Below are 72,089 nucleotides of genomic sequence, written 5' to 3' on the forward strand. Positions count from 1 at the left end.
GACAAAAGTTGCCCCCTTCTAAGAGTAATTATTTTCCTATTTGGACAATTCGGGATCCATGAATCTTGCCAAATATCATTTTTTTGTCCGTTTCCAACTCGTCGGATATAGCCATTCCTTAGAGAATTAACCCCTGCCATAATGCTTTGCTAGGTGAAATAGGAACCCTTCTTTAGATTTGCATTCATTAAATTGCCATCCAATGTCAACCTTAACCCTGGTTGTATCAACAGTTTCATGCATTAGACCATCTGCAGCCGGGCGCCCCAAACTAGCCTCAAAGCCCGGACGGTCCATCCGGTCATTGACCGGTCTCTAGAATTTGATCTAGACGGGCGCCTCGAACGGGCCTATCTCAAACGCCAGGGCTGACCGGCACCCGTCATATCTAGCCTAAATATGGGGCGAATATGGGGGTGCCCGGGTGATACGTCTCCAACGTATCTATAATTTTTGATTGCTCCATGCTATTATATTATCTATTTTGGATGTCAATGGGCTTTATTTTACACTTTTATATCATTTTTGGGACTAACCTACTAACCGGAGGCCCAACCCAAATTGTTGTTTTTTTGCCTATTTTAGGGTTTCGAAGAAAAGTAATATCAAACAGAGTCCAAAGGAATGAAACCTTCGGGAACATGATTTTCTCAACAAACATGATCTAGGAGACTTGGAGTGGGCGTCAAGAAAGAAGGGAGGAAGGCACAAGGTAGGGGGGCGCGCCTACCCCCCTGGGCGCGCCCTCCACCCTCATGGGCCCTCCATTGCTCCACCGACGTACTTCTTCCTCCTATATATATCCACGTACCCCCCTAACATCTAGGAGCACCACGAAAACCTAATTCCACCGCCGCAACCTTCTGTACCCGAGAGATCCCATCTTGTGGTCTTTTTCGGAGCTCCGTCGGAGGGGGCATTGATCACGGAGGGCCTCTACATCAACTCCATGGCCTCTCCGGTGATGTGTGAGTAGTTTACTTCAGACCTACGGGTCCATAGTTATTAGCTAGATGGCTTCTTCTCTCTCTTTGGATCTCAATACAAAGTTCTCCTCGATCTTCTTTGATATCTATTCGATCTAATCTTCTTTTGCGGTGTGTTTGTCGAGATCCGATGAATTGTGGGTTTATGATCCAGATTATCTATGAACAATATTTGATTCTCCTCTGAATTCTTTTATGTATGATTGGTTTATCTTTGCAAGTCTCTTCGAATTATCAGTTTGGTTTGGCCTACTAGAATGACCTTTCTTGCAATGCGAGAAGTGCTTAGCTTTGGGTTCAATCTTGCGGTGCTCGATCCTAGTGACAGAAAGGGAACCGACACGTATTGTATTGTTGCCATCGAGGATAAAAAGATGGGGTTTATATCATATTGCATGAGTTTATCCCTCTACATCATGTCATCTTCCTTAAAGCATTAATCTATTCTTGCGAACTTAGTACTCTAGATGCATGCTGGATAGCGGTCGATGTGTGGAGTAATAGTAGTAGATGCAGAATCGTTTCGGTCTACTTGTCTCGGGCGTGATGCCTATATACATGATCATACCGAGATATTCTCATAACTATGCTCAATTCTATAAATTGCTCGACAGCAATTCGTTTACCCACCGTAATACTTATGCTCTTGAGAGAAGCCACTAGTGAAACCTATGGCCCCCGGGTCTATCTTTCATCATGTTAATCTTCCAACACTTAGTTATTTCCTTTGCCGTTTATTTTACTTTTCATCTTTATTTCTCTTTATCATAAAAATACCAAAAATATTATCTTATCATATCTATCAGATCTCACTCTCGTAAGTGACCGTGAAGGGTTTGACAACCCCTTTATCACGTTGGTTGCGAGGTTCTTATTTGTTTGTGTAGGTGCGTGGGACTTGAGCATGATCTCCTACTGGATTGATACCTTGGTTATCAAAAACTAAGGGAAATACTTACTCTACTTTGCTGCATCACCCTTTCCACTTCAAGGGAAAACCAACGCAGTGCTCACGAGGTAGCAATAAGGATTTCTGGCGCCGTTGTCGGGGAGATTCACGCCAAGTCAAGTCAAGATTTGACTCCCGACAACAAGTCATTTCAGGTGTCATTGCCAAGTCAAGACATACCAAGTACCCATCACAAACTCTTATCCCTCGCATTACATTATTTTCCATTTGCCTCTCGTTTTCCTCTCCCCCACTTCACCCTTGCCGTTTTATTCGCCCTCTCTCTCCGTTCCCCTTCTCTTTCCCTATTTGCCTCTTTTTGCCCGTTTCTTGTTTGCTTATGTGTTAGATTGCTTGCTTGTCATGATGGCTCAAGATAATACTAAATTGTGTGACTTTGCCAATACCAACAACAATGATTTTCTTAGCACTCCGATTGCTCCTCTTACCGATGCTGAATCTTGTGAAATTAATGCTGCTTTGTTGAATCTTGTCATGAAAGATCAATTCGCCGGCCTTCCTAGTGAAGATGCCGCTACCCATCTAAACAACTTTGTTGATTTTTGTGAAATGCAAAAGAAGAAAGATGTGGATGATGATATTTTCAAATTGAAACTATTTCCATTTTCGCTTAGAGATCGTGCTAAAGCTTGGTTTTCGTCATTGCCTAAAAATAGTATTGATTCATGGAATAAGTGCAAAGATGCTTTTATCTCTAAGTATTTTCCTCCTGCTAAGATCATCTCTCTTAGAAACGATATTATGAATTTTAAGCAACTTGATCATGAACATGTTGCACAATCTTGGGAGAGGATGAAATTAATGATACGTAATTGCCCCACACATGGTTTGAATCTTTGGATGATATACAAAACTTTTATGCCGGATTGAATTTTGCATCTAGAAATCTTTTAGATTCGGCCGCCGGAGGCACTTTTATGGAAATCACTTTAGGAGAAGCTACTAAACTCCTAGATAATATTATGGTTAATTATTCTTAATGGCACACCGAAAGATCTACTAATAAAAAAGTGCATGCAATTGAAGAGATTAATGTTTTCAGTGGAAAGATGGATTAACTTATGAAATTGTTTGCTAATAAGAGTGCTCCTACTGATCCTAATGATATGCCCTTGTCTACCTTGATTGAGAATAATAATGAATCTATGGATGTGAATTTTGTTGGTAGGAACAATTTTGGTAATAACGCGTATAGAGGTAATTTTAATTCTAGGCCGTTTCCTAGTAATTCCTCTAATAATTATGGTAATTCCTACAACAATTCCTATGAAAATTATAATAATATGCCCTCTAATTTTGAATCTAGTATTAAATAATTTATTAGTTCGCAAAAGAGTTTCAATGCTTAATTGCTTAAGATTGATGAGTTGGCTAGGAACGTCGCTAGAATTTCTCTTGATGTTGATTCTTTGAAACTTAGATCTATTCCACCTAAGCATGATATCAATGAGTCTCTCAAAGCCATGAGAATTTCCATTGATGAGTGCAAAGAAAGAACCGCTAGGATGCGTGCTAAGAAAGATTGCTTTGTGAAAGCGTGTTCTTCTAGTTTTCATGATAATAAAGATGAAGATCTAAAAGTTATTGATGTGTCCCCTATTAAATCTTTGTTTTACAATATGAACCTTGATAATGATGGGGCAGAAGATGAGCCACCTTTACCTAGAAGGCGTTCCAAAAATTTGGAGTCTTTAGATCTTGATGCTAAAATTGTTAAAAGTGGGATTGAAGAGGTCAAAACTTTAAATATCAATGAACCCACTATTTTGGATTTCAAGGAATTTGATTATGATAATTGCTCTTTGATAGATTGTATTTCCTTGTTGCAATACGTGCTAATTTCTCCTCATGCTTATAGTCAAAATAAAGCGTTTACTAAACATATCGTTGATGCTTTGATGCAATCTTATGAAGAAAAACTTGAGTTGGAAGTTTCTATACCTAGAAAACTTTATGATGAGTGGGAACGTACAATAAAAATTAAAATTAAAGATCATGAGTGCTATGCTGTGTGTGATTTGGGTGCTAGTGTTTCCACGATTCCAAAAACTTTATGTGATTTGCTAGGTTTCCGTGATTTTGATGATTGTTCATTAAACTTGCACCTTGCGGATTCCACTATTCCGAAACCTATGGGAAGAATTAATGATGTTCTTATTGTTGAAAATAGGAACTATGTGCCCGTAGGTTTCATTGTTCTTGATATAGATTGCAATCCTTCATGTCCTATTATTCTAGGTAGACCTTTCCTTTGAACGATTGGTGCAATTATTGGTATGAAGGAAGGGAATATTAGATTCCAATTTCCGTTAAGGAAAGGCACGGAACACTTCCCTAGAAATAAAATTAAATTATCATATGAATCTATTATGAGATCCACTTATGGATTGCCTACCAAAGATGGCAATACCTAGATCTATCCTTGCTTTTATGCCTAGCTAGGGGCGTTAAATGATAGCGCTTGTTGGGAGGCAACCCAATTTTATTTCTATTCCTTGCTTTTTGCTCCTGTTTATTAATAAATAATTTATCTAGCCTCTGTTTTGGTTGTGTTTTTTTGTGTTTAATTAGTGTTTGTGCCAAGTAGAACCGTTGGGAAGACTTGGGGGAAAGTCTTTTTGATCTTGCTGTAAAAAACAGAAACTTTAGCGCTCACGAGAATCTCTGCCATTTTTATTTGGAAGGTGATATTTAGTTAATTATTTTTGAATATGATTAATAGATATATTCCTCACGTCTAGCAATTTATTTTAGAATTTTTGGGGTCCCAGAACTTGCGTTAGCTACAGATTACTACAGACTGTTCTGTTTTTGACAGATTCTGTTTTTCTTGTGTTGTTTGCTTATTTTGATGAATCTATGTCTAGTAAAAGAGTTTATAAACCATAGAGAAGTTGGAATACAGTAGGTTTAACACCAATATAAATAAATAATGAGTTCATTAAAGTACCTTGAAGTGGTGTTTTCTTTTCTTTCGCTAACGGAGCTCACGAGATTTTCTATTTTGAGTTTTGTGTTGTGAAGTTTTCAAGTTTTGGGTAAAGATTAGATGGATTATGGAACAAAGAGTGGAAAGAGACTAAGCTTATGGATGCCCATGGCACCCCAAGGTAAAATTCAAGGACACCAAAAACCTAAGCTTGGGAATGCCCCGGAAGGCATCCCCTCTTTCGTCTTCGTCTATCGGTAACTTTACTTGGAGCTATATTTTTATTCACCACATGATATGTGTTTTGCTTGGAGTGTCTTGTATGATTTGAGTCTTTTCTTTTTAGATTACCATAATCATCCTTGCTGTACACACCTTTTGAGAGAGACTCACATGATTTTAAATTTATTAGAATATTCTATGTGCTTCACTTATATCTTTTGAGCTATATAGTTTTTGCTCTAGTGCTTCACTTATATCTTTTAGAGCACAGTGGTGGATTTGTTTTATAGAAACTATTGTTCTGTCATGCTTCACTTATATTATTTTGAGAGTCCTTTAGAACAACTTGTAAATTTGCTATAATATAAAAACTTTCATACAAGTGCATTGAATACTATGAGAAGTTTGATACTTGATAATTGTTTTGAGATATGGAGATGGTGATATTAGAGTCATGCTAGTTGAGTAGTTGTGAATTTGAGAAATACTTATGTTGAAGTTTGTGATTCCCATAGCATGCACGTATGGTGAACCGTTATGTGATGAAATCCGAGCATGATTTATTTATTGACTGTCTTCCTTATGAGTGGTGGTCGGGGACGAGCGATGGTCATTTCCTACCAATCTATCCCCCTAGGAGCATGCGTGTAATACTTTGTTTTGATAACTAATAGATTTTTGAAACAAGTATGTGAGTTCTTTATGACTAATGTTGAGTCCATGGATTATACGCACTCTCACCCTTCCACCATTGCTAGCCTCTCTAGTATTGCGCAACTTTCGCCGGTACCATAAACCCACCATATACCTTCCTCAAAACAGCCACCATACCTACCTATTATGGCATTTCCATAACCATTCTGAGATATATTGCCATGCAACTTTCCACCGTTCCGTTATTATGACACGCTTCACCATTGTCATATTGCTTGCATGATCATGTAGTTGACATCGTATTTGTGGCAAAGCTACCGTTCATAATTCTTCATACATGTCACTCATGCATCATTGCACATCCTGGTACACCGCCAGAGCCATTCACATAGAGTCCTATTTTGTTCTAAGTATTGAGTTGTAATTCTTGAGTTGTAAGTAAATAAAGTGTGATGATCATCATTATTAGAGCATTGTCCCAAGTGAGGAAAGGATGATGGAGACTATGATTCCCCCACAAGTCGGGATGAGACTCCGGATGAAGAAAGAAAAGAAAAGAAAAGAGGCCAAAAAAAGAAAGAAGGCCCAAATAAAAAAATGAGAGAAAAAGAGAGAAGGGACAATGCTACTATCCTTTTTCCACACTTGTGCTTCAAAGTAGCACCATGTTCTTCATAGAGAGTCTCTTGAGTTATCACTTTCATATACTAGTGGGAATTTTTCATTATAAAACTTGGCTTGTATATTCCAATGATGGGCTTCCTCAAAATGCCCTAGGTCTTCATGAGCAAGCAAGTTGGATGCACACCCACTTAGTTTCTTTTGTTGAGCTTTCATATACTTATAGCTCTAGTGCATCCGTTGCATGGCAATCCCTACTCACTCACATTGATATCTATTGATGGGCATCTCCATAGCCCATTGATACGCCTAGTTGATGTGAGACTATCTTCTCCTTTTTGTCTTCTCCACAACCACCATTCTATTCCACCATAGTGCTATATCCATGGCTCACGCTCATATATTGCGTGAAGATTGAAAAAGTTTGAGAACATCAAAAGTATGAAACAATTACTTGGCTTGTCATCAGGGTTGTGCATGATTTAAATATTTTGTGCGGTGAAGATAGAGCATAGCCAGACCATATGATTTTGTAAGGATAACTTTCTTTGGCCATGCTATTTTGAGAAGACATGATTGCTTAGTTAGTATGCTTGAAGTGCTATTATTTTTATGTCAATATTAAACTTTTATCTTGAATCTTTCGGATCTGAACATTCATGCTACAATAAAGAAAAATTACATTGAGAAATATGTTAGAAAGCATTCCACATAAAAAATTCTTCTTTTATCATTTACCTACTCGAGGACGAGCAGGAATTAAGCTTGGGGACGCTTGATACGTCCCCAACGTATCTATAATTTTTGATTGCTCCATGCTATTATATTATATATTTTGGATGTCAATGGGCTTTATTTTACACTTTTATATCAATTTTGGGACTAACCTACTAACCGGAGGCCCAGCCCAAATTGCTGTTTTTGCCTATTTTAGGATTTCACCGAAAAGGAAAATCAAACGGAGTCCAAACAGAATGAAACCTTCAGGAACGTGATTTTCTCAACAAACGTGATCCAGGAGACTTGGAGTGGGCATCAAGAAACAATCGAGGAAGCCACGAGGCAGGGGGGCGCACCTACCCTCCTGGGCGCGCCCTCCTCCCTCGTGGGCCCCTCGTTGCTCCACCAACGTACTTCTTCCTCCTATATATATCCACGTACCCCCCAAACATCCAGGAACACCACGAAAACCTAATTCCACCGCCGCAACCTTCTGTACCTGAGAGATCCCATCTTGGGGCCTTTTCCGAAGCTCCGCCGGAGGGGGCGTTGATCATGGAGGGCCTCTACATCAACTCCATGGCCTCTCCGGTGATGTGTGAGTAGTTTACTTCAGGACTACGGGTCCATAGTTATTAGCTAGATGGCTTCTTGTCAGGACCCTGATTCCAAGTCACATCGATCTAGCCGGTAACACCTCATATCACTTTACAGCCTCACGCACGGTATTCCCACTGGTGTCGCCTTACCATGGCCTGGGATCGTTTCGCCTTTTGGCTCACGTATATGATAGTGTCGCTAGCATCCATATGACAGAGAACCCGGGCCGACATAGCTAGTCGTGAACCCAAAGCGGCACTAACCTATGGGGACAGGCATACATGAATCAACCTCGAGCATGTCGGTCAGTAGCGTGTGAATCCGGGCTGTAGCACTGGGCTAACAGGACTCCGGTGAACCGGGCTGTAGCAGGCTAGGCAGGACTCCGGATGTCACGCGTGACATTTCCCCGAAGGGACAGACACAGGAACAAAGTGAGACACATGCCGGCCAATCAAGTGTCCTGAGCAGTAGTGCTGGGCTAGCAAGACTTCGGTGAACCGGGCTGTAGCGGACTACTATGGCTCAAGGAGGCACTAGACTACATTTCCCCATAAGAGAGGCTGCCAAGGATAAACAACTAGATTGTCGGATCCCACACATAGCAAGCATTTCAATCATACACACAATATGCTCGATATGTGTAAATACAACATGGCATCACAACATAACTCTACGACTCCAGTATTTATTCATTAGGCTCCGAGGAGCGAGATATTACAAACATGGGTCTCATGACCCAACATACAAAGCATACAAGCAACAAGCACTTGCGGAAGCTTAACATGTCTGAGTAAAGACATCTACAAATGAAAAAGGCTGAGAAGCCTGACTATCCACTAGATCCTGCCGAGAGCACAAGATCGTAGCTGAGGTAACAAGCTAAACGTCGAAGTCCACACGGAACTACTAGCGAGACTGATGTCTCTCTACAAAATATAAAATAGGCAAACGTGAGTACAAATGTACCCAGCAAGACTTACATCAGAACTAGCTACATATGCATCGGTATCAACAAAGGGGGTAGTGGAGTTTAACTACGGCAAGCCAGCTTTGACTCGGTGGCTATCCTGAACTACGACTGCAAGCAACTCTTTTGAGGTGGTGCACATGAGTCCACATATTCACCATATCAATACACCACTATGGATCCACTCTCGTCTCCCTACGAGAAGGCCATCCATATCACTCACGCTTATCTTGCGAGTTTTAGAGTATCCACTTCAAGTTATCTATGAACTGTTATAGGCAACCCAGAAGTCCTTTACCGCGGACGCGGCAATTCGAATAGATCATTTATAAACTTGCAGGGGTGTACTTCATCACACATGTTTCCACCACTTAGCGTCTGCACACGACATGTGCTCGGCAGACTTCAAGCGAAAGCCGACGTGGGTGTAGACCACGACCTGACTAACCACACAAGTCTCTAGTCCAGGTTTATCGCCTATTCGGGTTCCATCCGCAAGGAAATCCGTCCGGGGTGTCCTCAACGGCCCCAAACGATGTGTACAGGGTCCCGAGACGCCAAACGGGCGCCCGGCATACCCATCCACAGTGTATCTACCGCATCATAGCCCACCCCTAGGGTCAGCGCTACGCACGGCCACCAACACATAACCTACAAAGACGAGAAACTAGTTGCCACTCCTGGACAGAGGACGAGAGGGGTCAATAAGTCGAGCGGGGTCATATTTCAGGGCCCAATGTGTGGTAGTAGCTGTTTCATGGATGACAAACACAGAATCAGTTCCTGAGGACGGTTTCAGTGAGACAACCCACCATGTACTCCTACATGGCCTCTCACCGCTACCTTTACCAAATCGTGTTCACACACTTAGCTCACACACAGTAGGACATGTTCACACACCTCCGATTCATCCCCGATGAACCAGACGTGACTCAACTCTAGGCAGTAGCAGGCATGACAAACAAGCATGAATGAGTAGGCAGATCAGGGCTCAAACAACTCCTACTCATGCTAGTGGGTTTCATCTATTTACTTTGGCAATGACAGGTCATGCAGAGGAAAGGGGTTCAACTACCGCATCATGTAACAGTTGAATCGTTGTTGTCCTAATGCAGTAAAAGAGAGCAGGAGCGAGAGAGTGGGATTGTATCGGAATGAATAAGGGGGTTTTGCTTGCCTGGCACTTCTTAAGATAATATAGTTCTTCATCGGTGTCATCGATCACGTCGTCGGAAACATCGTCGACTGAGAGGGGACGGTTACCAGCAACAGAGAGGAAACACAATCAATGCAATGCAACAATATGATGCATGAATGTGACATGGCAATATGCTGTGATTTGAGCTAATGCAGCTAGCAACGATTTAAATGGAGTTGGTTTGAACACTAGATTCAAATTTGAACTCCACATGAGGCATTTCAAATACCATTGATTCAAATTGTCATATACAGTGGCTGTAAGTTGTTCAAACATGCATGAGAATGCCATAAACAGATTCTTCATATTTTTCTGATAATTTTTCATATATAAATTATTTCATTTGGAGTTACGGTTGAATTTCTATGATTTTTAGAAGTTTTGGCTATTTTCGGAGATTTCCTGAATTAGATTTAATCCAGAAAATCCTTTACTACGACAGCATGACGTCGGTGTGACGTCAGCGAGTCAACAGGGGCTGGTCCGGGTCAAACCTAACCAGTGGGGTCCACTGGTCAGTGACCCAGTGCATCCTAGGGTCAATGACAGGTGGGTCCGGTCAACAGACACGTCAGCACAGTCAACTCCGACGCGTGGGTCCCGCTGGGGGTTTAAACTAACCTAACCAGAAACGAAACTGGGATTAATTCAGGCATGGGGCCCATCTGTCAGCGGCTGTGAGGTTAAATTAGCAGCGTTATTAGCCACTAATGAAGGTGCCACGTCGGCGGCTAAACGCCGGTGCTAAGCACAGCACGACGGCGACGCCCGTCCGGCCAACTCCAGCGACGGGAGCTTGCGTGGCCGGGCGCGTTGGAACGCCCGTAGCAGGGCGCATCCGATGGTGGTGGTGGCTGGACCTGGGGTGGTCTGTGGTGGCGGCGGCAAGTTGGGCGGCGGCCGGAGTTCGGGCGAACTCGAAGCCGTTGCTACGGTGCGCGTGGAGGCTTGGGGTTAACTCCTACAAACCCTACGAGGTGCGGGGAGGTCAAAGGACAGGACGGCGAGGCCGTTGCGTGGCCGGAGCCACGTCAGCGGCGAGCTCAGACAATGGCGCATGCGTGTGTGCTCGGTGTGGTTGCTATGGCGCGCGGTAGCGAGAATGGAGAGGGGGAGGAGAGGCAGAAGCTCACAGCGGTCACGGCGAAGCAGACGGCGAGGTCGGGGCGGAACCGGAGCGAGCGGGGCGGCGAGGGGGATCTCCGGTGGCCAACAGCGGGGATGAGGATGATGACGTCGCTTTGGGCGTCCCGCGGGCGTGTGCTTCGTCTTGGGGCTCTGTGGCGTCGAGGCGGAGCCTCTGGACAGCACGGAGAGGCAAGGGAGAGGCGATGGCCGCAGTTGTGCTTGTCGGCGGCGACGACAGCGCTCGGTGGTTGCGTGCGAAGGAGCCAGAGGAGGAGAGGAGCTCGGGAGAGAGCGGGAGAGGTTCAGGGGGTGCGTGGCGTCGCGAGGGAGGTCCAGGGCGATGGAGGGCAGCCAGGCAGGGTGGAGGTGGCCGCACGTTGGTGCGCGCACGTCGGGCACGCGCCTGTTCTCCTGGCAAGGAGGAAGACGATAGGAGGATGCCAGTGGGCTGGGCCAGTTGGCCGGGCTTCTAGCTGGGCCGGCCAGGTGGGCTGCGCAGGTGAGGCCAGGTAAATCTCTCTCTCTCTCTCTTTAATTTCTATTTTCTATTTCTTCTATAACTTCAGGGCTTTATTAAAAATGCCAGGGCATTTCCAAAAATCATAAAACTAATCATGGCTACTGCTTAGAATATATCCAACAGTAAACATTTTAGTTTATGATTATTTGAGCATTTAAAATATTTTATAGCATTTAAATGCCCAAATGCAAATACTTTATGATTTAAATCAAAAATCCAGAATGGCCTGGAAACATGTTCATCATTTTTGGCAGAAGTTTTCACCTTTAACTAAAATCATGAACTTTTCTAAAGGGCATTTGGGATCATTGAAAATATTTTTATTGAACCTGGTTGAATTTCATTTGGTGCTAGGGTTTCAACAATCCCCATTTCAAGTTTCTTTGGAATTTAAACATGATGGCATGATGAACAAGCAAAGTCAAGCAAGGGCTGAACTAGGGCTGTGATAGCTCACCCCCACTAAACAAGAATCTCGTTCCGAGATTCAAGACGTGAGGTAAGAAGACAGAGGGGGCACAAGACCAACACAATCTTCACGATCCAGGTGGCACCTCATAAGGTTGTTGCTTCGTTGCATACGTTGATCTTGACATCCTCGCTTTTGAGATCTTCATCCACGCGATGACGACAGAAAGAAACTATACTAGGATTGATCTTCTCGAAGATCGAGCTATACAAGATCAACTCGCGGAATGAGATGTTGAAACATCTCGAGTTGAGACACAAAACACATCGAGAGGGATGGAAGAACAACGATGGGGTTTGATTTGGTGGGCAACAATTCCACGCTTAGAAAGATGGCGGATGGTGTCAAGGTGGAGATGATATAATTGCCATGATCCCGTGACGGGGCACCTTGGGAAAGGTGACTCGAAGAACTATTCCCTTAAGTGGCAAAAAGAATTACTTTTGATTCAGAGATCATTGAAACTCTTTATACCATCCTAAGGCAATTCACATCAATCGTTTGGCGAAGTACAAAGGGATGGCATACCCGGACTAGAATGGATGATGTGGACTACCTTGTTGAAGACAACGCGGTGGATGATTTTGCTTATCATCGGGAATGGATGGGACCCATGGTAAATCCACTTTTGAAGATGATTTTGGAAAACAACTGCTGAGGAGGGCAGCCCATGGGAAATTGGCACAATGGAGGTGCAAGCTGGGAACGAAATGCAACCGTTGGGAATGTTCCAACCATCATATCTGCCTAAGATTCAGATCCGATTGGTGATAGGATACTTCAGACTCAGCATGTCTGAAAAGAAAGTTTGCAACACAAATCAACAAGATGACGTTGTGAGATTCTCGGGAGACGATAGCAAGCTCCAAAACATGAGCTGGTTGTGCTACATACATGTGAGCATGTTGTCCAAGACAAGCATGACCACGTAATAGTCTTATAAAACACTATCGAGTTCACGTGGGGAACCATCATCAAGGATTTTGAAGTCTTACGCAAGTCCATGGATTAGATCCCAAGCATAGACTCCTTTTCCATGAACAAGTCAATCGGTGGCTTGGTGTGCTAGGAACACATATGGAGTGGATGTAATTAATCTACCAAACCATAGAATACTTTTATGCATGACTTATTTGGGATGATTCCAAGGGAAACAAAACAATCTTTCTCAAACTCACGGCGGCAACTTGCACCAAATGCACATGAATTCGAGGAAGTCACTTCTTCCATCCAAGCATAAGCTTCATGAACGGAATACGAAGGCATTACTTACAAAGTTTCCAACACTAGGTTGATGTTCAACATGATTCATGGGGGAGACAAAATGCTGTTGATGGACTCAATAGCAACTCATCGGAATTTCCATATCACTGGACTCCCACTATCAGGTGAACATGGTGATAGTGTTGGTCAGACCAAAAGATGTAATGGTGTATGCTCGAGGGATCAACCACAAGTAAGACAACCTTACGAACATCGTTGGTTCTGATTTGACTTGACGATAGCCCATACTCAAGTCAAAGTTTTGACAAGACAATAGATCCAACAACCGGTCACGAGGAACAATCGATGAAGATATCATCTTTCTTCAAAACACACACACACAAAGATATCCCTTAACACAAACTAAGTCAGACAAGCTTTTATCTTCCAACTCTCCAAGTTGTTGTTTAGCTTAACCAACTAGCTCAGGGTATCCAACACAGATTCTTGGAGAAGGGGTGGTTTATAAGAAACCAACATGATCATGAGCTCAACATAACGGTCAGGTGACAACCTGGTTATACTTCCGAGAAGATTTTCGGAAAATCATGAACCACCGATATATCACTAAGCTCGAGAACAATCTTGCTTTCAAGGCAAAATGATGTGATCAAAGGAGCAAGGGTTTGGAAAAATCCTAACTCATTGATCGAGGAGTGCACCAGAAGTAAGGACTAGATAACACGATCAATCTTAGGATGATGATTCGATAACCAACACGTTAAGAATGAGAATATTGGCCATTAACTACCAAGCAACGAGGTTGCTAGGAGTATCAATTCCACACATCACAGTTCACTTGTTGGCATTCCGGTTACAACAACACGGGACCGAGGAATGAATAATGATAGCGAGAAGTATCACTGCATCAAGAATTCATGAGAGATGGTGCAGTTCTCATGAAAATCCTGACATAAAGGGGGTAATACTCCGGGGTAGAACAGAGCAAAAGCTGGATTGGCATTTTGATCTGCGGAATACAATTGCTTTGACCCAATCCTGGATATGGATGAGGTAATGGAGTTTGTTTCTCCTATTCATTCCGGAATAGAATGGCTTGACAGACCACAAGAATAATAGACAATGACGAACATGATGGCACAACTATTCCTGGCTATCACTTGATAGACGGAGGTCAGGATACAGCTAAAGAGGGACAACTCAAAGGAACATATGTTTTTATGAGTTGTGGATGCATAGATAAGTATGTCGAGCAAAGCTCAACATTTCTTCCGGACAACCCATGCAGAAAGGTAGGACTGGCAGATTCACAATGCAGAATGGAGAACTCATCAAGAGCACTCTGGTTGTGATCTTTTGGTTCAAAGAACTTCTGCCATAGGCGGTTGGTAGTGTTTGGAAGAAGGCACTACCACGGACCTCGAGGACTAATGCAAAGGTTACTAACATCCTAAGGTCCGAGCAACACTATCAACACGAGGTAAGTAGGGTGAATCTCGGGTTCAAAACCCAGGAGTAGAATGCCTACTACTAAGTGGCATCACGGGATGCTTTCGAGAATGGTGGCCAGATTCATCACACTGGGAACATAAAACATGGCTAGATTACTAGATGGTTTCATAAGAAACCTAGGGTCATAATAGTAGCTCCAACATATACGCCGAGGCAACGGAGTACCTCACAGACCGTGTAGTGTGCTTAATCTAGCCCAAAAGGACATCGGGAATGGAAAGAAAGGATTCGCAAATGCATCAGACTATGTAGAGACCTGGGATGACTCGGACAGCATAACGGCTGTAAATGCTCAGAAAAAGATTTGAGACATTCACAAGGATTTGCATAGTCACTCAACAACATCATATTAAGGTTCTGGTTCAGCCAACAACATACTAAAAGTAGTAGAAACTGAGTTGAGGCCTGGAACCAACAATCCTATAAGTCTCTATCATAGTAACTCGTCATCCTAATAGATAGATGAGAAGGCCTAGTTCTTAACCCCCGTAGAAAGGAAGAGGATGACTCAGATCAGAAGGGCATAAGGTAAAGGAGTAAAAGAGCCTTACGTTCCCTTCCACAATCAATTCCCTTATATAACTAAAGCATTTCTAGATTCAACTTCGACCAGTTTGGCTTGGTAATCCTACAGGCAATCAGGCTCTGATACCAACGCTGTCAGGACCTCGATTCCAAGTCACATTGATCTAGCTCGTAACACCTCATATCACTTTGCGACCTCACGCACGGTATTCCCATGGGTGTCGCCTTACCATGGCCCGGGACCGTTTGCGCCTTTTGTCTCACCTATATGATAGTGTCGCTAGCATCCATATGACAGAGAACCCGGGACGACATGGCTAGTCGTGAACCCAAAGCGGCACTAACCTATGGGGACAGGCATACATGAATCAACCTCGAGCATGTCGGTCAGCAGCGTGTGAATCCGGGCTGTAGCACTGGGCTAACAGGACTCCGGTGAACTGGGCTGTAGCAGGCTAGGCAAGACTCCGGATGTCACCGCGTGACATTTCCCCGAAGGGACAGACATAGGAACAAAGTGAGACACATGTCGGCCAGTCAAGTGTCCTGAGCAGTAGTGCTGGGCTAGCAGGACTCCGGTGAACCGGGCTGTAGCGGACTACTATGGCTCAAGGAGGCACTAGACTACATTTCCCCATAAGAGAGGCTGCCAAGGATAAACAACTAGATTGTCGGATCCCACACATAGCAAGCATTTCAATCATACACACAATATGCTCAATATGTGTAAATACAACATGGCATCACAACATAACTCTACGACTCCAGTATTTATTCATTAGGCTCCGAGGAGCGAGATATTACAAACATGGGTCTCATGACCCAACATACAGAGCATACAAGCAACAAGCACATGCGGAAGCTTAACATGTCTGAGTACAGACATCTACAAATGAAAAAGGCTGAGAAGCCTGACTATCCACTAGATCCTGCCGAGGGCACAAGATCGTAGCTGAGGTAACAAGCTAAACGTCGAAGTCCACATGGAACTACTAGCGAGACTGACGTCTCTCTGCAAAATATAAAATAGGCAAACGTGAGTACAAATGTACCCAGCAAGACTTACATCAGAACTAGCTACATATGCATCGGTATCAACAAAGGGGGTAGTGGAGTTTAACTACGGCAAGCCAGCTTTGACTCAGTGGCTATCCTGAACTACGACTGCAAGCAACTCTTTTGAGGTGGCGCACATGAGTCCACATATTCACCATATCAATACACCACTATGGATCCGCTCCCGTCTCCCTACGAGAAGGCCATCCATAGCACTCACGCTTATCTTGCGAGTTTTAGAGTATCCACTTCAAGTTATCTATGAACTATTATAGGCAACCCAGAAGTCCTTTACCGTGGACGCGGCAATTCGAATAGATCATTTATAACCCTGCAGGGGTGTACTTCATCACACATGTTTCCACCACTTAGCGTCTGCACACGACATGTGCTCGGCAGACTTCAAGCGAAAGCCGACGTGGGTGTAGACCATGACCTGGCTAACCGCACAAGTCTCTAGTCCAGGTTTATCACCTATTCGGGTTCCATCCGCAAGGAAATCCGGTCGGGGTGTCCTTAATGGCCCCAAACGATGTGTACAGGGTCCCGAGATGCCAAACGGGCGCCCGGCATACCCGGCCACAGTGTATCTACCGCATCATAGCCCACCCCTAGGGTCAGCGCTACGCACGACCACCAACACATAACCTACAAACACCAGAAACTAGTTGCCACTCTTGGACAGAGGACGAGAGGGGTTAATAAGTCGAGCGGGGTCATATTTCAGGGCCCAATGTGTGGTAGTAGCTGTTTCATGGATGACAAACACAGAACTCAGTTCCTGAGGACGGTTTCAGTGAGACAACCCACCATGTACTCCTACATGGCCTGTCACCGCTACCTTTACCAAATCGTGTTCACACACTTAGCTCACACACAGTAGGACATGTTCACACACCTCCGATTCATCCCCGATGAACCAGACCTGACTCAACTCTAGGCAGTAGCAGGCATGACAAACAAGCATGAATGAGTAGGCACATCAGGGCTCAAACAACTCCTACTCATGCTAGTAGGTTTCATCTATTTACTGTGGCAATGACAGGTCATGCAGAGGAAAGGGGTTCAACTACCGCAGCATGTAACAGTTGAATCGTTGTTGTCCTAATGCAGTAAAAGAGAGCAGGAGCGAGAGAGTGGGACTGTATCGGAATGAACAAGGGGGTTTTGCTTGCCTGGCACTTCTGAAGATAATATAGTTCTTCATCGGTGTCATCGATCACGTCGTCAGAAACATCGTCGACTAAGAGGGGACGGTTACTGGCAACAGAGAGGAAACGCAATCAATGCAATGTCACAATATGATGCATGAATGTGACATGGCAATATGTTGTAATTTGAGCTAATGCAGCTAGCAACGATTTAAATGGAGTTGGTTTGAACACTAGATTCAAATTTGAACTCCACATGAGGCATTTCAAATACCATTGATTCAAATTGTCATATACAGTGGATGTAAGTTGTTCAAACATGCATGAGAATGCCATAAACTGATTCTTCATATTTTTCTGATAATTTTTCATATATAAATTATTTCATTTGGAGTTACGGTTGAATTTCTATGATTTTTAGAAGTTTTGGCTATTTTCTAAGATTTCCTGAATTAGATTTAATCCAGAAAATCCTTTACTACGTCAGCATGACGTCAGTGTGACGTCAGCGAGTCAACAGGGGCTGGTCCGGGTCAAACCTGACCAGTGGGGTCCACTGGTCAGTGACCTAGTGCATCCTAGGGTCAATGACAGGTGGGTCCGGTCAACAAACACGTCAGCACAGTCAACTCCGACGCGTGGGTCCTGCTGGGGTTTAAACTAACCTAACCAGAAACGAAACTGGGATTAATTAAGGCGTGGGACCCATCTGCCAGCGACTGTGGGGTTAAATTAGCAGCGTCATTAGCCACTAATGAAGGTGCCACGTCAGCGGCTAAACGCCGGTGCTAAGCACAGCACGACGGCGACGCCCGTCCGGCCAACTCCAACGACGGGAGCTCGCGTGGCCGGGCGCGTTGGAACGCCCGCAGCTGGGCGCATCAGATGGTGGTGGTGGCTGGACCTGGGGTGGTCTGTGGCGGCGGCGGCAAGTTGGGCGGCGGCCGGAGTTCGGGCGAACTCGAAGCCGTTGCTACGGTGCGCGTGGAGGCTTGGGATTAACTCCTACAAACCCTACGAGGTGCGGGGAGGTCAAAGGACAGGACGGCGAGGCCGTTGCGTGGCCGGAGCCACGTCGGCGGCGAGCTCAGGCGGTGGCGCATGCGGGTGTGCTCGGTGCGGTTGCTATGGCGTGCGGCAGCGAGAATGGAGAGGGGGAGGAGAGGCAGAAGCTCACAGTGGTCACGGCGAAGCAGACGGCGAGGTCGGGGCGGAGCCGGAGCGAGCGGGGCGGCGAGGGGGATCTCCGGCGGCCGACAGCGGGGATGAGGATGATGGCGTCGCTTCGGGCGTCCCGCGGGCGTGTGCTTCGTCTTGGGGCTCCGTGGCGTCGAGGCGGAGCCTCTGGACAGCACAGAGAGGCAAGGGAGAGGCGATGGCCGCGGTTGTGCTCGTCGGCGGCGACGACAGCGCTCGGTGGTTGCGTGCGAAGGAGCCAGAGGAGGAGAGGAGCTCAGGGAGAGAGCGAAAGAGGTTCAGGGGGTGCGTGGCGTCGCAAGGGAGGTCCAAGGCGATGGGGGGGCAGCCAGTCAGGGTGGAGGTGGCCGCACGGCGGTGCGCGTGCGTCGGGCACGCGCCCGTCCTCCTGGCAAGGAGGAAGACGACAGGAGGAGCCCAGTGGGCTGGGCCAGTTGGCCGGGCTGCTAGCTGGGCCGGCCAGGTGGGCTGCGCAGGTGAGGCCAGGTAAATCTCTTTCTCTCTCTTTAATTTTTATTTTCTATTTCTTCTATAACTTTAGGGCTTTATTAAAAATGCCAGGGCATTTCCAAAAATCATAAAACTAATCATGGCTACTGCTTAGAATATATCCAACAGTAAACATTTTAGTTTATGATTATTTGAGCATTTAAAATATTTTATAGCATTTAAATGCCCAAATGCAAATACTTTATGATTTAAATCAAAAATCCAGAATGGCCTAGAAACATGTTCATCATTTTTGGCAGAGGTTTTCACCTTTAACTAAAATCATGAACTTTTCTAAAGGGCATTTGGGATCATTGAAAATATTTTTATTTATCTTTATCATAAAAATATCAAAAATATTATCTTATCATATCTCACTCTCGTAAGTGACCGTGAAGGGTTTTACAACCCCTTTATCACGTTGGTTGCGAGGTTCTTATTTGTTTGTGTAGGTGCGTGGGACTCGAGCATGATCTCCTACTGGATTGATACCTTGGTTCTCAAAAACTGAAGGAAATACTTACGCTACTTTGTTGCATCACCCTTTCCTCTTTAAGGGAAAACCAACGTAGTGCTCAAGAGGTAGCACCCTCTAACTTGCCTTGTGCAAGTCAGAGGATCTGGTTCCCAAAATCTTTCTTTCTTCTCTTTGGCCAGTTAAAGCATAGACTCGTTTAGTTCTCAAAAAGAAGAAGCAGAAACTTGTTATTTTTTTTATTTTTTTTCTTTATTGTGCATTCTCTTCTTATTCTTTAGGGCGACAACAAGACATAAGCTCACCAAAATGCAGAACAAAACAGAACACACAATTCTTGAAGGGGAAGCTTGTTGAGTTGTGGCTAAGCACGCTGCACGCTGTGCTCTTGTACGTGTATTTATACAAGTGGATACACTGATAAGTGAGAAGCACCATGGTGCACTACTGGAGAAAAAGAAAAGAATGATAAGCTCGGTCTAGCGAGTGTAAGCAATCCTCCATGCCTACAAAATTCTGTAATGACCTCGGAACAGAAGGCACTTCAACATCCATGACACCCTCTAGCATGCGAACGACTTGCCCCATCATTGGCCTGTGATCCTCATCATCTTGGATGCACCAGCATGCGATCTTGCAAGCTCCGCTCAGCTGCTCGACATTGGCATAGCCATCCAGCCAACTATCCAGCAGGCACATGACATCTCTTTCGGCCACCTTGACTGCAGCAAAGATGGGAAAGTAAGTGAACCTCCCTTCCTTAATTTTCTCTACATTCCTTCGCCCTGATATAATCTCAAGAAGTGTCATTCCGTAGCTGTAAACATCAGATTTGTGTGTGATGGGAAGCCCCGAGATCCACTCCGGTGCAAGGTATCCGATGGTTCCCCGCATTGTTGTCAGGGCCCTGTTGAAATCTCGACCAAGAAGCTTTGCCATACCGAAGTCTGCAATCTTAGGACAGAAATGTGCATCAAGGAGCACATTGTCGGGCTTCATGTCGCAGTGTATAATGCAGTCCTCGCATTCCTCGTGTAGATAAGCCAAGCCTCTTGCAATCCCAAATGCTATACGGTACCGGAGCTCCCAGATTAGCTTTACAGAAGTCCTTGAAAATAGATGGGAACTCAAAGATCCGTTCTCCATGTACTCGTATATCAGCAACCTCTTGCTTCCCTCGGCACAAAACCCATATAAACGAACAAGATTGATGTGCTGGATGATTCCAACTGTTTGCACTTCTGCTCGGAATTGCTTCTCCCCTTGCCTAATGTCTTTAAGCTTTTTGACGGCCACCACGGAGGAACCTTGCAATGTCCCCTTGAAAACACAGGCGAAGCCTCCTTCTCCAAGTTTCTCTGAGAAATTTCTAGTTGCTCTCTTTATCTGAGTATCCGAGAAGATCGTGAGGCCGCTATTGGAATTCACTGGTTTATCCGCCGTACAAAACTTCTGTTTTCCCATTACTCGCAAAAGAACCAGACCAATAAGGATGACTGCTAACACATCTGCCATCAGTAGAACAACAGTTTCAATCGTCATCGTACTACTCTCTGGAGGCTGGAGCAGATCACCAAGACCACAACACAGAGCCAGAGCCAGAGTACCCTACTACCGAATTACAGATACACAGAACTGATAGAGTACCCTAGTAATACGCCAATACCAAGGGTTAAAGACGACATGATCCTCAACGGACGCCAAGATTAAAGAGGGCTATAAGGTGATGATCTAATGACCATATGCCAAACGTGGAACCTAAACCACATGGAGGAAATGGGCATTTGAAACCCAACATGAAAGTACCATATTTTGAGAGTTAGGGTCTAGCTACCAATCAGAAATTGGCCTGGAAGGAGAGTATCTGTTGGCTGTTGCAGGTGCAAAGCTACAACTGGAGACAAGACCTGATCAAGTAGAGAAGGAGTATTACTGAGACTGAGAGACAAGATAATGAAAACACGAGCTTGCTTACCTTAGTAAGAGATCATCACAGCCAATTGAATGTTCTAGCCATCCCAAAGTCCCAACAGCGTACTGCAACCAAATAGGAGAGGAAACCATGGCTAAGACCAAGAGGTCTAGCATTCCAAGTCAACGATGTTGACATGCTTTTAAGGCCGAAAATATGTGGAATTTATAACCTCGTGGTGTCCTAATCATACTGGAAAATGTTTGGATTGCCTCGCTCTAGGACAAGGGAAATCTCCTCATCTTCTACTTGCAGATGTTGACATTGGCCAAACTTGCTCGCTGGACCACGGAGAGGTCGACCAGGCAAGCTGGTTCTTTTGGATACAGATACTTAGTTCGACAAACAGCAAGTGATAACGATAGTATTGGTGGAAACTATGCTCGGGAAACACTATGGTTGGGGCTTTGGAAGCCACTAAAAATATATCTAAAAACAGTAAGTAATTAACTTTCTTCCTTGTTTTTTACTTTCTTCCGGTAATTCAAGTCTGAGCCTGAGCTCATCTACACCTGATGAACATTAAATTCAAAATAAAAAGTACAAATAAAAAATCTGAATTCTTTTGGCATCCAAGATGCTTGAATGTGTGATGTGTGTGCGAAAAAGAGATATCACGCCATGTAAGAGTTAAATACTGAAGTGCACCAACTATACTTCTGTAACTGGTATTATCTTCCTGATGCAGGAGCTTTCCATCTGCCAAAGACAATGATTCTGAACTGGATAAAGAGGTTGGTGAAGGTTTGCAATATTGCATGCCCAATCTAGTTAACAAATCAGTTGCATATTTCTCCTGTGACAGCTGAATGCCATCTCTGATTTTCTTAATTTCAATACCTAGGAAGAAATGCAAATCACCTAGGTCTTTCAAGGCAAACTCTAAGCCCAAATCTTTAGCAATCCTGGCACTGCCTTATCTGATGAAATAGTTACAATGTTGTCATCAACATATATGAGAACAAAGATGGAAGTTTGCATCTTATTGTAAATAAACAATAAAGTATCAACCCAGGAGGTTGTTTCATGTACACTTCTTATTCTAGAACACCATGAAAAAACGTGTTTTGTATATCTATCTGTCTGAGACTGCATCCCCTGGAAACAACAATAGATAATACAAGACAAATTGTAGCATCTTTGAGAACATGACTAAAAGTGTCCTCGTAGTCAATTCCATATCTCGACTTAAAACCTTTTGCTACTAGCCTGGCTTTGTAGCGATCAATGGTACCATCTGATTTCCTTCTAGTCCTGTAAACCCATTTGTAGTCAATTAAATTTTTACCTCCACGTCGAGAAACTAGATGCCACGTTTTATTTTTCTGCAACGCTAAAAATTACTCCTCCATGACCCTTTTCCACCGAGCATCACTGAAAGCTTCATTTAAAGTGTGAGGTTCACCTGACAAACTGGCCAGACCAAACTTAGAAATATTTTTGTAATTTATACCGTTTAACTCCCCTCTGAAGCCGTGGGTGTGGTGGTGTAACAGTGGCAACATGGAACTCTGGCGTAGAGAATCCGGGTGGAGCAATAGGGAAGCCTATATAGCCATAGAGGATCCAGGCTATGTGGCAACCTGCGAGCCCGTACGCGATCCCCATGAAGAACCGCCATGCACATCTCCTGGCGCGGGCGACTGATGTCTACTACACAACTTTTATTCTTGTCAGGGCCCTTTTGGATCCATACATTTGGTTTGACAAACAACAAGTGATAACGATAGTATTGGCGGAAACTATGCTCGGGAAACAGTATGGTTGGGACTTTGAAAGCCACTGAAAAATCTACAAAGTGTAAGTAATTAACTTTCTTTCGGTAATTCGAGTCTGAGCCCGAGCTCATCTACACCCAATGAACAATAAATTCAAAATAAAAGAAATCAAATTCTGAATTGAGGCATCCAAGATGCTTGAATGCGTGATGTGCATACAAAAATTCATGATGTTTGGACATTAGAGGCGGCTGTGGCAAAAAAGACAAAATTTGGCTATGAAAGAAACTTAAAAGTACACTGCTTAGGCTCGATTTTTTTCCTAGAGCTCTTCGGATGTCCAAACATCATGAAATTTTGCACACTCCTTGTGCACTCGATTATATGTTTAGTTGGCTAACCATGTAAGCCGTCGGCATAGCTCGAGGCCGTCGGCATAGATCAAGCTATGCTGATGGCCTGGGAAAAACCGCCGTCACACTTCCATGTATGCAGATGGTTGCCATCGGCATACATCGATTTATGCCGACAGCAACCATATGTTGGGGAACGTAGCAATTTTAAAAATTTCCTACGCACACGCAAGATCATGGTGATGCACGGCAACGAGAGGGGAGAGTGTTGTCCACGTACCCTCGTAGACCGAAAGCGGAAGCGTTAGCACAACACGGTTGATGTAGTCGTACGTCTTCACGATCCGACCGATCAAGTACCGAACGTACGGCACCTCCGAGTTCAGCACACGTTCAGCCCGATGACGTCCCTCAAACTCCGATCCAGCCGAGTGTTGAGGGAGAGTTTCGTCAGCACGATGGCGTGGTGACGATGTTGATGTTCTACCGACGCAGGGCTTCACCTAAGCACCACTACAGTATTATCGAGGTGGACTATGGTGGAGGGGGGCACCGCACACGGCCAAGAGACGATCAACTTGATCAACTTGTGTGTCTAGAGGTGCCCCCCTGCCCCTGTATATAAAGGAGCAAGGGGGAGGCGGCCGGCCTAGGAGGAGGGCGCGCCAAGGGGGGAGTCCTACTCCCACCGGGAGTAGGACTCCTCCTTTCCTTGTTGGAGTAGGAGTGAAGGAAAGAGGAGGAGAGGGAGAAGGAAAAGGGGGCTGCACCCCTTGTCCAATTCGGACCAGAGGGGGGCGCAGACCTCCTTCCTTTTGGCATATCTCCTCTATTCCCGTATGGCCCAATAAGGCCCATATACTCCCCGGCGAATTCCCGTAACTCTCCGGTACTCCGAAAAATACCCGAATCACTCGGAACCTTTCCGAAGTCCGAATATAGTCGTCCAATATATCGATCTTTACGTCTCGACCATTTCGAGACTCCTCGTCATGTCCCCGATCTCATCCGAGACTCCGAACTTCTTCGGTACATCAAAACATATAAACTCATAATATAACTGTCATCGTAGCATTACGCGTGCGGACCCTACGGGTTCGAGAACTATGTAGACATGACCGAGACACGTCTCCGGTCAATAACCAATAGCGAAACCTGGATGCTCATATTGGCTCCTACATATTCTACGAAGATCTTTATCGGTCAGACCGCATAACAACATACGTTGTTCCCTTTGTCATCGGTATGTTACTTGCCCGAGATTCGATCGTCGGTATCTCAATACCTAGTTCAATCTCGTTACTGGCAAGTCTCTTTACTCGTTCCGTAACACATCATCCCGCAACTAACTCATTAGTTGCAATGCTTGCAAGGCTTATAGTGATGTGCATTACCGAGTGGGCCCAGAGATACCTCTCCGACAATCGGAGTGACAAATTCTAATCTCGAAATATGCCAACCCAACAAGTACCTTCGAAGACACCTGTAGAGCACCTTTATAATCACCCAGTTACGTTGTGACGTTTGGTAGCACACAAAGTGTTCCTCCGGTAAACGGGAGTTGCATAATCTTATAGTCATAGGAACATGTATAAGTCATGAAGAAAGCAATAGCAACAAACTAAACGATCAAGTGTTATGCTAACGGAATGGGTCAAGTCAATCACATCATTCTCTAATGACGTGACCCCGTTAATCAAATGACAACTCATGTCTATGGCTAGGAAACTTAACCATCTTTGATTCAACGAGCTAGTCAAGTAGAGGCATACTAGTGACATACTGTTTGTCTATGTATTCACACATGTATTATGTTTCCGGTTAATACAATTCTAGCATGAATAATAAATATTTACCATAATATAAGGAAATAAATAATAACTTTATTATTGCCTCTAGGGCATATTTCCTTCACCATAGGCATAGATAGGCGGGGATTGAGGCGGGCTAACATCCTCAAATCTATGCCGACGGCCCTGACAGCAAGCTTATTTTTTTTCCAACGATGGAACGATGTCGACGGCTGTACGGAGGCCATTGCATAGGTAGCTACGCCGACGGTCAGGCCAGAGTACGCGGACGTATTCTACACCGACGGCAGCCGTCGACATAGACCTTTGCCGACGGTTTCAGGCCTATGCCGACGGCTCGACGTAGCTTGTCATTCCGGTAGTGAGTAAAATCCAGTATCAAAATTTCTCTTGCGGGAACACATAAAATGTAGTCCAAGGACTTTGGAGATGTGCCTGCTCTGTCCATTGCACGTGCCTCTTCAACAAAACCTTCCAGCTTCAAACATCTCCAGATTTTGGCTGCCCTCACCCCTCGGGCAGGTGAACAATGTGTGCATGATATCCTCACATCCACCCGCACACATAGGGCAGTTGATGGACGTTGCAATGTGGCGATTTGCGAAAACTCCCAAGCACAGTAAGAAGCCGTGTAGGACTTTCCACGCATGGATCTTGATCTTGGTCGGGACTTTGGAGCCCCATAGTTTTGCCCAAACAGGATATTCCTAAGATGGTTCCCCTTACGACCGTCGTACTATCGGGCAAACTGATGATCCCACTCCACATAGAGTATGTTGATCTCACCGAAAACATGTGATTCTTTGCAAACCTCCAGGCTACAAAGTCTTCTATCATTCCATGTGGTGCCAACAGAATCGACAAGATCCTTTGAGCATTACCAGGCCAAAACACATCATTAATCAAAATATGATCCCATAGACCGATGACATGATCATCAATCATCAAGTCCCAGACTTTAGATAGCAGGGTTGCTCCTCGAGGTGTGATCACGCATCCATTTGCACCAATGTCTATCTGCAGATCTGACCAAATGTTCACCCGAGAACTGTCCCCTATACACCAAACTGCAACTCTCCTGAAAGTTTTGATACCCTAAGAAAATGATTTGCCATGTGTACAAGCTTCTGCTCTTCAACATAGCATCCAGTAATCTCCCATCTGGATAATATTTGGCCCTCAAGATTTGTGCACAAAGAGAGTCGGGGTTCTCTAGTAACCTCCATACCTGCTTAGCAAGCAAAGCAAGGTTGAAGCTATGCAAATCCATGAACCCCAACCCACCTGTATTCTTTGGGACATAGAGTTTCCACCAAGCTGCTCAATGCATACGCTTGTGATTGTCATCATAACCGCACAAGTATTTTTATATTGCACCTGTCATTTCTTTGCATTTTTTTTAATTTTGAACAAACATCACAAACACCGGCATGGCCTGGGCAACAGCCTTTATAAGCATTTCTTTCCCTCATGTGGAGCGCAGCTTCTCTTTCCATCCATTCACCAACTGATTGATCGGATTGATAAGTACTCGAATGAATCGCTCATGTCTATCCCCACTATGGCTGGTAAGCCTAGATATTTATCATTAAGAGCTATTGTATTGATACTCAAATTCTGGCAAGCCAAAACTTTCTCATGCATTGGGGCGTTCGGACCGAAATATATGCTTGACTTAGCATCACTAACCAGTTCTCATCCACTGGGAAATGTGGAGTTTGATGGACAGAAAACAATCTCTACTCCTAACGTCTTAGTTGGTAGGATAACATGTTTTTTTTTCGTACCCACTTTCGCCAGGTTTTTCATCAGGTTTTTTCGTTAGGTTTTTTTCGTCTGGATTTTTCTCACTTGGCACCGTAAAAAACAAGAGAAAATTTATTCTCACAAAACTATGATGATCACTAGACGGTGGCGAAGAGCATGGAGGTCTTGAAGATCTGAGGTCCCCTCACTTTTGAGTGCCAAGATGGCAATTGGAGGCGACGGGATCTAAAAAAAATTTAGATGACGGCAGCGACACTAGAAACCCTGCAGTTGTTAGCAAAATGCAACAAATAGGGTTTTCTTGCTTTGCTCCTAGCGCTTTTTCTTCCTTCGTTCGCGTGGCCCACCCCTAAGGCCCAAACTACATATAGCTCCGATTTTGTTACAGGAGGAGCGGCCCAGACCATGTAGCTTTCTCTGCTCCTCAACACAAGCGCAGACACCCCTCAAAAGGAAAAAGAAGACATGCGCAGACGGGATCGAAGTTGGTCTAATGACCGGACGCCTAGAAGGAGAGCTCCTAACCGGCGCCTTCAACGCCGGTTTCGCGTTCTGGCGCTAAAGCGTCACGCTACTGGGCCGGCCCAGGTGAGCTTCGACTGAACAGTAACCACGACGCGAAAAAAATGAACGTGAAGAAAAAATGCAACAAATAGGGTTTCCTTGCTTTGCTCCTAGCGCTTTTTTCTTCCTTCGTTCGCGTGGCCCACCCCTAAGGCCCAAACTACATATAGCTCCGATTTTGTTACAGGAGGAGCGGCCCAGACCATGTAGCTTTCTCTGCTCCTCAACACAAGCGCAGACACCCCTCGAAAGGAAAAAGAAGACATGCGCAGACAGGATCGAAGTTGGTCTAATGACCGGACGCCTAGAAGGGGAGCTCCTAACCGGCGCCTTCAGCGCCGGTTTCGTGTTCTGGCGCTGAAGCGTCGCGCTACTGGGCCGGCCTAGGTGAGCTTCGACTGAACAGTAACCATGACGCGAAAAAAGTGAACGTGAAGCGCGCTACTGGGCCGGCCTAGGTGAGCTTCGACTGAACAGTAACCACGACGCGAAAAAAGTGAACGTGAAGAAAAAGCGTGATAGCTAGGTTTCGAACTCAGGATCTCAGTCCTTTTTCTCCAAAACCTAACGCGAGAACCACTAGACCAAATAGGTTCTGTTGCTTTGTTACTAGGAAAAAGTTATACTTAACCGTTATTTAGTGAAACATTAACGTAAATCTGAAAATTAGTTGAAAAGTTATAGTTAACCGTTATGTTACTCTCGCAACATGATATAACTCAGATAACATGACGCATGGTGGATTAGTTCTGGAAAATACATGTGTTCCTTTCATTCCATATCTCCCAAGAGACAATCATGGAAAGGGAAGTCGGGGATTTGCTCCAAGTTCTAGAGGGGTGCATCACCGCGAACCACCACCCTGCCACTGAATTGAAGTTTGTCCAGTTATTCATATTCAAATAGACCTGCGTAGCTCTGGGCCGCTGGTGGTAATTGTGTGCGCGGGGGCAAAGCAAATGACTAAAGCAAGGATACATTTATGCCCAAACACAATGTACACTAATGTCTTGTCTATCACGAATGGATTTGGGGACAATATAAAAGATTTGGGAAACATGAAAGCCTTCAGATGCTATGTTGCAATGGACTAATGTGTTCCAAATGGGTGCACATGTAATTAGGGCTTCTATCAGATGCGGCCATCACTAAATTTAATAATTTCGTATCTTTTGCAGCGGCTACCCTTCCCGGCGATCTAGGTCTGGGCGTGGCATGTAAACGAATTGAGCACATAGATGCATGATAAACGATTTCTGGTGCCTGAAAGTGTGTGCATGTGTTAATTTTTTAGAAAATCACTAACGCGTGAGACAATCTATTTACGATTGGAACACCAACATCAGGAACCATACTGCTCGCCGCACAAGATAGTTTGATCAAGGAAGATCACGTAACCAAGCACGCTACCAGCCCAATACCAGACGAGCGTTTATCAAGGAAGATCAAGCCGCGGCGATGACGAGCTGCTCGTTGTTCCGCAGCACGTCGTCGTCTACCAGCGCCTGAGCATGATGAAGTGCTTTTGTGGCCACACGCGCTTGGGTGACGTCTTGAGGCGATCGACCAGAAGTGCAGCAGGGTGATGCGAGAAGGACGCTGGGATTACAGCCGGATAAGGACGGTCGGCGACGGCAGCATGCGCCGATGGTGCGAGCAGACTGGGCAATAACTACCGGGCGCTGGCGTCGCCAGTGAGCGGAATTAAGGGCGTCGTTCCCTTGATTAGCGGCAGATGGGGACGTCGGGTGCAGCCCTGCGATGGTGTTTTCAGTTTTGATTATGGGATTATATTATGTAGCGTGATTATAGGGGACGGACGCGGGGCTGGTATTTCTCTCCTGGTGGATGGATGGTGGTGGAGCACGGTCACTCATGAGAATTTGCTAAGTCCACACCCTAGAGGTATTAGATCAGTGATGGCTGTTGGATTAAGATTTATGGAACTAATTGTGTGGTGCTGATTGGTTTGCGCGTTCTGCGGGACTAATTGCTGGGTACACGTAAGAAAGTTCTTATTTGATTGTTTAATAGTAGTGGAGATGGAGATGGAGATATTGTTAGATGCATTATGGAATTAATTTTGATACTATTTTTTCGTACAAAGTTGATCAAATTTTATAAAGTTTGACTTTAACCAAATCTTATATGCAGAATAAAAAGAAACGGAGGGAGTACTTGTATATCTGGTGAATCATTAATTGAATGCTTGCCTCAAACTAATCGAAATACTGATTGCACATTAACTTCCTCTGGCCCGTTCCGTTCGCCTATTAATAGCCCGGCATTTGCCATTGGCGAGGTAAATCAAAACAATCATACTACTAGAGATCAGCATGGAGATCAAGCCAGAAGTGATTCTCGTGGCCTGTTTGTTATTCGGCATCAGCAACAGAGGTATAGTGTTCGGCATACCAAAGCAATCACGAAGAACTAGCAAGCAATTGTGTGCTAATATTTACGATCAGATTATCTCTAGGTCCATATAGCCACTCCTTAATTTCCTTTTCATCGTGTGTTTAAGCAGGCAGTGCAGCAGGGTGCAGAACTTCAGATCTTGTTGTCACCTCGCACACCTACCCGGATCCGGGGGGAAGGCCAGTGCAATACAAGAAGCTGGTGAACAACTGCGATTGCACGCAGAAGAACGTGAAGCTGGCGTGCCCAAGGTTCAACTCTTCCATCGAGGTCTACCCGGACACAGCCATCAAGCCGGACGGCGACGGCATTCTTTGCTCCCTCTATGCCGGCCGCCCGGTTGGGCCTAAGGAGAAGGTCTTCTTCGACATCCACTCAAGTACCCAGTTCAGCTTCCAGCCCGTCTCCTCTACCATTGTATGTTAGATATATACTGCGAATAAATGATGTCATGGCCATATCAGAAATATGCCTCCATAGCGACAAAAACGGTGTATTTCTGAATAAAGTTCTTAGTTCTTACCATCGTACTGTATTAAATTCAGATCTGCTACAAATCACCCAGTTTGCTCAAAAGGGCCACAATCAAGCATACACTGGAAGCAGCCAACAGTCACCCGATCCTGTCTTGTTTGCGGGATCTATACAAAGTACAGTAGATATGCCATTTGATGGGTTAGGAAACTAATTAAGAGTGTGTGGAAATAACTACTGCACCATGTGTTACCTTGTATATCTGACTTCACGCCTGAATGCCACTGCCACTAGGCCGTAAATAACCCATTTTCATCAAGGGTGAACTTGATCAGTAAAACTAGATTTTAAGAAAAAGTTTGGTGATTGGAATGGGCTAAACGAATCGATACCTATCAAGAGCAGTGTTAGCAGAATGATGAGCTGGGTAACCGGCCCCGAAATAAATGCAATCAGACCATACGAGCAATACTAGTACAAATCTCTACAGGTCACCTTCTCCAGAACAACAAGGGGTGTTCCAAAAGTGCAAATCTTACTATTGCAGATGTATCATTGCTATATACTCCTATTCGACATTGTAGGAAGTAAATGACCAGGATTTGCTTGATAATCAGCTGGCATGAGGCAAATTCAGGGGGGAAAATGGCACCAATAAAGATGGCTTGAGTATTTTAGTATTCACCGACTGAATATACAGATGATTGTTTAGCTATCTTTCGTCAAAAACTGATAGATTATCTGGCTACTGAGTTTCTTATACCAATAAGTCCCCGATTGGATTGCTGGATGTTTCCCACACCCATAAATGTTTACACCTGCATATTACTGGCCCTCAACGAAATACATTTTTTAGGCACCCAAACGAAAGACATTTTTTAGGGGTAAGACCAACTTTATATTCATCAAAAGCCACATGAAGTGGGATACAGTTTATGTCATGGGGTTGGTCAAGCCACACATGATGCCCATGCGCTAGAGAAAGAGAAAATCTAGCTAAACTTTGTGCTTTAACATTGACAGCATGACTCTCAAAAGTAAAATTACAACTGAAAACAGAAGATCTTAGTTTAATCTCTTGGATAATGGCACCGTATTTCCCTTGACTGCCCTTCCTTAAGTCCTCCACCACTTGTTTTGCATCCGAAGCAACTATGAATTGTTGGAGATCAAGGTCTTCCGCGAGAGCCAATGCCTCTCTACATGCCACAACCTCTAGGCTTGCCGGATCGTGAACTCCAGTTATGATGAGGGATGAGCTTCCCAGATACGTGCCGATTGAATCTCTACAAACAGCTGCTGTCGTTCCCCCTCTGCCTTGCCGAATACCTGTGTCCACATGTATTTGTGCAAAACCAGCAGAAGGAGCCTTCGGACGTGGGTTCGCGGCACCGGCGGGATGAGTGACACACGCTCTAGATTGCACCGGTTGCTTCTCATTAATGACTTTGAGCTCCTACATGAAATGAGTGACAAAGACATGCAGAGAATGATGACTTTGAAAAATTCCTTCGTGAATAGCCTTCCGTCTAGCCAACCAAATTGCCTATAGAGTAACAGCGAGCTTGACAAACATCGCATGCAATAATGAGTCCATTAAAGTGAATAACCAATTCTTCGCTCGAGGCTCGGTGGTGGCCACTAGTTCTTGAGCTAGCTCGTCATCGACCAGAGCCCACGTACACCGCGACATAGTACACTCTAGCAAAGAGTGTCTTCAAGAGTCCGGTGCACCGCATAAACTGCATGAGCTTGACCTAGTCATGTGCCGATGTGCTCTGACATCCTTCGTAGGTAACGAGTGTTTTGATAACTTACATAGGAACATTCGAATTTTTGCTGGTACCAGCGTTTTCCATAGAGATTTCCAGGAGCTTTCATAATTGCTCACACCAGAAGTGCCCGCCGAGCCCTCCAACCAAGCCTCCCTTCTTTGCTTGGTGGCTACTAACATCCTATATGTAGATATGACTGAGAAAGCGCCATTTTTTCTCATAGTTCCAGCACCAAAAATCCGGCAAGTTCCTGGTACAAAGTGGAATACCTAGGATCAGCAGAACATCCATGGGAAGAAATGTCTCCCCAACTAATTGTCTGTCCCAGGTTGCTGAAGTGGAATCAATAAGCTCAGATGCAAACATTGCTGGATCGGGAACTCTGTATCCATAAGGACGCATCATCTCGTCTCGAGGCAACCAATTATCATCCAATACATGGCCTAAGACATTCTTTACGTCAAACATGGGCTCCCCGACCGGGCCAACCCATTGGCGACACCATGTAGCGAGTGGTTATTATGTTTTTATTTGGTTTCAAAAAACAGAAAAAGAATTACTTTTTAAAAGTGAACAAGAGATTGTTTGAAGCAATTTTTTTTGAACTTTGGTTTTCTTGGAAAATTTAGAACATTTTTAAAATTCCTGAACATCTTTTGAAATATCCAAACTTATGATAAAACGCAAACACTTTTTGAAAATCTGAATATTTTTAAAATTATGAACATTTTTAGTAAAACACTAACGGTTAAAGAAGTTGTGTATATTTTAAAAAATTACAAGAGCAGTCTATAATAAAAAATAAAAAAATAAAACAATAAACAAAAAAGGAAAACCGTGAAGAAAAAAGAGAAAAGGACGTTATGGGACTTGAACCTTCTACAGAGTTTCCAACATTAATTGCAAAAAAAACCCTGAAAAGAAGCTTTGGAAAGGTTACGAATTAAAGTTTCCAAACTTTTTGCCTTATAAATGGGTACAGAGGGAGTTATACGTTATCTCAATCAAATCTGCACTTATCTGGTGAATCGAGAATTGAATGGTTGCCTCAAATAAAGAATCGAAATCCAACTGGCACAGTAACTTCCTTTGGCCCGTTCGCCTATAAATAGCCCGTCATTTGCCATTAGCGTGATAAAACAACACAATCTGAAGACGGCGTATCTGCTTGCACATCGGGGCTTAGTACTAGACAATAGCATGGAGATCAAGCCAGCCGTGATCCTTGTGGCCTGTGTGTTATTCTGCATCAGCAACAGAGGTACGTTGTTCAGCGTAGCAAAGCAATCACCAAGAACTAGCAAGGCACTCTTTAATTTGCTTTTCATCGTGTGTTTAAGCAGGCAGTGCAGCGGGGTGCAGAACTTCAGATCTTGTTGTCACCACGAAGGACTACCCGGATCCGGGAGGAAGGCTAGTGCAATACGTGACACTGGTGAACAACTGCGGCTGCACGCAGAAGAACGTGAAGCTGGCGTGCGCGGGGTTCAGCTCTTCCATCGAGGTCTACCCGGACACCGCCATCAAGCCGGACGGCGACGGCAAGCTCTGCACCCTCTACGCCGGCCGCCCGGTTGGGCCTAAAGAGAAGGTCTTCTTCAACTACGAATCAAAGACCCGGTTCAGCTTCCAGGCCGTCTCCTCCACCGTTGTATGCTAGATAATGTTGATCATGGATTCACAAATATGTTTCCATAGTGACTGAAAGATAGAACATCTCTATTATTCAGGTAATAAAAGATTTGGAGTGTCTGTTTCCAAAAAAAAAAGGATTTGGAGTGTGATTGGAACGGTTGAAGGGGCCAAATTCTCTGTGCGACATGTTTTGATTTTCCCCTCTCCCATCTTGGTTTTTTCCCACTGTTTTCCTGAAAACCATCTTTACCCTACTCTTTTTTTAACATAAATAACTTTACTCCTCATATAATAGCTATGTCATTTACAATATGTGGAAGAATAAAGTCAGGGGGATTGGAGTCCCAAAATTGAGATAAACCAAGACTAAAGCAGTGCTTTACTAAACAATCAGCAACAAGATTGGTTTCCCTTTCGCAATGAACAAAGCTGACATTTGAGAAGTCCATCGCCAATAGACTAGTCTTGGTGACGATTGGCACATCGGGACCCATGTAAGCATCAAGGTCTAAAACTGCCTCCAATGCATGTAAACTATTTGATTCAATGATTATATTGGAGCACCGATATTTGAAGCCAGAATAAGACCATACCGAATAGCCTTTATCTGTGCCGAAACCACTGATGCTACATGAACCATAGGCCATGTTGTGGCTGCGGTAAAATTACTCCGACCATCTCTCGCCACAGCTCTGCAAGCTCCTGCCAAGGTCTCCGCATGAAATGGCGCATCTACATTAATTTTCACACAGACTGTCTCAGGTTTCTTCCATATTTGCTCAGATTTTCAAACTGGCTGATTCGGAGTATTGACGTAGACCAAGTAAAATCTTTCCTCTTTACTAGTATTGACCAGTTGATTGATAAGCCAAGAATTGATTACCAAATGAATCCTTATTTTCCATTTCCTTTAGTAAGACAATAAGTGATTACCAAATAAAATCATATTTCATATTAACAATAAATTGATTTTTCTTAACGCGGGCGGGCCATGAGTCGGTGGCTTGCCGCTTTGGCTGCCATGTCAGCGATCGTGTTGATGCCGGTTTGGCTGCCATGGCAGTAGTTTTGGCTGCTGGCAGTGCCTTTGGTCGATGCAGACACATAGTTTGACATGAAAGATAAACAGGAGAGCAGAGCAAGCAAAGGGCCACATCCCCCATTTTCTCTAACTGCAAGCTGTTCCAAATCTCCGCTCTACCTGAAGCCCCAGTGAGGCCCCGCATCTAGTCAGTAGGTATACGTAATCTTCCTCTTTAGCCAGGATCTGGCCACATAAGCAGAGGGGGGTCTCGGGCAACTTGCTCCAGTCCTCTTATCAGGCTTCTTAGTTTTTCCTTGACAGGGCCCGAGTACAGCATTTCCCAGGTAGCCATCATCCCAGCAGCTTTCCTCCAGATCACCTGGATATTAGACCATGGAACAGAATTGAAACACATGTCATTTCTAACTATCCAGATAGCCCAGAGAGTCGCTGCAAAAGTAACCTTCACTACAGTGTTGGGATTACTAGACAACCACTCTAGCAAAGAAGATATGTTCAGAACAGTATTGGTGTTAGTAATCCCAGCAACAACTCTCCAAACCTCCTTAGAAACAACACAACAGAAAAAGAAATGGTGGCAAGATTCAGGATCAGTGCAAAAAAGGCAGGAACCATCAGGTATATGTTGTCTTTTTTGCAGGTTATCCCTGGAAATGGTGGCAAGATTCAGGATCAGTGCAAAAAAGGCAGGAACCATCAGGTATATGTTGTCTTTTTTGCAGGTTATCCCTGGTAAGAAGCTTATTATTAGCTAGTAACCAGAGGAAAATCTGATATCTAGAAGATATTTTTTTCCAGATATTAGCACACAACCTCTGAAATTAATAATCTTATACAAGGATTTAACTGTATAAATCCCTGTAGTCTCATAATTCCAGCAAATGGTGTCTGCCTCCTTAGTCAAAATATAGTTACTAATCAACTTAAAAAGGGAGTTCCAGGAGAGTAACATCTCAGGAGAGAAGTATCACCTATCCACTCCACTGGTCTTCCCAGAATCTAGCCCTCCTCCCATTACCTACTTTCCAGGAGTACCCAAACTTAACAGCTTTAGCAGCCCATATTACTCCCTTCCAGAAGGGGGAAGCTCCAACAGAGCTACAAGTGAAATATTAGGACTCTGGGTCCTGTATTTTGCATCTACAATCTGTTTCCAGATTTTGCCATCATCTAGGAAGTATCTCTTGATCCAGGAGGCTAACAAGCACAAGTTCATATCAACTAAATTGGTGATCCCTAGCCCACCATACTCTTTTCTGAGGGTAATAGTAGATCCCCAAGAGGCCAGATGGTATTTACGGTGTCCCTCATAATCATCCCGAAAGCAATGAGCAAGTTGGGAGTTTATCAAGGTAACAGCCCATTTGGGAAATTTAATAATCCCCATTAAATAAGAAGGAATACTAGCCAAGCAGGCTTGAACTAGGGTAAGCCTTCTCCGAGTAGACAGGAGCCTCCCCCTTTCCACCCTGCACCTCTCTTGATGATCTCATCAATGACAGGCTACAGGCCCTCTCTGCGGAGTTTGCAATGATGGTGAGGGCCCCCCTAAGTACTTAATAGGAAAGGAGCCAATCTTACACCCTAGAGTTTGAGCAAAAGCTTGAGCAACCTCACTATCAATATTAATAGGAACAAGATCACATTTATGGAAATTAATCCTCATGCCAGACATCTGCTCAAAACAGGATAACAACCATTTCAGGTTTTTGGCATGAGCTAAATTACTATCAAGAGCAGGGTATCATCAGCATATTGCATACTGATTACACCTGCAGGATTATTAGGGGGAAATAAGCCTTCAATTAGTTTATTATCAGCAGCTTTTATCAGTATTCTAGTGAATACATCAGCAGCTAGCTTAAAAAGAACGGGGGACGCAGGATCACCTTGCCTAACCCCTTTGCCAGACACAAAATATTCTCCATTGGTGTCATTTATCCTGACACCAACAGAACCATTATGAAGTAGAGATTCAATTTTCCTCATCCAAGTAGGACTAAATCCTCTCTTCTTCATCATATCCAGCAAGAATTCTCTATTTTGTCTTATCATAAGCTTTTTCATAATCTAATTTGAAAACAAAACCAGATTGCTTTTGAAGCCACAGCATGAATAATTTCATGTGCAGCAACAATACTCTCAGCAATAAATCTGCCTTTTAAGAAGGCAGTCTGGTCAGGAGAAATTAATTCATTACAAACAGGGCCAAATCTATTAGTAGTGCACTTGGAATTTTTTTTTTTGAAACTACAGTTGGTCATGGCCAGAGGTCTATACTTATCTAGCCTAACCGCATCATTCAAAACAGCAGATTGTATGTGGATGGGAATTGAGATCAATCCTGCTATACACACGACAATGCCCACACGATTTGAGGACGATGCAGAAGATCACACCATCCAATGTACAGCAGCAGCGCTGGTCCACCGTAGGATACGAGTGTCGGCTGCATGTCGTCTCTGCAGTATCGTCTACGCAGCAGTTTGGAATTGAGATTGCTAAATTAAATGCGAATCACTTAGGTTCTGTGTATGTGATCCTTGTAGTATTGTAATCTGAGAGTGTGAATCAACAGCACGTCCTTCCAAGACTACAATGACCTACGAGTCACAATGAATATAAAAAGTGACACTTGAACAGAGACCTTGCAGGTGAACTGAACAAAAGAGATGCCAAACTGAACAATGTCAGTTGTTGCCCAGAACTGAACTTGCCCAACAATGTGAAGGATGGCTCTGGCTGTAGTTCACTAGATGTAGTTCTTTTTTACATCAGACGGTCTGGTTCCAAGCAGAGGGACTGTGTGCTCTGATGTTGATGTTCTAGCCACTCTTATCCCAATCTATAACAACAAGAACAACAAAAACCACGCCCTTAACTACACACAGGGGCATAATAATTGGGCATGTGAGCAAAGACGATGGACAGAGGCTCAATGGCAATGGGCTGCGCCGCATCCAGTATGATGGGCTCCATCCTAGGGATGTTCCCATCTGCATCAGTCGTCAAGGCCCTGCCATTGAGCAGCATCACCTGGCTGTGAATGTCGCCACCTTCAGGGAGGAGGTGGTACTCCTCCCTTGTGACTCCAGACGCCTCAACTACAAGCAGCTCCTCACTTGTCAAGGACACGTCATTCCTGGCATTGCCGTGCAGGTTCATCAACAACAAAGTGATGCCTGTCTGAAAAAACAAAAAAGAGGAAGGTTAGTCGACGAGAGTATGGTGATGAACATGCAATGTGCTTACCGAGTTCTTCGCACAATGTGCGTAGGCACGGATCAGGTTGGTGGTGCCGCTGAATTTGGCATCTAGAACTTTGGTTCCCATCAGGCGATGCCATAGTAGCGCACTGCAGAGGAAATAGGAAGAAGAAATGTCATTAGCCCCCTCTTTGATTCTGCAAGTCCATGTGTCATTAGCCAGTAAACACACGTTCTTTGATTCTGCAAGTCCATATGCCATTAGCCACTATTTGCTTTGCAAGTTACGTTAAGTACTCTAGTCATTAGCCACATTTTTGTGTGTCAAAATGCAGAGGAAGAGCAAGACAAAACAGAATAAATTCTCTACAGCGAGAGGATGGAAGGATATGTCATGTACAGGAAGAAATTCAAGACATAGCTACTAACTTTTTCTCCAAATTGTTTTCTGGTCAGGAGAACCTGCAACCAGATGAAGTAATAAAATATGTGCAACCAAAAGTAACAAATGATATAAATGAGCACTTATGTAAACCATTTACTTCAGAAGAAGTTGAGAAGGCACTATTTATGATGAAACCAAATAAATCACCAGGTCCAGATGGTTTTACAGCAGGATTTTTTTCAAAACCATTGGGAACTGATAAAGATTGATGTTTGCAATGCAGTTTTGAAGTTCTTGCTTTACAGCAGGATTTTTTTCAAAACCATTGGGAACTGATAAAGATTAATGTTTGGAATGCAGGGTTGAAGTTCTTGCAGAATGGTGAAATGCCAGAGGGCCTAAACAAAACAATTTTGGTGCTTGTTCCAAAGGTAAATCATCCCCAGAATTTATCTCAGTGCCGATCAATAGCTTTATGCAATGTTTTATATATAATTTGTTCAAAAGTCTTGGCAAATAGGCTTAAATTAATCTTGGATGAAATAATTTCAGAGGAACAAAGTGCTTTTGTGTCTTTGCGTTTAATTACTGATAAGGTTATTACAGCTTATAAATGCATTCATTACATTCGAAATAAGAAAGGTAAAACTGGAGCAAGTGCCATTAAATTAGATATGACTAAAGCATATGACCATACTGAATAGACATACCTTAAAAGGATAATGCAAAAACTGGGCTTTCATGATTACTGGATTAATTTGACAAGGAAATATGTTGAAACAGTAAGCTTCTCGGTTAAGGTGAATGGTCGTTTATCGAAACCCTTTAGAGCAGCAAGAGGATTAAGGCAAGGGGATCCTATTTCTCCTTACCTGTTCCTGATTTGTGCAGAAGGTTTAACAAGCTCACTGAACAAAGCAAAATCAGCAATCTTCTTCAGCCCAAACAGTAGTCAAGAGACGAAAGAAGAGATAAGAAAATTATGGAAATACAAACAGAAGCTCTAGAGGAGAAATATCTGGGACTACCTACGGCCCTAGGAAGAAGAATGACATGGGCCTTTGAAAAGCTAACTACAAGATTGAGTAACTTAGCGGGTGGATGGTCAGAGAAAATGTTAAATTCTGCAGGTCGTGAAGTTCTAATTAAAGCGGTCATGCAAGCAATACCCACGTATAGAGTGGCTGGGAAATACTTCCATAGCGTGAATTTTATGAAAGCAAAGAAGAATAGCTCACATGTTTGGCAAGCTATCTTAAAAGGGAGAGCAGCACTTCACTTAGGCCTGATCAAGAGAATTAGAGATGGCATGTCTACCAATATATGGGAAGATAAATGGATTCCGACAATTCCAGGAGGGAAACCAATGTACAGGAGAGAAGGAACAAATGTCTTCATGTATCGGATGTTCTGAATGCAGAAAGGACTGAGTGGGATTTTAACAAAGTGAATAACAGTCTGCTGCCTATAGATGCAAAAGAGGTTTTTTTTAGCAAGTTAGTAGTATGGGCCGAGCTTGCTCAACAAATATAGAAGAAAAGGATCGAGGATTATCAAGGAAAATCCAAAATACTCTAATGCAGCCCATAGTAACAGCAGTATACCATACCTGTAGTAGTCAGGGTTTGGTTGGAATGTTGTTGTGTTGAGCAGGCCATAGTTGCCACCAATAAAGCTCTGCCTGCAGTAAGTCTTTGTGTTGTACTTCGCTGACATGCCAAGTTGGTCCAGGTACCTGAAAATACAACCCCATGAGAACAACCTCACCAAGAACCAGATAGTTTTACAGTTCAGTGTCCCACATTACCAGAAGCTGAACACAAACGCGTCAGTGACAAGGTGGTGGCCACTGTTGTAAGCCCCTCCAGCCTCGCCGACCCACGCGACGGCGGACGTCCCTGAGGTTTTCAGCAACTGCTGGAGATCGCTGAATTGTCTCGCCACCCCGTCGAGGTAAGACTGGTTGAGGATCCTCTTGACGAGGCCGGTCTCCACTCCTGCGTTCGTTCAATGTTTAGCAGATTTTGTTCAGGTCCTGGTTCATGTATCGGACAATGTTGCATCGTTAGGCTGTATGCAGTGAGCTTTACATACCTGCCCCCAGATTGTAGATATGGTGGCTGACCACACTGACAATATCTGGACTGGTTTTGGTGATGAACTCACCGAACCAGTCTTTGTCGAAGAAGCTTCCCGGAGCGAGCAGCGGCGGCTTCAATGGGCTGTCCTCGTAAGTATCTTCGACGACCCATTTCAGAAAGGTCGCGTCTTTGGCATATTGGTCAGCCGCGATCAAGGTGCCGACTGCCTTGCCTCCGAGCTCATTTCCTGCACTTATTCAATAAGATGTGACATCTGACTGAAATTTCATCCCGGTTCAGTGTACCAAAAGAAATGGCATAGACAGAACATACCGAGCTCCCAACCATGGATTTCATAGCCCTTGCTGACAGTGTACTGGATGAACGATGCTGCATTTGTCAAGTCCCAGTTCCCTCCCATATAGGACTCGCCGTCCGTCTCACGGACGTTGAGAGCGTTCAGCCCGAAGACCACCTTCGCGCTGCAAGGAAAAATAAGAAGAAAAAAACAGTTTATTCTTTATATTACCTATGAGCATAATGAAAGTTTGCCAACGTCCGCTGAACCTTTCACGGCTAGCATAGTAGGAACGGGAGGTTAATGTTAATCCCCTGACCCAAGGCTCCTGAGACTAATATGCCTGACTGACTATCTGAATTTCTGGTGGCGGTACAGTACGGGAGGATATCCATCAGAAGATTCAAAACGATGTGCCATGTACAATACACCAAGACTGCACACATTTTCTCCAACACGACTACTAGTACTGCATTGATCTGAAAAGCATCGAGATTTACCAGAGAACTAACGGCCATGGAGAACCCAGGATGCGGGGTGAGTTGGTTGGCACGAGCGGGGATCTCGTGGTGGCCATCGTCGGGGGGCGGGCGCCTCTCCGGTGGCCATGGAGGAGGTGCACGGCGAAGCTGCGGCGGCTATGGCGGGGCGGTGGAAGGTGGTGGAGCGGGACGACGCGTGCGGGTGGATCTTGCGGCGGCGCTCAGGGTGCTGCTGGCCGCGCCCTGATCCCCACTGCTGCATCTTTTTTTTTATGAGACAAGCGGCTCGGTGGAGTCCTCCTATACGGCCCAGCACGCAGAATGGGCCGGCCCAGAAGGGCGCGAACATTTTTCCAATTTGATGATCAAAATTTGAATTTTCATGAACATTTTTTAAATTCGATGAACAAAAAATGAATTTTATGAACATTTTTTTACATTGACAAACATTGTTTGAATTAAAAATGTTCACCAATTTAAAAAGAAAATCACAAAAATTAAAGTAAAAAAGTACGTAATTTCCAAAAAACTGTTCATGATTTCAAAAAACTGTTCACAATTACAAAAAATGTTCATATGTTTTTAAAAATATGTTAGAAAGTTGAAAATGAAAAATAAAAATAAAATAGAAAAAATTACGAATTTAAAATATTTTCTCGAATTGAAAAAATAAAATAATGAAAAAATGTAAAAGAAAATAATAAAAAGAGAAAAAGGAAAGGAAAAATTTGAAAGGAAAACAGAAAAATGAACAAAAAAGTAAAAGGAAAAAAATAAATAAAAAGAAAACCGAAAATAAAAAAAAGAAAAAACCGGTTCAGCCAAAACCGGTTTGGGTGAATCACGTTAATGGGCCGGCCCAGAGAAACTCCAGCGCTCCAGGGGGTGGGTGGTACGCGCTACCGCGCCGGCTCGGTGTGACAAGGCGTGGGGATTGTCGCGGGTGCCGCGGGACGGCCACATATATTTTTTACCGTCGGGACAGCCCACATCGAAGACGATTTATGTGGGCTTTGATTTGGGTGCCGCGGGCAGCCCACATCCACCCGCGGCCTGCCTTGTAATCCAAGGGCCAAGGCTTAAAAAAAAGAAGCACGTGTTTCTCAAAAATAAAAGGCACGTTAAGATTTTTCAGTTGCTCAAAGGAAAAAACGTGAAGATTTTTCTAAAAAAAAAACACGCGTGAAGATAGGCACTCCCTCTCTTTTTTTTTTGGCTTGTAATAATTGAAGGGGGGAAAGGTGACGAGTCGTGGAGGCTAGGGCTTAATTTGGGAGTGTGTGATTCAGCATTCAGGTCAAGGGATCTTGCACCAGGAAGACAGGAACCCTCCCCTCGATCGATCGCATGATGCCTAAATAGTTTGCGGGCTGAGAGGATCGGAGACGTACCCAGACTTCTGGAAGAAGGCGTTGAGCTCGTCCCAGCGTGCCATGGTCAGGCACCCGCGAGTGAAGCCGAACACCGCCGACTCGCTCTTGGTGAAGGGCACGCACGGCAGCCGCCCGTCGCCCGGGGTGTGGTAGATCACCTTGTCCTGCAGCGTGCCGCCCAGCCGGAGCACCAGCGGCGAGAAGGCTGCAGAAGAGGAATTCCGCTCGATCGGTGAGCCGCCGCCTCGGCTAGACCGTGGGTGGGAGTGGGATGGACATGGATCATGGACGGCCGATCGCTTACGTACCTCTGACGGCGTTGAGCAGGATTCGGTTGGAGAGGTCCTGCGGCAGATGATGGAGTTGAGAACGACAGGACAATGCGGTCAGCGCGCCGGCGGTGAGCGGAGGGTAGAGGGGGCGCGGGGCGTACGTACCAGGTTGAGGAGGGAGGCGCTGCCCCAGCTGCACGTCCCGTAGTCGCACTTCTCCGGCGGCCAGCAGTCGAGCGTGGCGCAGACGATGAAGTCGCCGGTGGACGCGATGGCGACGCGGCCGTCCACCTTGACGACGCCCGACTCCGCCGCCGCCCCGACCCGCAGCAGTGCGAAGAGGCACAGCGCCGCAGCGAGCCACGCTCGGGATCGGCGTGGGGCGCCGTCGACGGCGCCCCTGGCAGCCGCGGAAGACGACGCCGACACCGTACGCCGGCGGGCCGACAGATCCTCGCCGGCGATCGTCATCTCCCCGCGCTCTGCCGGCCGGCCGCCGCCTCCGGCGACAGCAAGACCGCTGCCCCCGCCGCCCTCCTTCCCTCTTCTCGCTCCGGCCTCCTCCCCACCTTCTCCCTCAGCCATCCTTCCTTCCTTCTCCGATTGACAGCCACCAACCACCGCGTCGCGCCCGTTGCGCCTCCACCAGCCGGCCGCCGCCTCCGGCGACAGCAAGACCGCTGCCCCCGCCGCCCTCCTTCCCTCGTGTCCCTCCGGCCTCCTCCCCACCTTCTCCCTCAGCCATCCTTCCTTCCTTCTCCGATTGACAGCCACCAACCACCGCGTCGCGCCCGTTGCGCCTCCACCAGCCGGCCGCCGCCTCCGGCGACAGCAAGACCGCTGCCCCCGCCGCCCTCCTTCCCTCGTGTCCCTCCGGCCTCCTCCCCACCTTCTCCCTCCGCCCTCCTTCCTTCCTTCTCCGATTCACCGCCACCAGCCGGCGCCGGGAACGGCCGTCGGCGAGCATCGCTACTCCGCCGCCACACGCCGAGTCGCCGCTAGCGCGCGCGATCGAACAGGCAGAGCCCCCAGCGGCAAGATTCAGCCAGGCCGGAGCAATGGTTGGGTGGATTTTGCGGGGAGAAGACGCACTAGCTAGTACTAAATGCCACAGCCACACCCCCGCCGCTAGGGTTCCAAATCTAGTAGTCGACGAGTGGTGCGCGGAGCCATTTTTGGACTGTGCGGAGAGAGCGAGCTAGCTGGGCATCCACTCTTCACACACACACACACATTGGCGGAGCTAGGATTGGACCAAGCCCCGGGCCCAAAAAAAATCGTCGCGAGGAAAAAACTTAACATCCATAAGGCTATAGCTTCTCAAAAGATATTCCATACAAAATATGGCTCAATTGCAAAAAGAAAATAGAATTTGCGAAATTGAGCACAGGCATCAGCAGAAATACCATGATTTTTACTCTCTTGAGTTGACATTGCAAGTGTGTTGCTTGAAGTCGAAGGTGGTCGTCCCATTTCTACGGCTGTTTCGGTTTGTGGTGTCGATTCAGTCCCCTCGGCAGTTTGATTCCCTCCATCTGAAATGATAGCTGTACACACCCCCATTACAGACACCGGTGAAAAAATCTCTTCATCTTATTTTACTACAATATAAAATAAAATTAGCAATTACATCAATTTGTGTTCAAAAATACCCTTGGTATAAGACTAGATACATACACATGCACATTATCTCAGTGAAATTTAGTTCAGAGCAGATTATACACTGATACACACAGAGTCACATTTAACATTATAGAACAAAATATAAACTGAAAGCATGAGAAACCGAAAAGCATCAAAGAAAAATACCAAGGTGCGGCAGTCAAGCAGCTAGCGGAGGATGGCGTGCCTCGCGGGAAAACAGCGCAGAGGTGGGCGGTGGCCGGAAGCAGGGGGGAAGTGGGGGGCGGAGACGGTTCGTGGACGACTCCACGGCGGCGGACAGCGGTGAGAAGAGGCAGCGGCGTGAGCGCTATAGATTGATTACGTACAGGCGAACGGCGGCGCGGATTAAACGTCTCATGTGCGTGCGTGCGTACGTGCGAGCTAGGCTTTGGGCGATCGAGTGGCTCGCGCTACGGGCGTCCATGGCTTCGTGCTCGTGAGCCAGCCCATCAGTCTTTGAGCCTCCTTCGTTTGATTGGGCTGTACCCGGGGCCTGTAGAAACACTTCCTATAAATAGCCTGGTAAAATCTGCACGCCCCGGGCCTGGCCCTGGGTGCCCGGGGCCCAGCTCCGCCCCTGCACACACACACTCACTCACTGACTGATCGTCCGACAGCGTGGGTGCCAGGACACCACTTCACCCACACCTCACTGCCATTTTCGCCGTTATTCTCGAGCTGCATGCTACTGCACGAAAAAAGAAGAAGGCATGGTTAGCCTCAAAATAGAAAAAAAAACTTTCGAGTCGGCTACTTTGGCGGAAAATGGACAAATCACAGCTAGAGCAAAAGTTAGCTTTGAACAAAGTAGAAGACGGAGGGGCGTGGGGCGAGACGGGAACGTACGCGAGGAGCGGTGGGCTGGATCAGCGAGGCTGCTGGATGGATTTGCCGAAACTAGAGGTAGACGAGAATTGCGTCTTTGGACCCACATGCCTGGAAACGGCAACGTTGGCGGTGCAGGTTACTGATCACAGCCCAGGAGGGGATGTATTAATGAGCTTGGACAGAACTCTGATCGAGCTCTCCATGTGTTGGGTGAGCAGATTTGTGTGGCCACCATTGACCATTTGCTGCTATACGTACAGGAACCATGGTTCAAAGCTAAGGGCATCTCCAGCCGCGCCCCCAACAGGCCCCCCAGGCCATTTTTTCGGCGCCGGCGTCGAAAAAACGGCCCGGTCGCGCTCCAGGACGCCGAAAATCGCTGGTTCGGACCTTTTTTCCGCCCGACGGTCACAGGCCGAACCCGGCGCACTGGGGAGCAGTTGGGGGCTCCGGCGCTAGAGAAAAGCACGCCTGGCCCACACCGACAGGGGAAAAGTCAAGGTTTTCTTCCCCCGACTCGCCTCGCACCCCCCGCGCCCTCGGCCACCACTAGCTATATCCCGGCGACGGCCGCCGCCCTACTCCGCTAGATAGCCATTCCCCGCCGGAAAATAGCAGCGCTTCGCCACGCCAGCCCCTCCCACAGCAGCTGGGCGTTTCCGGCCGCGGAGGCGCGGTTTAACGGCGGGTACACGCCCACCGAGCGCAAGGTGTTCGGCGTTTTGCCTGCCTCGGCGATGGACTCGGATGAGGAGGAAGAGCTCGCCGCGCTGCTGGAGGAGGAAGCCGCGGCCGACGTCCAGGAAGAAGAGCATCTCATGGTGCTCGCCGCCCTCGGCCAGCTGCTGGCGAGCAATGAAAAGCCGCGGCGAGGTGGCTCGGCGCCGGGGCGGATGAAAGCAAAGAACCGGCATCGTCTCCAAGGCTACTGCATGCTCTACTCCGACTACTTCGCCGATGCTCCACTTCATGGCGAGAGAACATTTCGGCGCCGTTATCGGATGAGCTGAAAGCTCTTCCTCATGATTGTGAATTCCATCCGGGAGTTCGACAACTACTTCAAGTGCAAGATGGATTGCACTAGCGCTCTTGGATTCACCTCCATCCAGAAGTGCACGACAGCGATGAGGATGCTTGCATATGGAGCTCCCAGTGATTCACTCGACGACTATGGGCGCATGGCCGAGTCCACCAGTATAGAGTGTTTCTACAAGTTTTGTCGGGCAGTGGTGGCAGCATTTGGGCCACAATACTTGAGAACACCCAATGCGGAAGACACTGCTCGGATCCTAGCCTAGAATGCAGCAAGAGGATTTCATGGGATGCTTGGAAGCATCGACTGCGTGCATTGGAAATGGAAGAATTGCCCATTTGGTTGGCAGGGGATGTACAAAGGCGCCAAAGGCGGTTGCAGTGTGGTGCTTGAGGCGGTAGCCACACATGACCTTTGGATTTGGCACTCCTTCTTTGGTATCCCAGGAACTCACAATGACATCAACGTGCTGCAGTGCTCTCCTATTTTTGCCAAGCTCGTTGAGGGCCATTCTCCTCCGGTGAACTTCGAGATCAATGGGCACCAATACAACAAGGGGTACTACCTAGCAGATGGCATCTATCCGAGATGGTCGACATTTGTGAAGACGATCTCAAACCCTGCGGCAGGAGGCAAGAACGCCTGGTTTGCGAAAGTTCAGGAGCCTTGCGGGAAGGATGTCGAGCGGGCATTTGGTGTGCTCCAATCTCGATTCGCTGTTGTTCGGTACCCCGCTCAGACCTGGTCCAAAGATCAAATGTGGGAGATTATGACTTGCTGTGTCATCTTGCACAACATGATCATCGAGAGCGAGCAAGAAGACCCAGTGTTTGACACTGAACCATACTACAGGCAGGGTCCTCTAGCCGAAGTTGATCACCAGCTACCGGCAACTTGGACTGCCTATCTCAGTATGCGTCAGGAGATCCGAGACCCACAGGTGCATCATCAACTGCAGAAAGATCTGATTGAGCACCTATGGAGGCTCAAGGGGGACGCCGTGTGATGAAATACGAGTTTTTATTTGTTGAACTATATAATTTGCATTGAACTATTTATTGTTGTACTATTTTGTTGAAGTATTTGATTTTTCTGTGATGAAATATGTGATAAGAAATAATTGTGTTGATAATTGAACGCCGAGACACGGTGAAACCACGCCGAATATGGGCCTATTCTCGCCCATATGGGCCCTTTATTCGCCGAAATTGGGCTGCAAAGTGGGCCAATTTCGCCGCCTGGGAGCGAGCTGGGGGCGACGACTGGGCGCAAAACCGCCCCCAGCGCCGATTGTATCGCAGGCTCGCCCCCAGGGGCGATTTTTATGCGTCCTAGGGGGGCCAACGGCTGGAGATGCCCTAACTGGACATACGATGTGGGAATGTGAGAGAACTTTTGAATGGTTTGTTATTCAATCAACCAGGGCTCCCGTGTCGCTCCCGCCGTCGACACCCACCCCCACCTCCCCTCCTCCTCCTCCTCCTCCAACCGTCGTCGGAGGGCGTCCCCGGGCAAAACCTCGCCGGCGACGGCTTTCCCTCTTCTTATCCAGGCGTGGCGGCGCGGGACACTAGCTGGCGACAGGGCCTCGCGTGCGGACGAGGGCGCGCACCAGTAGTCGTAGCGCGGTGCGGAGGCATGGACTGCTTGGTCAACAGGGGATCAACGACCAACTCCACCGGGCGACCCTATCATGTCCGTCCCCGTCCGTTTGGGGTAAAACGGACAAACGAGGCGGCCCAGCGCACAGGAGCAAACGGACTTTTGTTCGTTTTGTGTCCGCTTTCGACCCATCCGCGGCCCAAGTTTGCGCCGCTTTTGGGGTAAAACGGACACCACGCGGACACACGGGCCGTCTGCGCGTCCTCCCTTGGCCCGCCCGTCGGTGGCACGGGGCGGGCCTTTTTTCTATCCGCCCCCCCCCCTCCCTCCGGCCGCACCCCCTCCCCTCTTCCCCACTCTTCCCCTCGCTGCCGCCGCCGCCGCTGCCATTGCAGCCGTGCAGTTCGGACGCGCGCTCGTCCAGTCCCTTCCGCTCGGCGCCGCCGAGCTACCCAACCACGGCCACCTGGTTTGCGCACCCGCCGGCCGGATTTGGAGCGGATCCGGTCGGTCTTGAGCTCGCCCGGCTGTGGGAGGCCGTGCCGCGCCATGGACTGGCCGGGCACCTCGCCGGGAAGCCCTGGCAGGGCCGCAAGGCCACATGCAGGAAGTGGCTCCTCCTCTAGCCGCTCGGATCTGCACCGTCGGTGGTCCGCCGGCAGATACACGAATGGCGGTCGGCCGGGCTTGATGCTTGCCCAAAAGCTCGTCGGCGCACCGTTGCCACTCATTAAGTGCGACCACTGCCCAAGGATAGTCGTGCGCCGCGTGTCTACAACGCCGGAACATCCCGAATGGGTGTTCATCAAGTGCTTAAACGATGGGGTATGTGCTCTTTTTAGCTTCGGTTTGTGCTCTAGATTTGACTAGTTCTGCTAACTTCAAATTTTATTGTGTAGCATGGATGCAAGTTTTGGTATTGGGAAGAAGAGTACATCGATATATTGACAGAGCGAAATTTAGTACATGTTCGTGCACTTTTAGCTAGCATAGAGGCTGTAAATGAGACAAGTGCACTTGTTGCTAGATTAGAGGCTAGACACGACACTAGATGTGAGGAAGCAATATCTACTTCTGTCTTGAAGAAGAAAGGAGGATGCCAGATCGAGCCTCCTCCACAGATCAACAATGAGTGCATCGAGAAGGCCCTAACCCAACTCAAGGGAGCAGTTATGGAAGTTGGGTATCTTCTAAAATATATTCTTGTGGTTATTGTTTTTTTGTCTTGCTTTACTAGTCAAAATGTGATGATGTATTTTTCATGTACCAAAAATGAATAATGAAAAAAGTTAAGGACTTGCAAAGAAAAATGTACGCGGACAGGATGCGGCCGGGATGCGTCCGCGTGCTGGGCGCACGGCCACCGCATCCCAGGACAGGCCCGGACACGACCCCATCGCCCTACCCAAACGGACGGAATCCGGACAAAACGGACGTCCGTTTGGGGTCGCGCAGTGGAGTTGGCCTGATGCAACTCTGTCTCTGGGAGATCCATATCTCGCTCCTTCGAACTGCGGCTCATTCCCTTGCCCGACAGTCCTCGTGGCCGCGGCCGGGGGCTGGTGGCATAGGGCAGAGATGTGGTCAGCGCAACATGGTGGCTTGACCGTCGCGGTGACTCTGGTGGCTGCCATGCCCGGTCTGGGCGCCTCTCTTCGCCCAGATTTGGATCCCTCTGGGGTAGTGGCTCGCATGGCTGGCAGTCATCGTGGTTGCGGCTGTTGTCGGCGGGGTAGGCATGTGGTGGTGTGGTGTTGTGGCGTGCGGTGAGGGATTGGGTGCAGGTGGTAGCTGAGACAAACCCAACTCTATCTGTGCAGGTGCTCGAGGTGAGCGACTGTGATAACGAGACTCTTGTTGGACCTAGCGGGGACGCTCGCCATGGACTGGCAGGAGAGGGGAGGGTCTAGCGCTCCAGGACTCGGCGACCGGCATATGTGGAGACGGGAGGCCTGGGATGCTTCAGGTGAAAGCCTATTGCTGACATCGTTGGCAACAATGATGACGACGTCCTCTGGCGTCGTTTCCCTTCATGAAGGCATCATTGGGGAGCTACCATCGCCTGCTATTTTTTCGTGCTTCGAGTGAAAGCCTTAGACCCTTCTCTGGATCGGATGACGATGACATATTCAATGTTGTTTCCCCCTTGGGGGCATTGTTTTAGGAACCAGGGATTCGCGGTTGGTTGACTGATGTGGGTTGGAAATGTTGGTTTCGGTTGCTGGATTCTAGGGCGGTGCATGGTGGCGGTGTAGTTGCTCTGTGGTGGCGACCAGTACCTTGGTCATCCTATGTTGATAGTTGACCTCTCTTTTTGGGATCTTGTGGGCGTTGTAAGGTCTCGGTGTCTGGTGCCCTTTGATGGTGTTTGATGTTTGGTGGCCTCACACGGTGCTATGGTTCTCTCTATTTCTGATGGTGGCCGTGGTGTGGCCAAGGGGAGGTGTAGGAATGTCTCGGCAGAACATTGCCCTTCGGTACAGCATGTGGCTCTCTCTGCCGCGACGTTCCTAGGCAGTAGGATGCTCTTCGATGGTGGCTACAATCTCCTAGCTCTTGAAGGTGCAGAGTGGTCACATAGCAGCAGGCGACTTCTTCTCTACGTCTTCTCAGTGGTGGATATCCTTTCGACTGATCAAATAAAGATAGTTCCCGCTCTTCTCTGTCCATTGGTGGTGATGGGTGCTAAGTCCTTAGCGTTGGCTGCTTGTCGTAGCTTGCTTTTGGTTCTTTTTTTGTTCTTCCTCGTTCCATCTTTTGTTCTGTTGTTCCTGGTTTCTTCTTCGTGTCGAGTGATTTCTGATGTACTTATCGTGTTGTATTTCACTCTTATTTATAATAAAGATGGTTCAAGCCGGCGTAAACCCGCTGTAGCACTGAGAAAAAGCTAGCTGGGTACATACATACTCCTACATTACATCCACACTTCACTTCAGTGGATCCAACAATATGCAAGTGATGTGACTTAGATCCAAGGCATCATTTGTGATATGATGCAGATTATTTTCACGATTTGTACCAACACAATGCTCAGAGCTTGGAGGGGATGTACTGCAAAGCTTCACTTGCTTTGTGGCTGACAAAAACTATGAGTTGTCTTCCCTCAAAACAAAACAAAAAACTTTGAGTTATCCATGTGGCATGTGGGTGAGCGTAAGATTTGTTTGGCCATCTGCTGCTACGTACAAAAGATACGTACTTGCTCTGTTGAAAGCTCGACAAAGACGATACGACTACGAGGGAGCTATAGCTGGGTACTACACAGACAACACTTCACTGGAGCTCACATTTCCTTCCTGGGGCATAGCATATTAGCATGAAATGGTGGTGGTTGGCTAATGGCTATAGCTGAAAATGGACAAAGGTCGGCACGGGGAGCTGGCTGGATGACAAAGGAAAAGTAAATGGCGTGGGGCTTACTTGGAACAGAAGAAAGGAGGGTGCCGTCTCGTCTCTCGTCTATCAGCAATAATTTTTCACACAAATTCATTTCATCCCAAATTTTTGGTCACAAATTCATTTCAAACATGAAGTTAAACTAACTAGTTACATAATTAAACAACGGTGCCATACTAACATCATACCTACCATAATTAAACATTCCATTGCCTACTCCCAAAAGTGAAGCTCCGCGCGACTCCTGAAAAAGCAGAGCGTGGTAACTTGTACGAATGTGCTGCCTCCTCCGTGTCAGGCAAACGTGCGGGCCACACCCGCGCCACCGTGTCTAGGTTACGGATCTCCGCCGCTCACTTTTCCCATGGCCAAAGGCCTCGCACCGCCGTACTTTGGTGGAGGTTGCGCATGCGACATGTCTAGCGGTGTGGGTGCACTGCAACGGGGAAGACGGCTCAGGACGGTGTTGGGTGAGGTATGGGGGGAGCTCGGAAAGGGGTGGCAGCATTGGGGAGGCAGCACGTGTCTAAGGGCGATAGTAATGAAAACGGCTGAGGACGACACCGGTAGATCGAGAGGGCGTTGGCGAGCCACACAGGGATTGGTGGTGGTGTCAGCGGGTTGTCACAAGGCTAGGGAGATGACGGTGCTCCAGCGGCGGCCGCGACCTCGATCTCGATCTCGAGGAATGTGGCAGTGGCAGGGTGGTTTATAGTCGAAATCGGGTCAATCGGCTAGCGCGACAATCGCCAAGCCATGAATGCAGGTGGAGTGGCCTCCCCATTTTCACTGAGAAGTGCTATTCTCAAAGCAAAAATAGGCTAGAGGGAAATGCTTCGAGAGAATAAAATGCTATTTTTGGAGAAATAAAGGAAATGGAGACTGAACTAGATGGGTGTTAATTCTCCAAAACAAAAAATATCTGTGTACGAACAACCTTTGCAACTTCAAGACTATACGAAATTGACTCTGTATGTCAACCACTTGTAACTTCTAGATAAACCAGATCTACTTAATATGGTCAAATTAGTGTAGATACAATATCAAAAGAAAAAGGCTAGGTTCACAAATATTTGTGATTTGACTTTTTTTGAAAAGGAGGATAACCTCTGGCCTCAGCATCGAGCGATGCATTCAACTATCTTTATTGCATTACTCAACAAGGTGTTGCAAAATAAATACATGAATCAACCAAAACCACCTTTCTAGCGAAAATTGCCACCCTACCTAGAAAGTTGATGATGTGTCATGTGACCTCGCGTCAATGCACACCATGAAATCTAGTGGCCCCGTCAAGCCTCCCGCCGACTAGCTGGGACCGGTCTAGCAGTCCCTCAGCATGCACCGCATGTGCACACTGTAGAATCCATCGCCGCCATCTTCCGTTGTCCTATCTTCAGGAGTAATCAATGCATTGACCTTGTCAAACCCTTCTGTCGTCGACGCCACCACGTCACCAGACAACGCCACCCTCATGTGCGCGTCCATCAAAGGGTATCCAGCACCAAGACCCCGTTGCACCTTGCCGCCAAGACTTGCTGTCGTCGATACTATAGTTGGCACACCGCTCCACCTTGGTCACCGCATGAGAAGCATGCGGAGAGATGCACCTAGCCACCAAAGCCAAACACTTGTCCTTCCAGCTGATGTACAACCTTAAAGATTTTTCGAAAAGGGGCGCTTTATTACTTAAAAGATTTAAGCATTACACCCGGCCTCTGCATTACTAAGATGCACACAGCCAAAAAATGTCTTCTCACACAAATGAAAGATAAAAAGGCGAAATACAAAAACATGAAGAGTCTGTATAACGCCTAAAGCGGAGGGGGGTCAATCCCAAGACCATGTTGCCACCCATGCTGGGTAAAAGTATCCCTCGTCGTAGCCTCCAATCGTGTACACACCTCCACAAACAGGTCTCGATTCTCCACGCGTTGTAGAGAGGATCATAAACGAAGAGTCCCGGTACATCTATAGAGAACATGCATCAGGAAAGTACTTTTATCGTTAAAAACCTTATCATTTCTACATAGCCAAAGCGACCAAATAACGGCAAGCGCTCCCACCCTGAGAAAAGTTCTAAACCTGTGATCAATCCCGTGTAACCAGTTGCCAAATACATTAGCAACACTACAAGGAGAATACAAGCCAGAAGCTATTTGGATGACTGACCATATAGAACGAGCCAATTTGCATTGGAAGAATAAATGTTTTATTGTCTGATCATGGTGACAAAAGACACATTGCGGACTTCCATGCCAATTCCTCTTAATAAGGTTATCTTTAGTAAGAATGACTCCGCGACGAAGATACCATGCAAAATTTTTATTCTTAAGAGGTATCTTCATCTTCCAGATCTTCTTATTATTATGAACTGGCACATCAGACTGGATTAGCACTCTATACATGGAATCCACTGAGAATTTTCCATTCCCATGAAGGTTCCACCGAAATACATCAGACCCATGTGACAGGTGCACCATGGACAACCGCTGGAGCAGGATGTTCCACAATTGGAGTCTAAGTCCAATTAAATCTCTTCTGAACGTCACATTTGGCGGAAATGATTCCATTACTACGACGATAGTATCACCCTTGTGGCGCACACTGTTGTATAGAGCCGGATATTGTTCCCGGAGTGTGGCATTCCCTAGCCATATGTCCTCCCAGAATCTAATTTCTGAGCCGTCCTTAATTGAGAAGGATCCATAGCAGAAGAAATATTTCTTCATAGCCATTAGACCCGCCCAAAAGTGGGAATCTCCAGGCTTCCAGTATACATGGGATATCGCCTTGGAGCCCACATATTTCCTCCTTAGGAGGGTTTGCCATACACCTTCTTCCGTCAGAAATTTAAACAACCATTTGCCGAGGAGGGCCCTATTCTTAACCTCAAGGTCATGAATACCCAACCCGCCTTGGTCTTTGGGACGGCAAACCACACTCCATTTGGCTAGTCAATATTTCTTTCTCTCGCTATCTCCTTGCCAAAAGAATCTTGATCGGAAATAATCCAATCTATGTAAAACTCCTTTAGGCAACTGGAAGAAGGAAATCATATATAGTACCATATTACTAAGTACTGAATTTATGAGGACCAATTTTCCACCTAGAGACAACAGTTTACCTTTCCAACTACTAAGTCTTTTATGAAGTCTCTCCTCGACGTGTTTCCATTCAACATTTGTGAGTCTCCGATAATGTATCGGTATCCCCAAATATGTGATCGGAAACTGGCCCAACCCGCATCCAAACAGTTCAGCGTACAGGTGGGCCTCGTCTTGAGCCTCACCAAAGCAAAACAATTCACTTTTATGAAAATTGATCTTAAGACCCGAGAGTTGCTCGAATGCTGATAGAATTAGTTTCAGATTTCTCGCTTTCTCGAGGTCATGATCCATGAAGAGAATTGTATCATCGGCATATTGAAGTATAGAGAGACCACCATAAACTAGATGATTTACTACCCCTTCAATTTGGCCATCAACCTTGGCACGCTCAATCATGATCGCAAGCATATCCGCCACTATATTGAATAGCATGGGCGATATCGAGTCACCTTGTCTCAAACCCTTCTTCGTTTGGAAATAGTGTCCAATGTCATCATTGACCTTAATGGCAACACTACCTCCAGAAATGAAACTATGGATCATAGCACGCCACTCTGCAGAAAATCCTTTCATTCTGAGAGTCTGTTGAAGAAAGGGCCACTTGACTTTGTCATAAGCCTTTCCAAAGTCTATTTTGAGAACCACCCCATTCAACTTTTTTCGTTGTAATTCATGGACTGTTTCATGAAGGATAACAACACCATCAATGATGTGTCTGCCTTGCATAAAAGCTGTCTGTGAAGGACGAACCACATGTTCAGCAACCGAATTTAGCCTAATAGTCGCAACCTTCGTGAATATTTTAAAACTAACATTAAGAAGGCAAATAGGTCTATATTGTTGTATCCTTTCAGCCTCATTAACCTTAGGTAATAAAATAATCTCACCGAAGTTTAAGTGAAACAATTCTAGTTGGCCAGCATGTAAGTTGCTAAACAAAAGTAGGAGATCCGGTTTGATGACTTCCCAAAAGTCTTGATAGAAATCAGCGGGAAAACCATCCGGACCCGGGGCTTTGTTGTGCTCCATTAGGAAAACCGCCTTTCTAACTTCCTCCGCAGAGTATGGGGCTGTTAGAAGGTTGTTTTCCTCATCAGAAACCTGGCGGATGTCATTTGTTCGGGACTCATCCATCGAGAAGTTTCCTTCCTCTGGGGCTCCGAACAAATTTTTATAATAATTAGTGATATAAGATTTAAGTTGCTCATGCCCCTCAATTGTGCCCTCATCCTGTTGTAGGGAATGAATAATTTTCTTCCGGTGTCTGCCATTGGCGACTCCATGGAAATATCTAGTATTCGCGTCACCTTTCAGGATAAACTGAGAGTTAGAATGTTGATACCATTTCAGTTCCTCTTTACGCAACATGCTAGCTATCTGTGCATTCGAATGACTCTTGATCTCGATTTCATGCTCAGATAGAGGTCTAACCTCTGCCAAAGCTTCTAATTCATCAATGATAGATGAAAGGCGAAGCTTCTCCTTTTTGAGGATACCCACCGTATGCCTAGCCCAACCACCAAGGAATTTACGTAACGCACGCATTTTGTTATTCCATTTGTGAATTGGGGTAGGCCCGGCCACCGGTTTCTCCCACACCTCCTTGACCATGTCATGGAAGCCATCCCGAAGCAACCACCCAAGTTCAAACTTGAACTTGCATCTATGTTGTGGTCGTGGCAAACCCGTAGTTAGGAGAATGGGTGCGTGGTCTGATATAGCCTCGATACGAGGTAGAGCACGAACAGACACCATAGGAAATTTAGATTCCCAGTCGGTATCCATTAAAACGCGATCTAGTTTCTCATATGTCGGTTCCGGAAGACTATTCGCCCAAGTGAACTGTCTTCCAATCATGGAAACCTCTCGCAAATCTAGACTGTCGATGACTACGTTGAAAAGGAAAGGCCAATGATCATCAAACATGCCACGGCTTTTCTCATTTGGAAATCGAAGCAAATTGAAATCACCACCAATAAGAATGGGATATGGATTATCTTTCGCCAGATTAACCAATTCACAGAGGAACTCGGCCTTGAACTCATCCTGGGCTGCACCATACACGGCGACGAGAGTCCATGTGAAGTTGTCGGCCTTGTTGCGAATATGGAGTTTAATATGAAACTCACCATCCGAACTAGCCAAAACATCCATAGTCCCTGTGTTTACGCCAAGTAAAATGCCCCCAGAACGGCCTCTAGGCGGTCGTGAAATCCAAGTGAAGTCTATCCCGCCAGAAAGACGGTTAAGTAGACTTACTGAGAAATCACGTCTCCCCGTTTCAGAGATAGCCAAAAAGTCTAAATTGTATTCCCTATTACATTCCGCAATGAATAGATGTTTAGCCAAGTCACCAATACCTCTGCTATTAAAGAACATGCCATTCATGAGGAAACAATAGGAGATTTAGAAAACTTAGCCCTCTTTGAGGGTTTGCGGCCTTTTTTGGAACGGGAGGCCTTTGATTTACGTCCGGAAGCTGTAAGCTCAATCAATGAACTAAGTCCGGGTTCATCTAGGCCCACATCCGAAACCTGTCCAACTAAATGAGAGAGTAGCTGACCATCTGATGTGGCAGCAGCTCCTCCTCATCTAGATGTGAGACAAAAGACTTGCTAGAAACTCGTGGAGCAACCTTTAAACGGTCATATTCCACATGTCTCAAAGCATTTGCCGAAATAGAAATATCCTTCTCATTATTTCCTAAGCTAACACCAACATTATTCAACTTAGAAACGATGGTTGTAGCAGAAAAGGATAAAAAGGATTTGGGTGACGACATAATACCTTGGCTGTCTAGATTCTGCGCTTCTTTACGTCACATGGCCTTGGCCAAGGAGTCCTCATCAGTATCCATCCTCCCGTCGTCGGCAACCTTATGCCGATTACTTCGGCGGGTAGGTGTCACACCCGATGAAGGTAGTCGCACAAGATTCGTTGCCGGAGGAGGGGATGAGGGTGGAGTAGCAATCCCCTCCCCGACACTCTCAGATGGAGTCATGCGTGAAGACGCCGCTGTTGGTGAAGAAGGAGTACAACCTCAAAGGAACCTCGCCATCATGCGATTTGCTATTCTAGGTACTTTAACACTATTTCTTAAGCAATTAGGTGACTGCAAGAGCAATTGTACCTCAAAAAATCAGGGATCAAGCCCATATGGTTTGACGTCATGTGCATCAATTAAAATAGATTATTCTTGTATTGGGAGAGGACATTCCTGTCTACAATGAGGCAACGGTGGTGACTCCTTGCTCTTAAGCTTCAAGGCTCTATTCTTCACTAGGTCTTCTGTTAGTGAGTGAGTGTGTGTATCAAAATTATACTACTTTGTGTTTCTTAAAAAAAGTAATCACAAGTTGTAGGACAATTAGATCAGTGAGAACACTATTTTCAGGGGACAATTATAGGTTGGCTGACGCACAAGCCACAAGGTGAGTATCAAACGATGATGTGCTCGAAATATATAACATCACAGACTTCAGTTAAGTTGGGGGACCAATATTTCAGTAGCTGAATCATTTTCCTTCAGAATTGGAGTGGTTTTCTAGTAAATGTCAGAGCCCTTTAAATTTGAATTTTATCTCTTAAAAGAAAGACGCGGGGGCTCTCACTTTTATATGGGTTCAGTTCGAAATAACTTTTCTATTGGCACGTTCAAAACTTCAAATCTGTATACTAGCTAGCAAACAATGTGTGAACAAAGCGTATTAGCGTAATGCTCTTTTCCCTTGGTGTGGGATGCGTTGTGTCAATGATCTTTTCCCACCAGGCTGTTACAGTGTAGTACACCGATAGACTAGCAGTTTTGGAACACCGTGGCTCGATGCAGTGCACAGCTTCAAAAAAGGCATGCTGTGCCTATTTCTGGCTGGCGTCCAAATTGCCCTGCATTTTAGCAGTTTCACTTTTCAAAAAAGAGGGAACCACGTGCTGATTTGGTTCTGTTCACTTTTCAAATCGTTCTGTTCTGTTCTCAGTTGATTGGTTCCATGGCTCTGATGTGATCTTCAAATAAATTGACCGCGTGCTGATTTTACTTTTGCTTCTCTCTGGTCATGCTCAAGTTAAGTTTGTTTCGACCTTTAATCTTATGCTCTAATATGTTGTTGGCATGTTCTCCTTCTGGCTTTGTTGGTTTTGAGGTTTGTTTGTTGTATGTTTCATATGCTAATTAAGCAAACACGCATGCTTTTTGTAAGTGACTTTGGCTGTTCAATACAAGAAACTTATGTTCGAAAATACGCTTTCCAGGGAAAAGATATTAGGGCATCTTCCCATTTTTTAGAAAAAAGAGGAGAATGCCTTTGACCTCTGCATCAAGTTATGCACACAACTATATCTTCTTGATTATTCAAGGATGTCAAGCAAAAGCTCGCATCAATGCCATACAGATCAACTTACAAGAAAGGAAGAAAACCCGATGCCATCCAAATTGGGTTTACCTCGTGACAGGATCTCTACAAACCTATCGCAAACCCTATGACATGTGATTGAATTAAATGAAAATATGGTACTACTAGACAAAGGCTTCAAGAAGGGATCGGCGTACGTGCGCCGATGTTGACGAGTCCAACCAAAAGTGAAGCATGGAAATTTCATCCATAATGCCAAGCTTTGAGCCAACACCTTCAACAATGGAACATCGTGGGTTTCCCCCAGAGTACACACAAACTTGTCATCGAACTCATCACAGCTAGCAACCTCCCTACCAGTTGATATCCATTCGCTAACCGAATCTTCTGGATAAGACACCGGATGCAGGTCAAGGACCACATTGCCCTGCTTCTGGTCACTGTCGCACCTCACTGGGTCCCCTTCGATGCAAAAGAGAGGGGTGCTTGGATGTAAGTTGGTTTTTGGATCTGGCCGCCATTGCAGGCACCTCATAGATCGCCGCTGCTCTATCCATCTCATGGATCCACTCACCACGTCCCTAGGGACGCCACCCAGAGTGTCCTCCACCTAGGCCCGTGTTGATGGGATCAAGCCCCTAGATCTCATAAAAAAGCTAAGTGAATGTTGAATAAAACACATATGTTTAAAGAATTTTGTTTCCCATTAAATATACTAAGAACTTTTCCATTTGCATAGATATTTCAATATTTCCTTGTGTTTACACTTATGTGATTGAGTAGTGAGTACTAATAACCATAGTCGAGGCTTTATGCATAAAAACTGATGATATCCATTATTTCAAAAGAGCATATCTCGGTGAGGTCTTTCTGCCAAGTATTTCTACATGATTTGGTGTCAGTGTAGCTTCCAACTATCGAAATCATAACATGAACTATGCATAGCTCAGATGGCTAGGTCCCTTGTGGTGAAACCTATCCATTGATATTCATGTCCTAGACTTGGCATAGGTGGTTGCATTTCCTGAAATTTATTCCAGTCATTCCGGCGCTATGTATTCTTTTAGTGTTATGTCATGTCCATCAGCTATGAGATGTGTATGGTGGCTTCGTCAATGTCAATATCTTCTAGCTCAATCTTTCGGAGGTTCTCATAATGGTAGAGTGTGTGTGTGTGCGCGCGCGCGCTCATAGGGAAATCATGACACAAAACAAATCTAATTGGTCCTATCTTTACAACCCTAATACATTAGGCTAAGTGCATACTTGGAGCATCACTCGCCAAAAAAGAAGAAGATGATGATGATCTGGACTTGAAAGCACAGTAGCCCCCCCCCCCCCCCCCCAAGGCAAATCTTCTACTAGGGGGGGGGGGGGCCTTAACAGTCTTAAACCTACCCTTCAAAAATGCTATTACTAGCTAGTTAAATAAATATTCCACTTCAAAAATGTAGGTGCTCCACATGCAACATTGCAATACACATGGTAATTAGGCTAGAAACTTGATGTTTTGAGCCTATTATCCATTAGCATGCTAAAGTCGTATTGATTATGAGCACATGTAACTATTAAGAAATGCAGTCGTCCTCATTTTCCATATTATCTATAGCAATGTGTGGTTCCCAATTTCTCGTCGGAATGTTCATGTACATACTAATTAAGAAATGTGTGAGAACCCCCATGCCATGGTGGTTGTGAGGTGAACGGAAATTCTCAAGCATCGAAAGTTAGCCGACATTATAAGAACAAAAATGCCATTCTTTAGAATCCGTACGTACAAGTTCTGTTAAGTTGCTAACTGCTTCCTCGATTTCAGCTAATCGTCATCCACTTGAACTGGTACGTTTTTCAATAAAGGACATTTCATTCAATTGATATATCGAGGTGATACAAACGCATTGAAAGAATGCCCGGCCTCTGCATAGCACGATGCACACAACCCATAAGTCCACCCGTCCAAAAAATAAAAAATAAAAAATGTTTTACAACTCAAAAATAAATAAATAGGAATACGATGCACTTGAACTGGTACGTAAAACTTTTTTGTAGAATCTTTACATAGGAATACATTATTCTTATGCTCTTTGAAGAAAATAGTATGTTGACCCATGCTAGATCTTATGGGTCATATATCTTTTGTTGCTAATTTTGCTTTAGTTTAGATATATGGCATTATCATTTGATAGCATATGAAATGTATCGGTCCCTGGGGTAAATGGCACTGCTGCCCCAGATCTGGATAGCCCTGTCATGCATACTAAGAGTAAGCCTTGTGGCTTGTCGCACCCGTTTAAAGTTAAATGATAGGTGCCTTCTGGAATGTTAGAGGTCTTGGTCAACCTAGCAAAATGCAGTGCCTTGGTGATTTCGTGAAAAATAATCATGTTGACTTTGTGGGTTTCTTTGAAACCAAGAGAGTGAAAATTGATGATAGCAGTTTAAAGATGATTGTTGGTAGTCATAATTTTAGTTGGCATGTGCTGCCTGCAGACAAAACAGCTGGAGGGATCCTTGTGTGTCTTAATAATGATTTATTTGAGGTTCTGGGGTTCTCTGGTAAAAAATATTGTGTTGTCATGACTCTCAAAAATAAGAACGATGGGTTTTTGTGGCACTTTGTTGCTGCGTATGGTACTGCTTACAATGAATATAAAGTTGAGTTCATTGCTGAACTTCATGATGTGATGCTAGAGCTATCCCATCCTGTCATCATTGGGGGGGGGGGGATTTTAATGGTATTGTTAATTCCCAATCCACCTATCTCTTTAATGACTGGGTGAATAAATGTGCTCTAATGGAGGTTAATATTGCTAATAGAAGCTTTACCTGGAGTAATAATCAGGATAGTCCTATCTTTGCTGCAATAGATAGGGTGTTTGTCTCAGTTTCCTGGGATGCTCATTTTCCTTTGTTAGTTTTAACGGCTCTCCACCGGATAGGGAGTGACCACACCCCGCTTGTGTTAGACACTGGAGCTAGGAGGGTTACCTCCCCTAAACCATTTTGCTTTGAAAAGTGGTGGCTGGAGCAACCTGGCTTTAAAGATCTAGTTCATGAGATTTGGAGCTTTGTAGTTCCGGGTAATTGTGCTTTAGATATTTGGATGAATAAATCTAAACTGTCCAGGAAAAAAATTAAAGGTTGGAGCATTAATATAGAGGTTGCCATGAAGAAGAAGAGAGAGCTGTTGTTGGAGTTCGATATCCTAGATGTGTTCTCTGAACACAACCAACTTGATGCAAACGAAAAAGCCTGTATGATTGAGATTAAAGATGAATTGAACCATATCTGGCATAAAGAGGAGATTGCCTTCTGGCAACGGTCCAGAGATCGTAAGATTAAAGATGGGGACAAAAATAATGAATATTTCCATGCTCTGGCTAATCATAGACATAGGAAAAATCACCTTTCTAAATTGATTGGTGACAATGGCCCTGTCCACACTACTAATGAGATGTTGGAAGTGGCTACCTCCTTTTATAAGGAGTTGTTTAGGCACGGGGAGAAGCATAATATTAAATTAGGGCCTTCCTTCTGGAAGGAAGAAGACATGGTTATCCAAGAGGAAAATGATATGCTACAGAGAAACTTCACTGAAGAGGAGATTAAAGAAGCCATTTTTGGTTCCTATGCACATGGTGCTCCGGGTCCTGATGGGTTGTCCTTTTTGTTTTATCAAACCTTTTGGGACATAATTAAAATGGATTTTATGGCCCTTGTTAGAGATTTTGAAGAGGGTAAACTTGATCTTTATCGTTTAAACTTTGCTCTAATTGTTCTTATCCCTAAAGAACATAATGCCAAGGAAATGAAAAAATTTAGGCCTATCAGCCTTAGTAATTATGGTGTTAAAACATTTTCTAAGGCCATGACTAATAGGGTTTCCCCTACTAGTCATAGACTTATCTCTTTAAACCAAACAACTTTCATTAAGGGGAGATATATTCTAGAAAGCGTGGTGATGGCTCATGAAGTTATCCATGAGGTTAAGAGATCTAATTCTCAGGGTCTAGTTCTGAAACTGGATTATGAGAAAGCTTATGATAGAGTTAGCTGGGATTTCCTATTTGATATGCTTCACTCGAGAGGTTTTGGGGAGAAGTGGATTTCTTGGATTAAAACTATTATCTTACAAAGTACCTTTTGTGTTCGTATTAATGATACTATAGGCCCTCATTTTATGGCTGGAAAAGGGCTCAAACAAGGTGATCCTCAATCCCCACTACTATTTAACTTGGTTGTGGATGTATTTTCTAAGATGTTGCATAAAGCCACCTCTCAAGGTTTGATTTCAGGGCTTCTGCCTCGGGTTATATCTGGGGGGGGGGGGTCGTCAGCTTGCAATATGCTGACGATACTATCCTCTTCTTAGAAAATTCTATTGATAAAGCCAGGAATTTTAAATGGCTATTGTCTTGATTTGAGAACCTGTCAGGGATGAAAATCAATTTCCATAAAAGTGACTTGCTTACTATCAATGTTGATGATACAATTGCAAAAGAATTTTCCCAGATCTTCTGTTGCAAAATTGGGGATTTCCCCATTAAATATTTGGGGGTGCCTTTGCACTATGACAATCTCAAGAAAGAAGACTTACAACCTACCATTGATAGGATTATTAAAAACATTTCTGGTTGGTTGGGGAGGTATCTTACCTATAAAGGCAAGATCATTTTGCTATGTTCTTGCATTGTTAGCATCCCAGCTTATCTTATGGCAATGATTAAATTCCCTAAATGGGCTATTAATGCCATTAACTCTCAAATCGCCCACTTTTTCTGGGGGAATATGGATAACCAGCATAAGTATCACTTGGCTAATTGGGGCATGATCTCTAGGAAGAAAGAATTTGGTGGTTTAGGTATTCCTAACCTCAGAGAGTTCAATATGGCCTTGCTGGCCTCCTGGGGAAAAGATTCTTTGACAATAATGACAGTGATTGGAAGAAAATTATTGCTTACAAATATGACATTAATCATCCTAATATTCTGTGGGCTAGAAATGGGGTGGGCTCTACCTTCTGGAAGAGTGCTACCTGGGCTTTATCTGTTGCAAAAACCTTTTATAAGTGGAAATTGGGCAATGGGGAAAGAATTAGCTTTTGGCATGACACTTGGATTGGGGATTGTTTCCTTAAAACTCGGTTTTGGGAGTTATATTGCATTTGTAACCAGACTGAGTGCTCTGTAGCAGAAGTTTGGGATGGTGAGAACCTTAAGCTGACCTTTAGAAGGTGCGTAGATGAAGTGGTTTATGATGGCTGGAACCAATTGGTTAGCCTGGTTAAAAACGCCCAGCTTAGTGAGGTTACGGATACTCCCGTTTGGTCTCTGGAGACAAATGGGATATACTCTGTCAAATCATTTTATAAGCAGATTAACTTTGGGGGGGGGGGTCTCCATTGTTAGAGATAAGTTGTGGAAAGTTCTATGCCCACAAAAAATTCATGTGTTCTTATGGTTGTGTGCTCATAACAAGGTGCTTACCCACGATAACCTAGCCAAAAGAAGACCAGTTGAGGATATTTCCTGTCCTTTTTGCTGTGAAAATGAATATGTTCATCATCTTTTGTTTGATTGTGTGGTGGAAAAACAAATTTGGGATTTTGTTGCTGAGTGCTCTGACCACCCATATATTTCTAACTTTAGTGATGTTCATGCCTTGTGGCAGAAACATAAGGAAAAACCTGTACTTAACTTGATGGTAGTTGCATCCTTATGGAGCATTTGGAAATTAAGAAATGATTTTTGCTTTCAGGGTCGTACCTGGAGAAATGTCAGATGTGTGCTAGCAAAACTAAGCTCCCACTTGCATCAATGGAAGGTTATCTGCAACGACACTTAGGCGACCCTGCTGCGTCAGTACATCTGTCTCCTGGACAAGCGATGCGGGAAACTCTTGCGGATTGCCAGGAGGTGACTTCTGGGAGCAAGATCTGAAGCTGTAGTGGTCGAACTTCAGACTATCTCTTTCCGGGTCGCTGGACCTTGTAATAAGTAGTTGAACTTCCAATAGTGTTTGGTGTTCGGTGGTCGTTTTCTGCCGTGGCTGAGTTGGGTTGTGGGGTGCCTTGTCCCCCGGGTGAAACATGTGCTGTTTAAGACTGTGCTTTGTAGCTTTCTGTTTCGCTTCATTAATAAAAATGGGGCGGGGGGGGGACCCCTTTCATTCAAAAAAAATGTATTGGTCAATGGAATAGGTTTGGGATGTTGGTGTTTAATTAGATTATCATTTGTTTCATCTACGGTGGTGTGCGCATATTTTACTACTTGGTGTTTCTTAATGAACTTATTTTTAATGACAATAGAACTTTAGATATCTTATGTTGAATGTTATTTTATTTTGTATGTGTGCATGTGTGTCTATATTATACTAATAACCTTGGTGTTTCTTGAAATTGTTATCATTAGTGTGCGTCCCTTTAACTTTGGCTGGTGACATGCATAGAGAGAAGTCCCCATTACACTCTGAACTAACCACTCAATTAAGATTCAATCATCAACTTCAAAACCGGCTATCCTACACCCTACCTGCTTGATTTTGACTAGTTCTGACCATGTTGACCTGAGATCCTCAATAGAGGAAGCCTGTTCTTCTTCACCAATTCTGATCAATGATTGTTAATTTGGTTGTCGCCGTCGTCCGACGCATCCGGTATTCCTCGCCAAAACTACCAAGGATGTACAACCTCCAATTTTGGTTGATGGAGCCCTACACATGTCCTCCTCACCGCACTCCTCCCGCAGGAATCCACCGAGAGCACAAACCTCCTCGCTGGCGGCGGTCCTCGAGATCCATGGCCATGCAGCTCCCCAGCGCCAGGAGGCCGAGAATGGTCAGGAGCGCCGCACCGACTGTCATGGGTGGTGAATCGAGGGCCAGGGTGTCATGAGTATGAGGTGAGCTGCCTTGGATCTGGGCATCTGAGTGGTGGCTTGTGGCGTTCACAAGCTTGTTGTGCGTGCTCGCATGGTGGCAGCGGTCGCGCTAGATCAGGGTGCGGTTGCCGCAAGGGAGGGATAAGGAGGGTGGGATTGGGGAGGTGGTGTAGGGAGGAAGTGGGCTGGCGGTGGCCGGGTGGCCGCACGAGGAGGAAAGAGGGTCCCGAGCAAGGGGAAAGGAGAGAATGCAACCGACGTGCAGCGCCACCATTTGTCATTCAGGGGTGGTGGGGCTGTCCGGGGAGGGGGCTCGAGCTCGAGAATTAGAGACACACAATGAGAAAAGAGGCAACCCGAATGGCTTAGTTTTTTAAGTTGGGCTTAGATGACACTACCTGATGACATGGCATTGTGCATTCAGCAGTCAATGTGGTCAAAACTACTTCACTGAGTCAAAACCAAGAGGACGGTTCATTCATGAACAGGATGTCAAGCTTAGGGTGTAGGATAACCGGTTTTGAAGTTCGAGGTTGAATCTAAAATCAAGTGGTTAATTCAGGGTTGTAATGTGGACTTTTTTTCATGTAACATGAGCTCTTCTACACACCTTGTCGAGTTGTGTAGTTGTCACAGTTTCGTCAATTCTCGGTCTCATCATGACCAAGAAAAATGAAACAACTCACTAGTTCAACTCCTCTTCTCGATTTTGTTCATCCAATTACGATTCGTCTTGTGGCAGCTGTAAATATGAATCATGATTGTGTGCATGCATGTGCTACTTAAGTTACACTGAGTGTGACAGTGTGCGTACTTTTTCTTTTTCTTTTTAAGAACTAGCTGGGTGACCCGCGCATTTGCGCGGCTAGACTTCCTTTATAACTTTATTTATTTTGCTGGTTTTGCTCTACGTATGTTTGTCCATTCAATTTATTCCTATATATGTATTTATATAAACAAATATAGCTTAAATATATAGTATTATAAAATATGGTTAAACTTTGCTACATTTTTGATAGAAGTTGTTTCAAATGGTATGGTTGTCCCACAATGAAATATCAAAAGGACCAATGCATGTATCCCACCATGTGAAACCATTGGCTTTGGTACTAATCTCCAGATTTCACGGTTTCACCTTTTCATCCATGTTCATTTATCTTTGCATCAAATATTGTTTTAGAATTTTTATCGATAAAATGAATAAATTGATTATTTGCAGCCATATATTGTTATCTGTTCCAACACTATCTATTAGCACACTTTCATATATCCTCATATTCATATGTATGCTTCCAGATCTTCTGTGCCATTCTCTAATCTTTATATTTAGTAAAAAAACATCTCCACCACTATTTTTCCATCGGCAGTTAAGTTATATTAAAAAGGCCAAATTTTGCATATCCGGAAAAGAGATAATATTTTGGAATTACGTTTTTACTGCGATATTTGTGAATTGTTCCATGAAAAAAATCGGCGCTCTTCCATGCAATGCCATATAATTCCATACCAATGTTCATATTTCTCTCTTCCACTGTTGATTGTCAGTTCCCCTTGATAGATCATTTAAAATACAAATAATATTTTAGTTGGAATGTGTGTACGTGTCCACAGAAAACATGATCAAACTACATCTGGGATATTTTTAGTAAGTATATGGTAAAGTCATCGACGCTTGTGGCACTGATGTTTGCTTCCTACCACGCCAAGCCATTTCATTAATGATTAAATCGTAAATATTATGTTATCTTCCTCTATCTGCATCATCACTATTTGAAGTGAATATTGTTTCTAGATAGCACGATATCATGGATGTTAACCTTCCATGCACGCTTCTAAATACTCATGACTATATCATCTCACTCTAATTGTTTGTGTAGCCTGGCCATCTAAGTCTAAGTAACTGTTGTTTTTCATTTAGAAAAACTATTTGTATGTATTCATACAAACTATCCGGGTGGCCCGGACAATGAAAATAAACATATGCTAGAAGATATCACAAAAAAGAAAAAATAAATGAGTAAATTCATTTTGTAGTCCTTTATTATAGCATCAGATGTTCTAAATTCTACCTGAACACTACATAACCATGCATTATTAATCAAATGGAGCTTATAACAGAAAGTCCAACGCATTTGTCATCTATGTAAGAAATGCACAAATACTTCAAAGCCAAGGGATCTTACACACATGCATGATATATATTCCATCTAGAAATTTAATAATATGCGTATACCGCGCAAAAAAGCTTATATCTTTGAAACACATGCATGCACGTACGTGTAGCCTATGGAACTTGATGTTTGAAAAATTCAAAAATAAAAAGGTTAGGTTTCAATTCTTTTTAATAATACACACATACATATGAATGCATACTACTTGTCTGAAAAGTTTCATGGCAAAAAAATATTATATGCGATCTACAGAAAAGTAACAAAATCATGTAACTATAGCACGTATATGTACTATCCACTATAAAAGTGCATGGTTTTGTTTTTTATATAGATCACGTAAAACCTACTTAATAATGAAAATTTTACATGTGTCTAGATTAGTTAACCTTCCCAAAAAATGATTATTTATATACATACTTATGTATTTATTTTTAGTATTTTGGAAACTTAAAAGATTGATTCTGGATTTTTGGAAAGTTTCGAATTCCATCGAGCTCTAAATCCGAAACGCCTCACCGGCAGGCTAGCTATTACGTTTCTAGGTAGTAGCTGGTATAATGAAGAATCAATTAATATGACTTAAAATTATTCAAAATTCTGATGGCGTCTTGAGCTGGTCATACAAACATTAGATTTTCTTAAGTCCTGGTTAAGCATTTTTTTTATTCTGTAGTGCATTTTCTTAATATAAAAAAGCAAAAAATATGAGTTAAAATCATTACTTATTTCATCTGAATGACAATTTCATTCTCATAGCCATGTCCGGCTTGTCACGTTGGTCAGAAGGGGTATATTGTTTGCATAGTTTGGACTACGGGTAGAAATTTTGAAGGAGAAAGTAAACATACACCCATGCATTGGTTTCTCATGTAATGATGACATTAGTTAGTTGTTACATGAATAGCATGCCCAAATGGGATTAGGTTTGTTAGGTCACATGGCCGGCCGTATCATTTTTTTTTTGATTGGGCTGGCTGGTTGGCCGCATCTAATACGAATCTAGTGCTTCCCGTCTCTGTCCTTTGTCCTGGTTGTGAGAGTCCTATGCATGTATGCTAATGCAAGCTGTTTTCTCTCCGGTTGACTCCTTCCAAATTGCTTTTTTTTTCCTTGTCAAATCTGAACGCTCGTTCCAAATTAGTTTTTTTACCTTGTCAAATCCGAAGCACTCCAATTACGTGCCTGGAATATGTGTACGTGACAGCCTAATTGTTAGTTTACGACAATATCTGTATGTAACATTATAATTTTAAATCTGAGCCGTTAATATAAGAAAATAGTGGCTAGGATTATCTAATCTATGTGGATGAACGTGATGGCTTCTTTTACTTCTGTCTTAATAATTATATAATAGATCAATTTGTGTATTCTTTTTTCTCAAGAGTACGTCAAAGGCGTACTACAATTTCATAGAAGAAAGCGAGGTTGATGTACAAGACGTTGTCGATTACACATCTACAGCAACTCCACTCCTAGCAAGCTAAACAAAGGGGGACTACTCACACAATTCATCAAGATGTGATGGGTAGTATCCACATCTACACAATTCATCAATGAGGAGCTCAAAGCATGCATACCGAACCTCCCTGGCGTATACAGAATCACCGTGTGTACTTTTGAAGAGAGAGACTAATTTCGTAGCAAGTTTCACAAATATGACAGTTTGGGTTCTTGGCTTAGGGAGCCCTGGAGCATGAGAGAAATCGGAGGACATTGAATTTACATGGTAATGCTTTTTAAGTGAAATTAGTGCTGACTGCACGGTGTATCCAAGGCATGTGCTCTTCTGTTGCTAGCCTTCGTTTGGAATTCTTTTCACTTTTGGGGTTCCTACAGCTGCTCTTTTCTGGATTTGACAGGGCCAGAGAGTTGAGCCAATGTCATCAAGTTCCTTTTCCGCATTTGTTCGGCTGAGTCCGTCCCGTTGGAGCTGACGGGGCACGTCGGGATGGAGCCTCCGATCAACATGCCCTGCTCAACCACGCACACGGCCACCATGCCATGCGCCTCCCTTCCCGTGTATGCCTGCATAAAAATCCGCACCCTCTCCAAATCCCCCTGTCTGCTTTAGGCCATGACCCCCACTCACTTCAGGTCGTTTTCAGCAAACTCGTCCGCGCCACACTCTTTATCAATGCGACCTAGATGGCCACATGCCGCGCAGAATTTCGGTGAAAGGCTTGTCTTGCAGGCTGTTTCAACTGCTCCCTCCTTTTCTGTCTGTTGAGTCTATCTCATTTACTTCCTATTTTTATTCTCTCCATCACATGTTTAGGTTTTGAGACGTTTTAACCTGTTGTATGCGGATCCGGCTTGCCTGCTCCCTTCCCATACTCCTATCCATGCTTCCATTGTCTTTTTTCTTTTTTTCTTTCTAATCTAATCATTTCCCCCCTGATTTTAAGGGGGTGGGGCCGAGTCTTATTTTGTTTCAATCAAATCAAGCCACGTATGCGGGAGCACGGATGGACACACGCTCGGGGAGCAGGCGAGTCTCATCCGTTGCATGCAAGGATTAAAAGGAAATTGACCAATGCGTACAATCATCCCTACTCATTTAGTGGCCATTTTTACAGCAGGTTTGGTCACTTTACAGAAATTGTGGGAGAGCCTTTATTCCCCCAACTTTCCGTAGTCGCCAAAAGGTTATCTTCATATATTTTCCTTTTCTTTTTTGTTTTTGTTGCATCAACCCAACTGTCACGTACTTAACTGGAGGGATAAAAAATCTATTCTATTCTATAATCTTTTTGCGGGTATATTCTATTCTATAATTATTATTTAAAAGTACTTGACGAGTTCATCCAAAAAAAGAGAATTAGTTTAGAAAATCCCACAACAATTAGAAAGCTCTAGCCATTAATCTGGTGGGACTTGCTCTAATCAACCAACTATAACCATTAGACATCTTTGCTTCAGATTGTCTTTCCGTCATTTAGGGGATTCATTCTCCAATGGCGGATTTCTCAACCAATGGAATGGTAATCTCCGAGATTAAAAAAATTGACCGTTAGCTTCTCGTCTAGTCTCTTTAGTCATGCTAATCTTTTGTTGAATGTCCCAGCTCATACTTTAGCGCAGTTGTGTGCTTATTACACTAGTAGAAATCAGGGCTATGGTCCAGGCCGGCTCAGCCCATTAGTCCCGGTTCAGTGTAGAACCGGGACCAATGTGGGCATTGGTCCCGGTTCGTGAGCCCAGGGGGCCGGCCGGGCCACGTGGGCCATTGGTCCCGGTTCGTCTGGACCTTTTGGTCCCGGTTGGTGGGACGAACCGGGACCAATGGGCCTCGCTCCTGGCCCACCACCATTGGTCCCGGTTGGTGGCTTGAACCGGGACCAAAGGCTCCCCTTTAGTCCCGGTTCATGCCACCAACCGGGACCAATGAGGTGCCTATATATACCCCCTCGCGCAAGAGCAGAGCACAGTGCTCTGTTTTTTCTGGCCGAGGGGGAGAGGGCTTTGTGGTGCTCTAGCTCACACATGAGGTGTTCGATGGAATGCCGAGCCACACTACTTAAGCTTTCTCCTCTCGAAGCTCGACCTCCAAGCTCCATTTTCCTCGAGATTTGTCTAGATTTAGCGGTCCGTCACGCCCCGTCCCGTCTTCACCGCCGTCGATCACCCGCGCTGATCTCATCACCGACACCACCGTGGTGAGCCTCTTGTTCTTATCTTCTTTCTGAAAGGAAAAATATTCTTACTTGTCTGTTTAGATAGATACTTGTATCATTTTCTTACATTTATTATTGCATCTTATATAGTGCGATGGTTTTGGTATCCGCCCCCGTCGGCCCTCGTCCTGTCTA

General features: G+C 45.0%; 3 protein-coding genes across 3 annotated transcripts; 1 reads left to right on the forward strand and 2 right to left on the reverse strand.

Moving 5' to 3' along the window:
- Positions 1–19,951: 19,951 nt before the first annotated feature.
- LOC125524259 (G-type lectin S-receptor-like serine/threonine-protein kinase At2g19130) lies at positions 19,952–21,677 on the reverse strand. Its single transcript, XM_048689334.1, has 2 exons — positions 21,592–21,677; positions 19,952–21,523 (listed from the first exon to the last, which is right to left on the reverse strand). The coding sequence occupies exon 2, from the start codon at positions 21,156–21,158 to the stop codon at positions 20,061–20,063; it is 1,098 nt and encodes a 365-aa protein (XP_048545291.1). The 5' UTR covers positions 21,159–21,523; positions 21,592–21,677; the 3' UTR covers positions 19,952–20,060.
- An 11,942-nt stretch (positions 21,678–33,619) lies between these two features.
- LOC125525970 lies at positions 33,620–34,280 on the forward strand. The gene is made up of 2 exons (XM_048690973.1): positions 33,620–33,729; positions 33,812–34,280. Exons 1-2 carry the CDS (start codon positions 33,669–33,671, stop codon positions 34,126–34,128), a joined length of 378 nt encoding a protein of 125 aa, XP_048546930.1. The 5' UTR covers positions 33,620–33,668; the 3' UTR covers positions 34,129–34,280.
- A 3,525-nt stretch (positions 34,281–37,805) lies between these two features.
- On the reverse strand, positions 37,806–44,416 carry LOC125525690 (heparanase-like protein 3). The gene is made up of 9 exons (XM_048690690.1): positions 43,411–44,416; positions 43,282–43,318; positions 42,992–43,178; positions 41,154–41,302; positions 40,834–41,067; positions 40,547–40,736; positions 40,349–40,474; positions 38,401–38,503; positions 37,806–38,334 (listed from the first exon to the last, which is right to left on the reverse strand). Exons 1-9 carry the CDS (start codon positions 43,828–43,830, stop codon positions 38,026–38,028), a joined length of 1,755 nt encoding a protein of 584 aa, XP_048546647.1. The 5' UTR covers positions 43,831–44,416; the 3' UTR covers positions 37,806–38,025.
- Between the last annotated feature and the right edge of the window lie 27,673 nt (positions 44,417–72,089).

Source organism: Triticum urartu, chromosome 7 (genome assembly GCF_003073215.2).
Source record: "Triticum urartu cultivar G1812 chromosome 7, Tu2.1, whole genome shotgun sequence".
Taxonomy (NCBI): domain Eukaryota; kingdom Viridiplantae; phylum Streptophyta; class Magnoliopsida; order Poales; family Poaceae; genus Triticum; species Triticum urartu.

Excerpts from the sequence above, each read along its gene's own strand:
- LOC125525970 (XM_048690973.1), top strand. The coding sequence starts at position 33,669 with ATGGAGATCAAGCCAGCCGTGATCCTTGTGGCCTGTGTGTTATTCTGC. Across the intron at positions 33,730-33,811 it reads ATTCTGCATCAGCAACAGAG|GCAGTGCAGCGGGGTGCAGA; the intron begins GTACGTTGTTCA and ends GTGTTTAAGCAG.
- LOC125525690 (XM_048690690.1), bottom strand. The coding sequence starts at position 43,830 with ATGGCTGAGGGAGAAGGTGGGGAGGAGGCCGGAGCGAGAAGAGGGAAG. Across the intron at positions 41,303-42,991 it reads GCCTTCTTCCAGAAGTCTGG|CGCGAAGGTGGTCTTCGGGC; the intron begins GTACGTCTCCGA and ends TTTTCCTTGCAG. Across the intron at positions 41,068-41,153 it reads AATCCATGGTTGGGAGCTCG|GAAATGAGCTCGGAGGCAAG; the intron begins GTATGTTCTGTC and ends GAATAAGTGCAG.
- LOC125524259 (XM_048689334.1), bottom strand. The coding sequence starts at position 21,158 with ATGACGATTGAAACTGTTGTTCTACTGATGGCAGATGTGTTAGCAGTC.